Raw genomic sequence first — 57,725 nt, 5'->3', positions numbered from 1 at the left:
AGAAAGATATAGTGTTGTGTCAAAGTGGTAGTGGCATTTTCACTATTTTTTTTGAATTATGTACTAATGTATTTTTGTCCCTACCTACCCTCCCCACCGCATGTTGGTAACATAATCTTATTAAATATTTCAGTGTATGATTATGTTACTTTCTCCTCTTATCAGTAATTTCTTACAGTTAATTTGTATTTGTTTCTTGATTTAGTATGTTTAAAATGAGAAAAAAGTGCCACTGCCGGCTGCCTCTGTGCACCAGGTGCTCAATAATCAAGATAGTGCCTCACAACGAGATGATCTTTGGGACATACGAGAGGGAAATATGGTGCTGCCATGTCACCGGAGACCTCCATTCTCATGGCGCACCAATTGATATGGTCAATATTTGTTTACGGGTGTGCCATTCGATTAAACCTAATTCATGTGGTGCCAATGGTCTATATGGAGTGTTTTTACTAGGATGTGGATTTTGGGAAGAAATACCGTCGATTATATTATATTGACCACTGGTTTTTTGTTTATTTTAAACAAGATATTTCTATTAATATGCAAATGGAGTTACTTCATATGCAATTTGTGTGTAGCTCCAAAATTTGTTATTTACTTCAGTTGGTACATCTCTATCTTGTCTACCTATATATACTCAAGATCTATTGCTGATTTGTTTTTGTTGACTGGATGTTTGTATTCTGGGCAGGTAGCAAGGTATACACCGCCATATATTTGTGTATTTCGGTCTTCTTTTTGTTTAAAGAAATAGAAATCAACATTTCAAAGTGCACCAGCCTTAGATGTATGAAAAGTTCAGAAGGAGATAGGGGATGAAACTTAGATGTGTGGGTTAGCGCTGATCATTTTGTCCTCAAACTTTAGACACTGTTTTTTAGTGTGAAGAATTGGAATGTGTATGGTTCTGAAATGAACTATGCCCCAATTAACATATTCAGTTGTATCCCCTTTTAAATTAGCTCATTTATTTTCATATCTTTCATGAGGCAGAAAAACCCTGGTGGTTAAAAACATGGATTACCATATGTTATCGTGTAAATTTGCCCTGAAATATAAGTTGGTCATCTAACCTTTTGTTTAGATTTACATGTGATTATTAGTGGAAAATAGTGCACTACACTAGAGTGAAAGGCAGGCACTATCTTCGATCGAGGAGTCCATAGCCCTTGTGTTATTGAAGTTTTTTTATATCTAAAACAGCCTAACAGAGGAGGCTGGAAGAAGAAGAGAATTGAAGCAGGAGCAGAATAGAAGTTTTTTAGTTTATGAAACTGTCTTCCATTCCAACTGAATGGGTGATATATATAGTAGGAGTACATGGTCAAGTCAGTTTGTCAACTGTGTATTCCAGCTAGATGTAAAATCAAAATTGACTAAAAGACTATAGGTGAAACAAAGTGACTGCTACAACATTTAGCTTACTGCCTAAGGAAAGCTACTACTGCTAACTAGCTAACATAACTAAAAACTAACCAGAATAAGGACTATACTAACAGTTATCAATCCTTCCCAATTGCTAGAAAGCAATTACCGTGTGAAACGATGACATCTGTGTTTTTCTTTTTTTGATATACGAATATAGTGCGTACTCGTGATCTTTAACTTGTGAGAATTTAATTCTTGGGATATTTTACATAATCTGTGAGTAGTAGGATTGTTCTAATTTGGAACATGACTCTGGTTGAAAACTTGGATGAGCCCGTGTGAATTATATCTCCTCTTCAATGCACATAATTCCTTTCATTATCAGTCAGCTGTACTCTATGAGGTTTAGAATCAATGTTGCATGCACAATCAAGTGATAATGTTTGGTCATATTGTCAATGTCTTGATTTGGTAAGATAATATCACGGCAAGCACCTGGTTCGCATTTCCAGTGTAAGCATCCATACTCTTGTGTGTGTTCATAAACAACACTTATTTCAAAACTAAAAGATCGAAGGAATGTTATGTTGTGGTGGATGAACAGGTTAGAATGAAATTGAACAAGCAGCCCTGTGAGCATGGAGCGAAGAGGAACCATGGTACACCATATGTCCACCTTATTGGAAAGAGGGCTCCATTGGAAATTCTGATGTGTATGGTTAGTCCTCGCATCATTTTTTTCCTTCATGATTTGCAATTCTGATATGCTGCTATAAATCAGTCTATAACTCCACACCATATCATTTGCCCACCATAAATATACTCTGCTTCTTTTTTGTTAATTCTGTAGCAGGTAAGATGGCCTTCCAGGTTTGTAAGTGGCTTGTAAGTTGTGCTTTGAGCAAGAAGAGCAGTGAAGAGCTATATGTGAGCAGTGAAGAGCTATATGTAGTGTGTAGAATAGTAGGCGATGGATGATTGGATTGCATTGCTGTGTATGTTGGTCTTATTGAGCTCAAGAATGTATTTTTCTTTTTATGACATTTTGCAGTCACACCTTAATGTATGAATATTGCTTTCTATTTTGTTTCCTTTTACTAAACTCATTTTATTTTTGAATGGTAATGTAAATTTGATAATCTATTTATCAAATTCACCCTAGGATGATGATGTGAGAACTAGAAACTATTTTCATTTATTGGAATGAAGTTTTTCATTTATCAGAGAATGACGATAATGGATTTAGACCAAAGCTTCAGGTCGCATTCCTTATAAAGGGAAAAGGAAAAAAACGCAATTTATTTCAGTAAGCTTTCCAGACTGTTAAGTTATGTGTGTCTTTTTAAAAAAGTTATATTTCAAATTACTTTTAAAAACAATATTAATTCAGTTTTCAAGTTTGTAATAGGTAACACTTAACTTATCATTTTCTGATCAGATATCTCATTTTGCATGATCTTCTTTCTTCCGCCTTCACTCTGAAACTCACCCTTAGTATGGTTTTCCATTTTCCATTTGTCTCATTCCATCCATCTGAATATACAAGTCAATCCCTCAAGTTAATTTTTTTAGATGAGGATGTTAGTTGCATAAATGTTTGTCTATGCATTTGAATTGATGATGTTTTACACCTCATGAAGTTAATTGCCAATCCTCCAATGGACTTTTAGCCTAAGTGCTACTTTATTTAGTTGATTGATTTACATTATTAGATACCACCGTAGCGTTAGGACGAGTATAGTACTAGTATTTAGTAATAAATAGGTAAACATCCCCTCCTTTGAAGCCATGATCGGTGAGTTCCCCGCCTCCCTCTTCCACCTTGCACTTGTATCTTTCATCGCGGCAAGTTGTCTAGTTTTGGACAGCTCATCCAAGGAGATATTGCCGGTGGTTAAAAAGGTCTCGTAAAACATCAACCTCAAATCCCATCGCCATGGACATGCTACTGTTTCAACAAATGTAGTTAATGAACACAAGAAGAATCAAATTAGGTAAAGTCACAACAATATACAATATATGTTAGTTGCTCTATTCATCGTGTACTGTATTGTCCTCTCTGTATCTTCACTTAGGGCATATAGGGACATACCCGTACGAAATAAACGGAAGACATTTATGTGAATATGTGACATGGAGAGCTGCAATGGTCTATTAGGTGGGTGCATCTTAATTAATTTCATGTCCTCTTTTCCTCGATGGAAAACATAATATTTTTTAATTTTATTTTCACACCTAAAAAAATTAGGATGTGGGAAATGATTTTCACTGGCAGCTGCGTTGTATCCTCACTTGCTAATGAAAATGTTTTGCACTAGCGGCCGGATATTGCCGGCAAAGATAGTTTACCTTTAATTTCTAGCGGGGCGTTAGGCCACCAACAAAAATATATTTTGTAGTGGTGTATTAGCCTATACACGATGGTAATTAGTGACCGTAAGGCTCGTTTACAAAAAGATCGTTTATATTTAATTGTTTGGATTTTTTTAGAAAAAATTCAAATGAAATATTTGAAAAAAAATAAATTTGAGAATAAAAAGTTTATATACGCGTTCTTACGATGTAAATGCTAAGGCTGGAAAATAAACTGTAATGAAAAAATTTCAAAATTAACTCTAAATTTAATGCTGAAAATTTAAGTTTTTGCTTATAATAAATATAAGTAAAAATGAAAAGATGGGGTGATAGAAGAACACGTAACTTGTACTAGGAGGTATTCATTAACCTTAATTTATTTCATCCACAAGACCACATCCATATATATAAACTGAATTTCACGCCAATGTCAATAAATGCTGCTGCCTACCAAGCGTAAGTAGCTTGGCACTTGCAGCGCCACAAGGAATTAAGCATACGAATAAAAAAAGATAAATGATAAAACAAATTCAGACGCGTACGTCCGTCTTTATTCCACCTATGGCGAGTTTTTAATGTCGTAATATATCTTTTCGGTGAGTACCAAGTTTCACCAAACACTCAATTTAGTCTCTGAGATTTCACTTTGTCCATACAAGCCCTCTACATATTTATTTTGGGTTAAAATCATAATTAGACCTATATTCCAGGCTATGTTGTTAATCACGCTCAATGTTTATTATTAGAAAACACCCATTTTACCCTTAGCTTGCATACACTAGAAAAGAGACATACAAAATTATTCCTTTTGCTCTTAGCTTGCATACACTTAAAAAAAGATAAATAAATCGCATTGTATATGTACTTCCCATCATAATGGTTTGAGCTTTACTGCTTGCTTTGAAAGTATATAACTATTTTTCATTTTTATATAAATTAATGTGCATTACTTGTAAAAAAAATCATTGTACAATAATTATATAATTATTGGATGTACGTACGATAGAAAGTTGGGTATATATGAGCTCTCATATTATTTAACTACATAAATAGTGAGGCATAATAATTTTCTTTTTATTTCTTACATATATGAATAAGGGATATAAGAGTCATTTATTCCGGAAGTTGTTGATTATGTTCAACTATGTGCTTTCTAGGTGGGTAAGGTTGAGCTAAAATTAAAAGATGAAGGGCTAAAATTAATAGATTGAAACCTGAAAAAGCAAACTAAGACTTAAGTGAAACTTGAAGGATCAATTTAGCTATCCACCCATATTTTTTTCCGGAATGGAACTCTGCAGTCGATTTTTCCGTGCGGTCGTCGCTGACCCAGAGGGTTGTTGGGCCTACATGTTAGTGACGAGATTAGATCTCAAATCTAATTTTTCATAAGAAATATTCAAACCACCCAACGTGACTCGGGCTGCGTACCTGTTCTAACTTTTCTAATTTTCCACAAAACATTTATGCATGCACACGGAAGAATTACCAGGGAAAATTCGCTAGTTAGTTAGGGCTAGATCCTAGCTAGGCGTGCAGTGACGTACGTGCACTAGTTTGAAAAAAATTAAGCTCCAAAATCTCTAATGAGATCTCCTTGTCCTGCAAGTTAATCGTTGACCTGCCATCAGGCTAATTTCTCTAAATGGCGCCGTACTTAAGCTATAATTCGGTCGATCTCTGCAACGGCGTCACGTGCTGATATATATTCTACAGCTACTCAGCTGTCAGCTCAAGGCGACATGGGTGAACACTTCTAACGGTTTCCATCGATTAATTACTCACTAATTAGCCAAGCATATGCTTGCTTGCGTGAGTCTACTCCTAGCCGATACAATTAATTAGCTACTAATGACACCATGACAGTATACACAGGTGCCGTCACTGATGACAGTATTGTGTAGTAGGAGCAGCAAACAGTTTACAGTTCGTGGCTGTGGGACTTAGCACGTGGTTTTTTCATGGACTTCTTGCCGATCCTACTACGTATACGTAGTTACGTGCTACTATGTGCTGTTTGTCCTTTTGCCTGGCTGATTAATTGGTTGCAAAGAAAAGTTTCGATCGATCGATCGCGTTGGGTTTACAGGATGTGGTCAATTGATTAATAATCAGGTCTAAAGCTTGACCAATCTATATATCTGAATGATTCACAGGGTATCTGAGAAAAGAGTATTCAAAGGCTGGAGAAAGATCGAGGTATCTGAGAAAAAACAGTATTCAATGGATGCATTGCCTTCGTGGGGACATCATGCAGTGATGCGGATCAGCATGTATCATGCTGCCTGCACGCAGGATTATCCTTCGTATGTATTGATACCAATCAAGAGAATTTACAGCATTAGACGGTTAACGATCGAACTCATGTGGCTTGTTAGAATACCATCAACTAATCATGCATATCACGTCCTTGTTGTCATGGTTCTCGGATTTCAATTTTCTTGTACAATCTAATGCCAACTGAAAATACTAGATGAAGAGCTTTTTTAACATACTTAAAAAATATCTCAAGTTACCACTTTTTTAGTGTAAAAAGTATAGTACCGGTACCTTAAGATAAATTATACCTTGGTACCAAAAATTTGTACTAAAATTCTTGATATCTTGAGATCTTTTTTAAGATTGATAAAAAACCCTTAGAAGAAAGGGTGGAAGTGTGGAGAGTGGAGTTTGTTCAAATATCAGTGCTAATGAGATTAGCATCCACCCTTGAAGTTAAAGACTATTCTAATATATTGACGTGTAAGTCTTTTACGTATTCGAGAAAAGAAAAAAAAAAGCTAAATACCATAATGCCACCGTCTTGCTACACCGGTGTGGTCTTGTTGTGACGGGTGTTAGGTTTCAATACCACGATGTTTAGCGATGAGATGGTGAACTTCTCTATCAAGAGTGTTAGAGTTGAGCTATGCTTCTATTTTTACAATAAGTATCAAAAGAATTATTATCAAATAATTTATTTTGGGGTATAAAATATTTTAAAAAATAGTCAAACTGCAAAAGAGGTCTGAAATGATAGTGACAAGTCTGGCAGTAATACTTTGGCAACAAGCTACTAACAGAGGAAATCTCTTTTTTTTAAAAAAAACGAAACTGAATGTTCTTTTTTTTTTGGGGGTTTCAAGATCGAAGAAGGCCAGGTCGCCAGAATTTAAAATTTATTACATGGACTTTGGTCGGTTGATTTCAACACACGATTTCAGCAGAAAAATTATACAGTCCACCTTGAGACTTTGCTGAAAGATGATCGATTAATCCTCCACGGCACTAGAAAATCTGCTGACTGCAGCTTCAATCCAGTTATATTAGCTAGATCAATTCCTCAGTTAGCTATAGGGATCGCTAAATACTATGAAAATACACGTACTCGAATCAGTTGATCGTCACCTATCTGCCTCTGCACTATACTAGCGTAATTAAGCTGTCTAGAAACAGGCAGAGCTAAGTGTGTAGTATTCAACCACATATATAGTATAATAGGATTTAACAAAACATGTGCTCAATTCGCTGCGATAAGGAAGGAACTGGTCACTATCGTGGGCCTCTGCTAAAACAATACTAGCAGTCCACAAACTAAGGCCTTGTTTAGTTCTTAATTTTTTTTTCAAAAATATCATATTAAATTTTTGGACACCTAAATAAAGCATTAAACATAGATGAATTAAAAAAAATTAATTGCACAGTTATGAAAGAAATCTTGAGACGAATCTTTTGAGTCTAATTAGTCCATGATTAGTCATAAGTGTCATAGTAACCAACATGTGCTAATGATGAATTAATTAGGCTCAAAAGATTCGTCTCACGGTTTCTAGGCTAGCCGTGAAATTCGTTTTTTCATTCGTTTCTGAAAACCCCTTCCAACATCCGGTCAAATATTTGACGTGACACTCCAACCAAAAAATTTTTTAATCTAGACACCCCTAAAAAAACTGGTGATTTCGACCCAACCTACGTATGACCAGGAGCAAACGAACGGACTAACCCATCGAGCGCTCCACGCAAACAGTGGTGAACATGAAACGATCTCCAAAATCAAACAAACGGTCGTGAGCTCGTGAATATAGCATGCCTAACGACCCATCCATCTTATACTCCAGCGAACAATTTTACGGAATTTTACGGTATTTGAGAAGGTACCAGGAGATTTTGATACCTCTTGGTACCGGTACTATGAAATCCCAAATTTTACACTAAAATTTTAGTATCTCTCGGTAATCGTAAAATTGCCAATTTATAAAATAAAGAACAAAAGGTACAAATATTTAGTCTAATAGTTTCTTCAACCCATCCTTTATTTTTTAGCCGTTATTCATATGGAAAAAGAAAAACTTCAAATTGATATTTTTCTCTCCTTACTCTAAATGACAATACAAGACTATTTTTTGAGTGTATATATATACTTAAGGAGAAACAAATAGTTATATATATTAATAATATAGTTTGAGTTTGATATAGATGATGAAATATTAAGTATAAGTAGAATGAGAAATATTTCTGTTCATTGAGATAGGTTGGACGACCCGCTGCATCTAACTGCGGACGGACAAACGGACGATGCCGCGCGAATCGAAAGGCCCCGCCCCGGCGGCCGGCGCGATTGACCGACGGTCCGTCCAAATTAACCGGCGGCTGGTGCATCAGAGCAGGTTAAATAGTATAGCCAATTGCTAGCTTCAATTCATTTATAGTTAATTTAATAGCTAATTTATATAATAGTTACCTATAAAATATTAGTATATGGTCTTACATGTTATGTACATACCTTGCCTTGAAGACCATGTGCAGCTACTATAAATTATCTTTTTTTTCTTTTTTTTATCTCTTTATAAATATGTTTATAGCTGGTTTGCTTCACTGCTATTGCACCTGCTCTCAGTGCATCACGACCCCCCGCGCGCTGGCCGCTGCCGCGTGCCACCCATGACCCACCACCCGCCGTGCTGGCCGAGCCAATCAATCGGGGGAGGCCCGCGCTCTTGACCGATCGCGTGGCCGGGCGTGCGTACGTGTGCGTACATGTGTGGCGCTGTGGATGACGCACCTGATGCTGCAGAACAGCAGAAAGCTACGGTTTTTTTTTGACCGGTCGATCAGCTGCATCCTGCATGCCGCCTGTTCACCGCTCGAGAAACACGGTGTTCCTTATCTTTTTCACCGCGACGTTTTTCCGTGGAAGTATTGTTTCCGTCAGATGTCTTCTTTCGCGTGGTATCGAATCGATCGGTGCCAAAAAAAAATTTTCTCCCCGGGCAGGTGAGATGGTAGGGAGGTCAGAGCGAGAGAACGCACGCATATGCATGCATGGAAAAGAAGCTGGCGAACGCGATCTCTGACCGGTGCGGAGCCTATTTCTCCGATACAAGGAGGTGTTTGGGAACGATGGAATTATTTTAAGTCCCTTGTTTCATCAAATAGACGCTTATTATAAATAATAAATGTAGATTATTAATAAAACATATTTATAATTTTGGACTAATTCGCGAGATGAATCTATTGAGCCTAATTAATCCATGATTAGCCTATATGATACTACGGTAAACATGCTCTAATTATGGATTAGTTAGACTTAAAAATTTTGTCTCGTGGATTACCACTCATTTATGAAATTAGTTTTTTATTGGTCTATATTTAATACTTCAAATTAATATCAAACATCCGATGTGATATGGGGCTAAAAAGTTTAGCCACCAACACCTAACTCACCCCTAAGTTAGGTGCGTGTCTCGGGCTCACGTGTGGGGGCTGAGCACTGACTTGCAGGGCATGCATGCGGCTTCAGGTCTCATAGGAAAGAGGATGCATTTCCAAATGCTGTCTCAAAATGAATCGTACAAATCTTGGTTACGACATGGTCATTGAATGACATATTGACCACTAGAATGACCAGCTTAAATTCAACTCGTAAAATTATAACAAAACAATAAGTTAAAAGATGAGAAATATACATGGTATTTGTATTTTAAGCTTGTGTAAGTTGAATCTGACGTTTCATGCTTGCAGACTTATATATCATATTTTAATTTATCTTTCTATATTTATTTTTTATAACTATTTAACATGTAAACAATGAGAAGTCATTTCTTTCAAGAGTTTAATTTTTTTCCCATATTAAGCAAGTGAAACAATTGTCACAAAATTTTAACGAAAATTTGCAAAACGCGGTGATAAACTAATAAGCGTCACTAGCTACGTGATTCATTTGCACGTTCTTTATTCCGCCGCCGGGAATCTTGTTAAAGAATATGAAGAAGAGAGGCACAGGCGGAGAATTTTTATAGCATGTATGTTTTTCCTTTATGAACAATGGATGAGGTGTCAAAAATCAAGATTACTGTAGCTACTTTTATGCACACGCTTTTAATCACGATTCATGCTTTTCATGCTACGTAAAAGTACTAGTTGGATACTATTTCTTTTTGTACTACATGTATATTTAATATAAGCATGGAGTACATTTTATTATAATATGATATCCTTGAGTCAGTATCTTCGGTACACATGTCCTGCTGGGCTAGACGCCTAACTGGAGCACATGAAAACAATTTCCATAATTCAACGGTGATCCAAGAACATAAGCTAGGACCATCACTATTAATTAAATTAAATACTTCATCCATTTTAAAATATTAGTACATGTAGAATTTTACTTTTGTCCGTAATGTAAATATTTCTGTATTGGTTATTATGATTTTAATAGTTCTAATAATTCAAGAACCAATTAGATACTTTGAAGAGGAATCTAATCAATTTAAAATTCAAAAAATGATCATTAAAGAAATCAAAAGAGAATATTTTGACATCTACTTAGTCTATACTATTAATTAAAATAAAAATATTTATATTCAGCTATATTAAATAAGCTAGAAACATTTTATTTTAAAACAAATATAGTAATTAAAAATTAATTAACCATGGTGTGATCCCCATTTTTGGCGAACAAAAACAAAAATAAAACACTGCAACTACTCAGCTATTTACTTGAACTCATTATCTCAAAAACAAATCTCTACTTGATCGCACACCGAAATAAAAAATTAAAAAAAAACCAATAGAACAGACAGTGAGGTAGGGTGTGGTACGTAACACGGAAGCTTCCGATGCCATGAGAACGTGACACCAAGAATCTCCCTGGATGCGCAAGGCCAATCCCAATGAGTTTCGTACTAGTTTCATCATCATAAATAAGATGTAAATTTAATGACACAAGAATATAATTATAAAGAGGGAGGAAATGATATAATTGGTTGAAACCAACATTATAGGCTAGACTTTTTTTTCTTATATATATCTATCCTATCCTATACATCACTGTTAAATGCTATGCATTGTATCTTATTTTATTTCCCAATCTATCTAAACCCTCTCATGCCATGTAAAATCGAAACTCTATACTCTAATTAGCCACGTCTAATCAGTTAATTAGGCGACATGGGTCCAGCTCTCCTCTAGAAGGCCAGGCAACAGCAGAGCGGCAAACCGTTCCCGCCTTAACTCGTTTTGGTCCGACACGAACACGATTAGTAGTAAAATAAAGCGACCAGCCACGTCTTTGGTCTCCCAGATGATGTGTACTACTCCGTACTTCACTAATACTAAGAAATAAAAAATAATTTATAGAAAAGGACACTCAACATATTTATAAAAAAATAATTTATAAATAAAAAAATTATATATGTATGCTGAGCGATCTAAAAGAATGAAAAATAAAATTTAATATAAACCTTAAAAATCAGCTTTAAATTTAAATTTAAAAATTTAAAAATTAATTTACAGGGAAGCAAGTAATACTCCACCGACAAGTAAGACAAAGTTTGAGGAGTGGAAAGCTTTTCAATGCGCTAATTTTGATGTGACAAATGAGGGTTGGTTGCCGGTGAATTAATGGAACTAGGCTGTCATTCGTTCATCTGAGTATCTCTAGGAGCAAGTCTAATAGTAAAGTCAACTTACAAGCTAGAGCTTATATTATAGTCAACATATATAACAGATCGGGCTATAATTTTTATCTCTTTTTTTTTTCTCTTACCTTTATATTTAATGTATTTTTTTTAAGTTGGTGTATAGATGGCTCTTGCATGAGAGACAACCCCACTTCTTTTTCATTACCTCTTTCCTCCATATCATCTTATAGTCAACTTATAGTCTACTATTATACTTGCTTTAAGGGTTGTTTAAATGGGGCTAAACTTTTTAGGCCCATGTCATATCGAATGTTTCGATACTAATTTAATTTAAAGTATTAAACATACACTAATAAAAAAACTAATTTTACAAATAAGTGGTAATCCGTGGGTCGAATTTTTAAGCCTAATTAATCCATAATTAGAGCATGTTTATTGTAGCATCACATAGGCTAATCATGGATTAATTAGGCTCAATAGATCTGTCTCACGAATTAGTCCAAGATTATGGATGGGTTTTATTAATAGTCTACGTTTACTATTTTTAATAAGTGTCTAAACATTCGATGGGACAAGCGACTAAAAATAAGCCCCTTGTTCCAAACACCACCTAAATACTCGTTATAGCTTCATACTCTGGTTGTTTTACATAAGTACTATGTGGTTAATTTTTTAAAATTTTAACTACTGTATTTTTTATAAAGTATAATCTAAATATATTAGGGTAACATGCATGTATAAGTCCTAAAAAATATTTATCCTCTGGTAGTCTAGAAATATATATATATATATAAATTAGATATAATGTTAGCCAAATATATATTTTGAAAACCATATGGTAGTCTAGAACAAAAAAAAGTTTAATGAAACTGAGTTGCGTTAGCTCTACTGGTTATTATGTTGGTGTAAATCTGGACAGATATAATCCGTCAATTTCCCAGTTATTACGGAATCGTGTGCCGTCCGATGCACACAGACAGCTGTAGAGCCAAAGACCGGGAGAACACCAAAAGCTCCTCTTTTGCAAGATTCTGTACCGTAACGTGTTGCAATGCTAATATGCAAATCCAATCTTTTCGTTTTTTTATTATGTTTATAATTTAAAATTAAAGTTTTTAATCTTAAATTTAGAATTAATGTTAGAGTTTTTATCATACTTTTATTTTATACATTGACTTTTAAATCGACAACAATACACATCTAAAAAAAATATTTATAATTTATTTTTTATTTATAAATATATCATTTGTCTTTTTATATGAAAACCAACCAATTACCCATATCCGTGTAATACTTATGCTAATTTTTCTTTTGAGTTTTTTTTTGTTTGGCTATGCACAACTACAGTAATTTTTTATGCCGCACAAGGCACAACTTCCCAACGCGATTCTACTACGACGACACGATGGTTAAAAATAAAAAATAAAAAAAGGACAATCCTACCACGTGTTTCCTATGTAGGAAAAATCATAATAGAATCGTTAGAACAAAGAATTTAATCCTATTATTTATTTGAAACTCCTTCGAATTGAACAGTTAGATATTTTGAAGAAAAATAAATATGAGGTTCTATTTCATATTTTCCTCTCCCCACGTCTCTAAATTTCTGTTGTGTTCCTTTATACAAACCATACAACAATGTAAAAACTCTTATGTGTTTTAATTCCTGTAAGAATTCAATGAATATTATGTTCTATTGCAATGTTTTTTTCTCCATCAGTTTTAATATGATAGCATTTATAGGATTTTTGATATTATCCATGCTACTTGTCATATTAATTAATTCCCCGTAAAATTCTTCACATTTTATTCCTGTGATTGTTTAGTTTTTCGACATATTTGAAAAAAAATGTGAAAAAATTATATATGTATTTTTACCGACCTAAAAGTCAAATCTCAAAAATAAACTTCGGTGAAATACCACAAAATTAACTCTAAGTTTAAGGTTACAAAAATAATCAAATTTTAGTTTATAAACATAAGTAAAAATAAAGATGGGGTGTTACTACGTTAAATTTCTTATTTATTAATGTTCAACATAGTTTCTTTTCTTTTTAACATTGATTCCTGATAAATAACTTGCAAATAATTTTAGAATGAACATGGTAGTTTTCGAGCGAGCATACACGCAAACAATGGGACACGCAACTTTTTACTTCTGTTGTTTCATTACAAGAAAGTGAAAGGTGGTGTTTAGTTGCCAACTTTTTTTTAAAAAACATAATATCGAACGTTTGCCTGGATGTCGTAAGGGGTTTTCGGACACGAATAAAAAAATAAATTTTACGCCTAGCCTAGAAACCGTGAGACGAATCTTTTGTGCCTAATTAATCCGTCATTAGCATATGTTGGTTACTGTAGCACTTATGACTAATTATGAACTAATTAGGCTTAAAAGATTCGTCTCAAGATTTCTTCCATAACCGTGCAATTAGTTTTTTGGTTCATCTATGTTTAACGTTTTATTTAGGTGTCCAAAAATTCGATGTGATATTTTTTAAAAAAATTTTAGGAAGTGGCGTATCCCTCTCAAATCCCAATTCTTCAGGAAAAAAAAACATACTAGATGCTTTCGGACTACACTGCAAAAGAACCCCCCACCCTACCTCTCGCCCTGCCTGCCGCGGACGCTTGACCACCCCTCCCCGGGACGCGAGAAATTTTCTCTAACGCCTCGCCTTCTAGAAACCCCCCCACGAATGATGCTGGCTTCGGCACGGTGGCTGGCCGCGCGCGCACATGTGTGTCCCGTGGGGCCGTGGACGTGTACGGTGCTTCGTACCGAGCAAGTCAGACTCCTCTCCCACACATCCGGCTCCGCCTCGCAACTCTGACCCGTCCCCCTCCTCCTCCTCCTCCTCCTCCTCCTCCATGTGCTGCACAGCCACGCGCCGCCTCCTCCAACCCCAACGGTTTCCCACACTCCACACCCCCCTACAAAACCCCCCCATCCCCCGCGTCTCTCTCCCCAACGCCACTCCGCGCCGCGCCTCGCAGAGCCCGGATATCCCGGTGGTGCAGTGCAGAGCGGCAGCGCCGCCCGGACTCCGAGGCATCGGAAGAAAGCACCGCCGCCCCGAGATTAGCACTGCGCCGCCGCCCTAGAGTGTGCTGTCGAGTCGGCGGGTTTTGCTTTTTTGGTTGTGGGGGTTGGGGTTGGGGCATTGGCGGAGATGGACGCGTCGGGGGAGATCCAGAAGGTGGCGAGCCTGCGGCTCGGGGGGAGCATGCGGAGGGACAGCGGGTCGATGTGGAGGAGAGGGGACGACGTGTTCTCGAGGTCGTCGAGGGAGGAGGACGACGAGGAGGCGCTGCGGTGGGCGGCGCTGGAGAAGCTGCCCACGTACGACCGGGTGCGCCGCGCCATCCTGCCGCTCGGTGACGAGGACGGCGCCGGGGACGGGGACGCGGCGGCGGGAGGAGGAGGGAAAGGGGTCGTGGACGTGCTCGGGCTCGGCCCGCGGGAGCGGCGGGCGCTGATCGAGCGGCTCGTTCGCGTCGCCGACGAGGACAACGAGAGGTTCCTGCTCAAGCTCAAGGACCGCGTCGACCGGTGCGTGCTGGCCTTCCGCTTCGCTTTCTACCTGTCGTTGCGCTTTGCTCTTTGCCTGCTAGGTGTTTTGATCTGACGAGTTCTGCGCTTGCGCTTGCGTGCGTGTGCTTTGTGCTGTGCCAGTGTAGGGATCGACATGCCGACGATCGAGGTGCGGTTCGAGCACCTGGAGGCCGAGGCGGAGGTCCGCGTCGGCAACAGCGGCCTCCCCACCGTCCTCAACTCCATCACAAACACGCTCGAGGAAGCCGGCAACGCGCTCGGCATTCTGCCCAACCGGAAGCAGACCATGCCCGTCCTCCACGACGTCAGCGGCATCATCAAGCCCCGCAGGTGAAGAGAATCCCACTCAACACACTCTCACATGTTGTTGTCACAAAAACAAGGGTTCTAGAGCAGCAATGTTTATCTCGTGTTGGAGACTGGATTAACTACCAGTTTATAGTACTGTATTAATTAATCAGGTTCTGTTAGAATTCGATTTCTTCGCCTTCTTCCACCTCACGTTCTTTTCGTTTCTCCAGGATGACTCTTCTGCTAGGCCCACCGGGGTCAGGGAAGACCACCTTGCTGCTCGCGTTGGCCGGACGGCTCGGCAAAGACCTCAAGGTTCGTTCGTCTACAACAACTTCTTGCAATAATTCCAGATGCTTCCAAGAAACAAACCTGTATTATGTCCCACTGTATTATAGGCGTAGTGTTTCCGCGTCTCATCTTTAGGATAGTGGAGTGGTACATACGAAAATGGGTTAGCCAAAAAAAACAGAGCACTTTATGTGGGAAAAAAAAAAGAGTTCGATAGATGCGGATTACTGGGCGTACACATGTTGAGTAACGAGTCGCAATTGCAGGCTTCAGGCAAAGTGACCTACAATGGGCACGGCATGGAGGAATTTGTGCCAGAGAGGACGGCAGCTTACATCAGCCAGCACGACCTGCACATAGGAGAGATGACCGTCAGGGAGACACTTGCCTTCTCCGCACGTTGCCAGGGTGTTGGCAGTCGCTTTGGTACGATTCTCAGCTTTTTCCTGCTGGCTGATTCTGCGGGATTGCATGGTTGGAACTTGGAGGGGCGTGCTAAACCAAGTTTTCCTTTTTGTTGTTTTGTCAGATATGTTGACCGAGCTGTCAAGGCGAGAGAAGGCAGCGAATATTAAGCCTGATGCTGATATCGATGCATTCATGAAGGCAAGGATCTACGATTCCGGAAGAAAATCAACAGGATTTTGGTGTCCTGTTACGTTTTTTAAATTTCAGAAATGCAAACTAACTATTAATTTGCTTGTCAACTTGTTTAGGCGGTCGCGATGGGTGGACAGGAGGCAAACGTGATCACTGACTATATACTGAAGGTACAACCTTTAAGCTAGTAGTGAGTAATCTGGGGTAAAATTACCCAAGGATGTGTTGCTGATTCCATTGGGTTGTTATTTGTTGCAGATATTAGGATTAGAGATGTGCGCTGACACGATGGTTGGGGATGAGATGCTGAGGGGTATCTCGGGTGGTCAGAGAAAACGCGTTACGACCGGTAAGAAAAGAACTCTACCACCATTTCAGAAATAAGACAAACGACTATTATCAATGAACAATAATGTGAATTGATGTGTCCTGTAGGTGAGATGCTGGTTGGGCCAGCCAGGGCGCTCTTCATGGACGAGATTTCGACTGGGCTTGATAGCTCCACCACATTCCAGATAGTGAATTCGCTTAGGCAGTCTGTCCACATCCTCGGTGGCACAGCTGTTATCTCCCTGCTGCAGCCGGCACCTGAGACTTACAACTTATTCGATGATATTATCCTCCTCTCAGATGGTCAGATTGTGTACCAGGGCCCCCGGGAGGATGTGCTTGAGTTCTTTGAGTCCATGGGGTTCAAGTGCCCTGAAAGGAAGGGTGTTGCCGACTTCTTGCAAGAAGTATGTACATTATCGCTATGATTTTTGTATGAACGCATAAATTACAGTTTTTGATAACATTTGCCCCTGCAAATGCTGAGCAGGTGACTTCTAAGAAAGATCAAAGGCAGTACTGGGCAAGCCATGACAGGCCCTACAGGTTTGTGCCGGTTAAGGAATTTGCGACTGCATTCCAGTCGTTCCACACAGGGAGAGCTATAATAAACGAACTCGCTGTTCCATATGATAAGAGCAAGAGCCATCCTGCTGCTCTAGCTACCACAAGGTATGGCGCAAGTGGCAAGGAGCTTCTGAAGGCAAATATCGACAGAGAGATTCTCCTCATGAAGAGGAACTCTTTCGTCTACATGTTCAGAACCTTCCAGGTAACTGGCACTACTTCAAACAAAAGGAGCTGTTACTACGTAAGTATATCAATAGCAGCATGACTGACTCCATGGTGTTTTGTCACTACAGTTGATGTTGGTGTCAATCATTGCAATGACATTATTCTTCCGTACGAAAATGAAACGTGATTCTGTGACCAGTGGGGGCATCTACATGGGCGCACTCTTCTTTGGTGTGCTTATGATCATGTTCAATGGCTTCTCAGAACTTGCACTCACCGTCTTTAAGTTGCCTGTTTTCTTCAAGCAGAGGGATCTTCTTTTTTATCCAGCTTGGTCGTACACTATACCCTCATGGATCCTCAAGATCCCAGTCACGTTTATTGAGGTTGGTGGGTATGTGTTCTTAACATACTATGTCATTGGGTTTGACCCAAATGTTGGCAGGTGAGATTTATTGAGAAAATAATCAGCTAGAGTATTTTATCACAGTGCTGTTCTGCAATGTTCTTACAGTATTTGTTTTTGTTTGCCTCAGCTTCTTCAAGCAATATTTGCTCATGTTAGCAATCAATCAGATGGCAGGATCACTTTTCCGATTCATTGGTGGGGCGGCGAGGAATATGATTGTCGCAAACGTCTTTGCATCATTTATGCTGCTAATTTTTATGGTATTGGGTGGATTTATTCTAGCAAGAGGTAAATGATCACCGTTATCTTTCTGAATAGTGCATGGTATGCAACTTTATCCAAAGCTAAGTGTTCAATTGCGTTTGACTGCAGAGCAAGTGAAGAAATGGTGGATCTGGGGCTACTGGATATCCCCAATGATGTACGCCCAGAATGCCATCTCAGTTAATGAACTCCTGGGGCACAGCTGGGACAAAATCTTGAGTAGCTCTACCTCCAACGAGACCCTTGGTGTGCAGGTCCTCAAGTCCCGTGGGGTATTCCCTGAAGCTAAGTGGTATTGGATTGGGTTCGGTGCAATGCTCGGCTTCACCCTCCTTTTCAATGCTCTCTTCACCCTTGCTCTTACATACCTTAGGCGTGAGTATACCTCAAGAACTGATTTGCTCTTTTTATTAGAATTGACTATATTCAAACATGAGAATTGGCTATTTCCAAACATGAGATGATTTCATCCTTTGGTTTACAGCATATGGAAATTCCCGTCCATCGGTATCAGAGGAGGAGATGACTGAGAAGCGTGCCAACCTGAATGGTGAGGTTTGGCATGACAATCACTTATCATCTGGAAGTACTCGTCGGCCAATAGGAAATGATGCCGAAAATGATTCAACGATTGTCAATGATGATTCTGGCGTTACACAAAGGGGGATGGTTCTCCCATTTACTCCGCTTTCACTTGCCTTTGACAATGTCAGATACTCAGTTGACATGCCACAGGTAAAATATATAGAAAACAACTCCCATCAAATCAAGCGTGGATCACTGGTTATCATTTTCTAACTTTTGGCATCAAATTCATTTCAGGAAATGAAAGCACAAGGTGTAGCTGATGACCGGTTGGAGCTCCTCAAAGGTGTTAGTGGTTCATTCAGGCCAGGGGTGTTGACCGCACTAATGGGTGTCAGTGGTGCTGGCAAGACAACACTGATGGATGTATTAGCCGGGAGAAAGACTGGTGGGTACATTGAAGGAAGCATCAGCATTTCAGGATATCCAAAGAAACAAGAGACTTTTGCACGTGTATCAGGATACTGTGAGCAGAACGATATCCACTCACCTCAGGTCACAGTCTATGAGTCACTACTTTTCTCAGCATGGCTCCGTCTTCCTGAGGATGTAGATTCCAACACTAGAAAGGTTCGTCAAACAAAATTTTTGTTAGTCCTACCTATACTGGAATAGATACATAGTTGCTTACGTTTGTGTATGCAGATGTTCATTGAAGAGGTGATGGAGCTTGTGGAGCTCAAATCACTGAGAGATGCTTTGGTTGGGCTTCCTGGAGTGAATGGCCTGTCCACTGAGCAGAGAAAGAGGCTAACAATTGCAGTGGAGCTCGTTGCAAACCCTTCGATTATATTCATGGACGAACCAACCTCAGGGCTTGATGCACGAGCAGCTGCAATTGTGATGAGAACAGTGAGGAACACTGTTAATACTGGTAGAACTGTGGTGTGCACAATTCATCAGCCTAGCATTGACATATTCGAAGCATTCGATGAGGTGAGTGATTCTACTTAGGAGATTTGTACCATTATCTCAGATAATTAGGATAAATTGTCAAAAATCCCAAAAATCAATTGATCATGGCTGTCTTTCTAAACTGCTTGGATGATTAGACTAATATAATATAATTTATCATTGCCTGCAGCTTTTCTTGATGAAGAGAGGTGGAGAAGAGATCTATGCTGGTCCATTAGGTCATCATTCTTCGGAGCTAATCAAGTATTTTGAGGTTGATATTACAAGATTTTATTTTACCTCAATGATATGTCTTCAAAATTAGTGAGTTAATCACATCTTTTTGTATCTTCCAGGGTATTTCAGGGGTCAACAAAATTAAAGATGGCTATAACCCAGCAACTTGGATGTTGGAAGTGACAACAATCGGTCAAGAGCAGGCACTTGGTGTTAATTTTAGTGATATATACAAGAAGTCTGAACTTTACCAGTGAGTAGCTTGCTTCCAATCCTAATGCTCAATCCATCTTTCTGCAAAGCATTTTTTGAAGTACGCCATGTAACATTGGTTGCTACCTTATTCAGGAGGAACAAGGCCTTGATAAAGGAACTGAGCGAACCAGCGCCTGGTTCAAGTGACCTGTATTTCCCTACCCAGTATTCTCAATCTTCTTTAACACAATGCATGGCTTGCTTGTGGAAGCAAAACCTGTCATACTGGAGGAACCCTCCTTACAATGCCGTTAGGTTCTTTTTCACTACCGTCATTGCTCTTCTCTTTGGTACCATCTTCTGGGACCTTGGCGGCAAAGTGTAAGTATATTATGCTGCATTTTATATGCAAAAGAAGAGGGCTTCCTTCAAAATCTTACTCGTTTCGTGCTTAATCCAGGACAAAGTCACAGGACTTGTTCAATGCCATGGGGTCAATGTACGCAGCGGTGCTTTTTATTGGTGTCATGAACTGTACATCTGTTCAGCCAGTGGTGGCTGTGGAGCGGACCGTCTTTTACCGTGAAAGGGCTGCTGGCATGTACTCGGCCTTCCCATACGCATTTGGCCAGGTGAATGATCCTCCTGAAGCTAATATATGAATACTGGTAGTTGCATCCTTGAGATACATATACTGATCAATTCTTCTTTCAGGTTGTCATTGAACTCCCATACACACTGGTTCAGGCTACTGTATATGGAATCATAGTGTACGCGATGATTGGGTTCGAGTGGACGGCTGCCAAATTCTTCTGGTACCTCTTCTTCATGGTCTTCACCCTCCTCTACTTCACATTCTATGGCATGATGGCGGTCGGCCTTACACCGAACTACCACATTGCTTCAATCGTCTCATCGGCATTCTACGCCATCTGGAATCTCTTCTCCGGTTTCGTCATCCCCCGACCTGTAAGTCTTGCACATCCCAATTGCCCCCCTTTCTTCCGTAATCGGTACTGTTTCAACACACTACAGTTGCTCATTTCTGTTTGGCCTGATGATCTTTCAGAGAGTTCCAATCTGGTGGAGATGGTACTGCTGGGCATGCCCTGTCGCCTGGACGCTGTACGGCCTCGTTGTTTCCCAGTTCGGCGACATCGAGACGCCCATGGAAGATGGCACCCCTGTGAAGGTCTTCGTGGAGAACTACTTCGGCTTCAAGCACAGCTGGTTGGGGTGGGTGGCAACGGTGGTCGCCGCGTTCGCTCTGCTCTTCGCCTCCTTGTTCGGCTTCGCCATCATGAAGTTCAACTTCCAGAAGAGATGATGACGAAAAGGAGCATATTGTCCAACAAAAAAAAAAGATTAATTACATTCATTGAGTTGCAAACACTAGCTGGAATTTGTGTATATCGGTGGAGCTGACGAAAATTTGTCTCCACTAGTAGTATATTGTAAATCATACAGGATTTTAAACCTTTAGATTGTATACTGTTACACCTAGTAATTTTGTTATTAGTATGAGTAACTCACCTGGGCGAATTTTGATCGATTTAGATAAAGAACAGTTCTGTTATTTAATTCAATTTTACTTGTTAATTGTTTTTCCCAAGTTATCCTCAAGAACTACCCTGCCCTACATGATACTAGTGAAATAACCCGTCTGTTTCATACCACGGGACATTGCGATCTTTTTATAAAGTTAACCTTCTTTTAAAGTTATATTACGATTAGTAGACTTGAGGATGGGACTCACGCCATTCACCGCAAGTGGATAAGAATAAGTAGAAAGAAGACAGAATAATATTGTTTTATTCCTTATGGTCTACCATATACGTATCGATAGCTTATTACATGGACTGATATATAGACTACTCAAAGTAGTCATTAGGACTGATTTATAGGCTACTCAAAATATGTATGTTATTTTCCAGCTAAGGATGAAAGAAAATAAAAGATCATTTGATTTTGTATAACTAATTAGTGGTACAAACAATAAAGTTAGCTACAACAAAATTAAAAATGTATTTAGAAGGAGCAATTTTATACCAACCCTGTTTTTGATGTCTAATATATAGATTTTGCCCCTGTTTTTTTGATGGTTTTTATTTTTTTCCCGTAACTTTTGAATCGAAGCCACACTTTACCCTTCTTTTGGATGGACAGTACTTACGGTGTTAAGTCAGCGATAAAAGTACCTTTAGACTTATTAGAGATTTTCATTTTTATCTCTGTTTAGTTCACCAATTACATTTTTGCCCTCCATTCTTCATAGTAGCAGCACATTTCATTGATGTATACACGTACTACTGCTATTGGCTATCGCTTTTCAGCAACAATATAATCACACACCTAGTAGCCGTCGCCACTCTTGGTCCACGCGGCCACCGCTACTCTTCCCAACGCCGCCTCAACTCGTTGCCCCCTACAACCTCTGCCACTCCTAGCACCGCCTCCCATTCAAGCCCTTGCAGCCGCTACCTTTTTTTTCGACCACTATCACCACCTACATTTATTGTCGTCCCTCCCAGTCATCACCTATAGCCACCTGCAGTCGCTGTCACTCCTAGGTGCCGCCACCGCTTCCCCTCCCAGCCACCCCCTGATGACATCGCTTGCGATTGGTTCGGGATTGGTAGCCACCGCCATTCTTAGCTGTCGCCGCTTTCCCCCTAGCTGCCCCGATAAAATTACCTTTCAGCCTTACTCGGGATTTTTATTTTTATCGTTGTTTATTTCACCAATTACGTTTTGCCCTCCATTCTGCATCGAAGCAATACATTTCATTGATGTATATATGTACTACTGCTACTGCTATCGGCTATTGCTTTTCAGCGACACTACAATCACATACTTAGCAGCCGATGTCACTCCTCCCAACGCTGCCTCCCCTCATAGCCCTACCACCGCTGCCTCTCCTCAAACTCCCTGTAACCGCTATCTCGCCTTCCAACCGTCGTCGCTGCCTACACCTACCACCGTCCCTAGTCGTCACCCATAGCCCCATGCAGCCACCGTCACTCCTAGCTACCCCTACCGCTTCCCCATCCCAGGCACCCTCCTGGTGACGATGCTTGCGATTGGTTCGTTGATTGGGAGCCACCACCACCACTCCTAGCGCCACCTCCCCTCCCAGCATCGCTTTATATCCCAGCCGCCCCTCCCGACGATGACGTTCGCAGTCGGTTCAGGGATGGGGAAAATCGTTTTCCTTGTTCCCTCTCTCTCTCCACAATGGGGGCAAATCGGTCTTTCAATAATTTCTAAAATTACTATTTCACTTTTTGCATGTTTTTTAATTTCACTTTTTTCGAATCCACTAACTTCTATCAAAAAGAGGGGCAAACCGTGGCTTTAGTTCAAAAAATCAGGGGCAAAATTAATATTAGTCAACAAAATAGGAGTAAAACGAAATTGTCCCATTTTATAAAGTTGAAATGATGAACTTCTATAGATAAACTTTTTTTTTAAAATACACATTTGAGAAGTGTGCACGCAGAAGCCAAGAAAAATTCTGAGAATAACCAGCGGAAACTAGCACAACCTATACATAGCTATATGGATCACTTTTTCCCCAAAATGAGTTCCTAGATATACTAATGTTAGAGCTATGTGTGTCAGGGGTGGGCCCACTCTAATTAAATGGAATCCAGATGAATACCAAAAACTTTTGAAACAAAACTAGGTATATGTAGTGTATAATACATATATGCATGTGAAGTAGGAAAAAAAATTGATGTATTGAACCCAAAAGCAAAAGGCACATCATTATGAGCCTTAATCCGGCCTCCGTCCTCTAAATCTCTTTCATGGGCTGACCACAGCCCAATTAGCTTAGACCCACGCCCTAACAATTCCCCAAGTCCCCTGGCCGCCCTCAACATCGTTCGCCCAACGCCTGCCTGCCCCAACGCTATCACCGCTGCATCCGATACACATGCCGTGCACACCAGCCCATTGTTGCCCCAAGCTCCGCACAAATAGGGACGACAATTATGTTCGATTACCTATTTATCCGTGGGTAAAAACTTTATTAGTGTCAAGTATGTTCTTTGCTTTATACCCATGGTTATGTTATTGGTTCAGAACCTATGCCTAATGGGTAAATATGCATTATGGCATAGGTATAGGTAGCCACTACACATGTCTAGTTCACCTGTTTAAAAGGATAGTTACAAGCCTATAAGAAGGGGGGTTGACTAGGCCAATTACAAAAAAATAGTGAAAGCATGAGATAGCATGAATAGGAATATCCAATCACATCGGATATTCCGATGGGTACATCGGAAGTTTGATATTATCAGATCAGAGGCAATAAATTCAAACAACAACTATCTAAAAACACTGCTCAACTAGGAGACACAATGCAATTTAGTTAGCTGCAAAAAATATATGAAAACGGCAAGAAAGCTATGAGTAAGACAAGAGAGCAATACCACATCGTTGAAAATTTGTTACCGAAGTTTAGATCCTTGAGGGGATCTTAATCTTCATTGAGAAGCTCACAAAGGGTCGAGTCTTCACCAACCCTTTTCTATAGAGGTTGCACAATTGCACTCCTTCACTAGTGGTATCTCTTTCCCGGTAGAGGTAAGCTTCAATCTTCACAAACTTTTCTTGGCCAACCACACATAGATCGGTGACTCAAGGATGACACCTAGCCATCTAGGGGCCCTCAACCCCCAAGAGTAATAAACGCAACAATAACTCCTCGGAATTGAAAAACTAGTGCTCAAAATAAATCAATGAGGCGCCAAGCACGAGATTCTCTAAAACCAACTCACTCGCTAAAGAATCAAATCAAGCAAGTCAAGGAGGAGAGGTTCCCAACAAGGCTTAAAAGTGAATCTCAAGAAGCTCAAAGCCAAGAGCAACGAATGTTCAGTGAGACGTGCAACCTTGCCTTGAAGGATGGAAGGGATATTTATGCCACCACTCAAAATCCACCCATTGGGGGCAAAGATTCGTCGGATCAGAACATTCAATCGGGTAATCAAAATGTCCTATCTAGTTGGATCCGAGGTCCCTCAATTCTGCCAGTCTGAAGCCGTTGGACATTCTGACGATAATATCAAACTTTTGATATTTATTGAAATAGAACATGAAGGTACAAGAACGGAACTTCCAATAGTATCTCAAATGTTCTATTATGTTATCCAACAGAACCGAAGTCATGCTTGTCAGATATTCTGATGGCCCATTGGAATTTCCGATAATTACTGAGAAAAAAACACTTCAGAAACTGATAGAAGATCCGATCCACAACTTGATTGTCCAAAGATTCTCACAACAGAACCAGAGTTCACCATATTACAACAACACATCGGACATTTCGATTAGTTGAAAATACTAGAATTTTAAGAAGGTTTTCAAAGAGAAGCACCTTTTGAAAATAGTATTGAGCACCGTATTTCCAACCCTTGGTTTCAAAGTGACATCCCTTTTTATAGTACGACTTATCTAGCACTCAACCTTATTTAACATTGCAACATATCTTTCTCTATATCGACCATCACGTTGAATATGAAGGGGATTGCTTGACACCCATCTTTGAAGGGCTAAGTTTCTTACAAAATACTTAAGATAAAGCGGTTAGTCCTTCCTAGTTAATTGCCATTAATCATCAAAATCAATTATGAGCCTAGATACACTTTCTTTGTTTACTAGCCAAATCTAATCCATACATAAGTTTTATTAATTCATTAATATGTTAATGAATGGTTAAGTTAAACTTTAATTTATACATTACACTATATATGATATGTACATTTTAAGTTAATTTCATGTTTACGTTGTTCAAAACATTGTAGCGCATAGTTAATCCATGGGTAACATTATTTATCATATAAATTTTCTATTGTGTATAGCAAGTATATATAGTAATGTGTAAATGGGTAAACCTATGTGTATATGACACGAGTAATGGGTATGAGCAATGTTTCATACTTGTCACGGGTGGTGGGTATACCCATGGACAGTAAATTCTCGTGTGCATAGGTATGGTTATGCACTACCCGTTCCCGTCGTGCCCGATTGTCATCCCTACCCACAACGCCTCCAGGTCCCGCTAGCCAGCTATCGCCGTCAGTGTCATGAGCTGTCGTGCGAAATAATCTACAATCAACATCCACCATGCCGAGCAATGGAGCAGCTACTAGGGACAAGTGAGACAATGTGATCGTGTGCGAGAGTGGCTTGATCAGATTTTAGGCTAGAAATATGCCCTGTTTTTTAGTGTGGCATTCTTTGGAATGTCATGTTGGGCCTCGTGGATGAGTTGCTTGTATCTAGCATGAAACAAGAAATCTCATTGCATTTTAGAATCTGACAAGTATCTTGCATGATTGTGGTGAAGATGACATGGAACAACACAATGCTGTCGATAGTACTATTTTTTACATTATAGCCCCTTCAAAAAAGTTTATCACAAATAGGCCCTTCGAAAAACTTCAAAAAATGGACCATTTTGCTTGGCACCAAAGACGATGGCGCCGAGACCTCGATCCTCGTGACGGCTAAGTTATTGACATAGAAAAGGTTAGCGCCAAAGACATTGTCACTAAGGACCTATTTGCTAAAAATATTAGGAAAAAATCGACACCAATATGGCCGGTGCGAAGGACGTATTTGTAAATATTTTTCTTATGTATAGATCATTTTTCCAAAATCATTTTTACAAAATAGGTTCTTGGTGGCGTTGACCTTCTGCATGTCTTAGCTACTAGGAGCAAGGGTCTTGGCGCCAAAGTCAATAGCATTGAAAGAAATGTCCAGTCTTGGTTGAATTTTTTTAGGAGTCTATTTATAAAATAAGTTTTCTAAAATGGCTGAAATATAAAAAATCGATCATAGAATGAAATCATGCTACTGGATAGATCGGACGACCATGCGTTCATCCAGTGGTCGATGAGGCCGGTGCCTGACGTTGCAGTTGGTCATCATGTGCAAGGGAAAAAGGATGACTCCCATCATCGCCTTTGTATGCTGCAAGAAGAAGGTCCTAGACCTAGCCATCATTAGTTGAGATCGTCAGATTGGTCCTCTATGGATGTATTTGGTTGGAGGGATTTTATGGGTTGGGATGAAGCCAACCTGGTTTTGCTCTTGTTTGATTTGGGAGCCCAAAGGAGTAGGTCGGACCTAGGAGCTAATATTCTAGCCAGATTCAGAATCTGGCAAAATTTGCCGGACCGAGCCGACTGTCACAGCCGGAGTTTAATCCTAAGCCTTAATTCGTAAAAGAAATTCGTAAATAATAATGGCTTAATTAACTCAGGAAAAATCCCTCTAAAGAGATTAATTTAATTAAATCGAGGTTCACAAATCGATTAACTGGATTTAAACTCAAATTACAGAAGTATAAAATTTGGCCAAACAAATTAATTTAAAATTCGGCAGAAGTGGGGCTTTCCTTTTTCCCTGCTTTTTCTTTCTTTTCCCTTCCTTCTCAAATTGGGCCGGAGTCCAATTTTCCTCCTCTCTCTTTTTCTTTTTCCTTTTTCTTTTTCCCCTCTCCCTTCCCGGGCCGGCCCAGCCGAGCCAGCCCATCTCCTCGCTCGGCCCAGCTCGCCCGCTCCCCGCCTTGGCCCAGCCGCCGCCGGCCTCCACCTTTCCTCCGCGCGCGCTCCCCCTCCTCCTCCTGGGCCGCCGTTCGGCCCAACGCCCGCCTCCACCTCGGCCCAGCTTCGCCCGAGCTCGCGCCCCGCGCCGCGCGAAGTCCGCTTCGCCTCCCTCCCGGTCGAACCGAGCCCGCGCCGCCGTCGGGGACGAGCCGGACTCCGCGCGCCGCCGTTGCAACCGCTACCCCCGAATCCGTCGTCGTGCCCGACTCGGTCTCCACCTGCCGCCCTGCCCTAGCCAGCCTCCCCGCGCCATAAATACCCCGCCGCCTCGCGCCACCGCTCACCTTTTCCCCTACGCCACTGACCGCCGCCACGCCCAACGTCGCCACCGCCGATCGATCTCGCGAGCCGTCGCCGTTCTCGCGCGTCGCCAGCCGTCACCACCCGTTCCCGCTCGACGCCGTCTCACCGCCGTCCTCAAAGCCGCCGGTGAGCATCCGCATCTCTTTCCCCTCCTATTTTTCCCTCCCGCCGCCGTCGTCGGGCGCCACGCGCTGTCTCCTAGCCGTCGCCGCCCCTCCGCCCGTCACCACCTTCGCCTCGCCGTCGCCGACGCAACCCCGTCGTCGCCGGAGCGCCGCCAACCTCCTGTCGCGCTGCCGACGTCGCCCTCCCCGAGCCGACGCTGCCCTCCTCTCGGCGCAGTCTCCGTCGCCGGCTATCGCGTCGCCACTCTCCGCCGGCGCCGCTCGTTCCTACCGTCGCCGCCCATCGCCGCCCGCTCGGCCGGCCGCCGCTTCCCTCATCTCCCGGCCAAACTCCTCTCCCTCCCCTCTCTGCCTCGGGTCACCGACCGGTGGTCCCCACCGGCCGGGCCTCCTCTCCCTCTCCCCCCTCTCTCTGGCCGGTGGGCCCGACCTGTCAGTCGTCGACCGTCCTCTCACCCTCTCTCCTCCCGCGGGGCCCACGGGACAGCCGCCGCCCTCCCCTTCCTCTCTCCTTCCCCGTGGTCCCACCTGTCATCCACCCGTCTCCCCTCTCTCCCACCGACAGGTGCCCCCACTTGTTGGCGCCGCCACCTCACTCCTCCGCTGACGTCAGCAGCCCCATTTAATTGCGCAATAATTGATTTATGACTTTTCTGTTTAGTTTAAAAACCCAGAAAACTTCTAAAATTCATAATTAATTCATCTAGTCTCCGTTTAGGCCCATTCAAATTTCATTAAATTCATAAAATTATCAAGAATCCATTAAAAATACTTTCTTTTACTGTTTCAGTAGAGTTTGTGTCTGTTTTATTTATTTTTGTGCTTTGTCGCTTAGATTCGGACTCCGCCGAAGAGCCGGTTTATTTCGAGATTGTCGCCGAAATACCCCAGGGGCCAGAAAGAGCAAGGCAAGTGGCACTCATCTTTGATCATATTGAGCCTATTATTGCAAATTCCCCGCTTTATTTATTCAAATATGCATTGTTTTAATTAAAGTATTTACTATTTATTTTCCGGGTAATCTCTATTATTATGCCGTTGTTTACCCAACTTTGTTCATGCTAGACCAGGGGTAACTTGACTAGAGCTAGGCCTAGGTTAATGCTTAGCCGTGCTTAGATCAAGTAGCTTATGGGATCATTTAATAATCATGATTAGCTCTGAATAGCTGTAATAATGATTCATTACCCGGTTCGTGTTAATGCCAACTAAAATATTGCTAATGGTGGGTCGTGGGTGCTTGGTTTTGAGAGTCGCACCCATGACAATTAAGGACCGGTTCGTAGGAAACCCTAGAAGTTATTTCCGTGCTAACCACATGCCAGAATGGGCAACGGTGGGATTTGGAGTGTAATTGCGAACTATTCGACGTACCCAGGCAGTTGAGCGTGATGGAGTATGGATGAGAGTCGTGGTGTAACGATGGCCTATGCTGCTTTCGGATTCACCTAGGCACAAGAGGGGACTGCCCGACTTGTTTAAAGGAGGGGGCGAAACCTGAAGTATGGTGCGAATGGATAGGGAGGGTTATGCGACGGGTCCTACCATAGTTCCCTTTCCGGTATGCCATGGTGGTATGTTGGCGCATGTTCAAGTGTAGTGGGACTATGTCTTGTGGGTACAGTAGTACACCTCTGATCAGAGTAAAATCTATTCGAATAGCCGTGCCCACGGTTAAGGGCGAGCTGCCAGCTTCACTGTGATTAGTGGAACATTTAATGACCTGGGTAAACTGGCTTTCGCTTGGGACTACTGCAACGTGGTGTAACATTGGACAGTGTTGTGGTATTTTACAACTGTTATTTACTTATCCTTTAATGTATTTAATTACTTTTGTTTAGTTTAATCTCTGTTATTTATTTAAGTGCTGCTTTATTGCAACTAACCCTTGTTCAGTTTAATCTCTGTTATTTATTTAAGTGCTGCTTTATTGCAACTAACCCTAAGCCTGTCCTTGGTGATCCTTATGCATCATTTATTACCCTTTTTTCCGTGCTACTTGTTGAGTACGGTGGTTTGTACTCAGCTTTGCCCAATTTCCCCCTCCAGAGTTAGAAGTGGGATCCGATGGAGGTGACTCTCAGAAGTGAGCTGGTCTGCCGTCGAAGCATTGCTTGTGGAATGGAGCCGTACCCGCCGGAGCTAGTCTACATTTCTTTCCGCTGCATTTTTTTGTTAGAATAAATGTTATTTTCAGTTGTTTCTAAGAACGATGGTGATGTAATAAACATTATCTTTTTGTGTACCCTGGCTGGTCCTGGACAGAGATTTTAATACACAATTAAGTTCAGAAATTCGTGCGAGGAATTTTTGGGTGTGACACCGACCCAGCCGCGTGCGCGTGCGCGCGTGAAGAGGGCCCACGCAAGGGTGAACTCTCCAGAAAAAATCAACGGTGCGTAAACCGCATCTCCCTCCTCTACTCGCGATTTTTCTCCCCCTCGGTGTTTCTTCCTCGTAGGCAGCTGCGACAGCGACAGGGGGAGAGGAGGCTGCGGCGGCGACAGGGAATAGATCGCTGCCGGCGTCAGGTGCTCCCCTCCCTTCCTCTTTGCCTCCCGCGCCTCGTCCTCGCTATCGGAAGACGGCGGCAGCGAGGCCGATGGTCCATTTTCAGCCGATGGCGTTGGATGCAGGGTTTGCAAAACCGCGAAAACCGTGGCGGTTACCGCGGTAACCGTGCTCTCTACGGAGACATGGTTTCGGTAAGCCGCGGTAACCGAGTTTAAATTTGAGGAGAATTTAAAAAAATTGAGAAAATTTAATGAAAAAAATATATGTGGTATATGTTGATATATAGTGTAGTTTTGTCAAAGAAATTAATGAAAAAATGTATGCCCAGTGTAATTAAAAATCATAAATGAGTATTTCGGGAAACAAAATTGAAAAATAGCCTATTGCAAGTAATATTTCATAGGAAGATGGTCAAGAATATTTTGTGTTGAGTCATTATTAATTTACACTAGACACTAGAGTACATAATGTTGAAATACAAATATACAACGATGGATATATAGAAAATATGTATAGAGAAAAATTATACGTGCATCTTAGTATGTACATAATAGTTTTATTCGTAATAATGGGTAGTAGGTAGTTGTGACGCAACAATCAAAATGAAGTTATTATTACTTGTTATTGGATAAATTATTTGGTGAAGGGTGATATGCCGGTATATGTTTGTATGTTGCAATATTAAGAATTTAGAAAATGTCATATGAAAATTTTCTTGTTTTCCCTATAACATGTCCTATTGTCATAAATATAGTCGCAAAAATATTTTTCTACTTTTCATGTATTTTTTTTAGATTTTTTAAAGTTTTTTTGCATTTGACATCACACCCGTGGTCTCCTCGCGGTAACCGCGGTTTCCTCACGGTAACCACGGTTTCGGCTACAAAAACCACGCGGTAAGCCGCGGTAACCGCCGTTCTCATGTGTTGTTCCAGCAAGTAGGTACCGTGGTTTTCGTGGCTTACCGTGGCAAACCATGCGATAAGCCGCGAAAACTGCGTGAGTTTAAATTCAAATTTTTTGGATTCAAATTCATCCCAGTTTTTGTGGTTACCGTGCGGGATCTGCGAGAGCGTGGTACCGCGGTTTTAGCGGCTTGCGGTAAGGGAAACCCTGGTTGGATGTCTTCCTGGCGACGAGGCTGTCGAGGAGAGAGATGAAGCTGAGGCACCCGACGAGCACTTCTTGCTGCCCTTCACTGATGTGCAGGTCCTTCTGGATGAATATGATGCATCCGCTCATCACTCCAACATCTGCAAATCGGCAGTACCGTACAACAAGCGGTTAACATTTCGTGCGAATTTCATCCATTTCAAAGTTTAATCGATTGTTCAAGCGTGTCATTTGTTGCTTGCTGATTGGCTTGTCAATGTTTTAAAAATCCTACTTATGTGTGAAGAATTGTAATGCATGCATGTAACTGTTCTCAGTTTGTAACTTCACGTATTTGTTGTGAGGAGATAATCTCACCTTTGCATATGAGTAGATTACTCTGCCTACTTGTCCTACCAAAATTCCTCCATCCAAATACAGGATAGGTGGTTCCATCCATTTACATTTCTCTAACTAAACAGAAAATATGCTCGCTCTAACCTTTTATCCAAATAGAAAAATGGAACCGCTCTATTAAAAAAACAGGAATAGATCCAACCCATTTTAACTCATCCAAAACAGGAATAGATCCAACCCATTTTAACTCATCCCCAAACCAAACACACCCTATATCTAACCTAACAGAAAATGTGCATGGCAACGATGGCCATGAGCTGATATATCGTTTGATTGGGTTGCTTTCGAGATAGATTAGATGTTAGGACCCAGCGAAGTTGGCTTTAAAGAATTAATCAATGGCTATAATATATATATATATATATATTCTTGAATTAAATTCAAGATTTAATCTATTAAACACATATCTCTTTATTTTTTTTTCTTCTTAAAATATATTTAGCAGAATGCAAATGATTAATTGTTTGATACGAAGTATTATAATTGGGACAAAACTAATTAGTTATTAAGCAGAGTACGTGACGTTTAAATATGAATTAAAATATATTTGATGAAGTGTAATTTGCATGCTCAATAAATTAACTGGCGATCATATCCAAATTCTCGGTTGCACGTGCCTTGCTCTCGTGTTCCTCTTGCTTACGCCGCGTTCGGCGTTCCGCAGTTGGTAGAGGGTGCGTTAGCTGTCCCACGCGGATAACGTAGTAATAGATTAGTACATGATTAATTAATTATTAATTACTAAAAATATAAAATATATTAATATGATTTTTTTAAAACAATTTTTCTATAGAAAATTTTCATAAAAAATACACCGTTTAGCAGTTCAGTAAACGTGCACATGGAAAATGAGTGTATTAGATAACTAGCCGGTGTGCCGAACACGACCTATTACTATTTACGTTATGCCTACGTCATCCACTGGAGAAATTGATCCTGTAGCCAGACTGCTTGAGAGGACGAGGGAGATACGGCGGCCAAAACAACTGGGCTACGAGAACACGAATGAGTGGGATTCAAAATTAGGGCCCAATATTTTTATTGGAAATATTAGATTTAAAAGTGAGGCCCATAGTGATTAACGTAAACTGAACGGTCACGATGAGATGATCCATCTAATCAATGGTTGGAACTTTCTGTTTAACGTGAGAGTTCATAGAAAGTGTCAAATTAGTATAGGTATAGATATATATATATAGCCTCTCTACTTATTCTCATTTCAAATACCCACCCTCAAAATCTTGGATTCACCCCTGCTGGGTGCACCCCTCGTCACTGTATCATTGGCAAGAAACAACAATTGTTGTTCGAAGCCAAGACAGTGGCTTGAGGGGACGCGACCAACACGTACGACGAAACTGTGCAGCGAATCAATTCCCAACACACCGAAACAGTAACCCAAAAAACAACTACTTCTAGAACCCAAAAGCTATCTGGCCCCACATGCCAGTGTCACCCATGCCGCCTCTCATTCCAACTAGTAGTACAATTACTGTAACAAAAAATTTTTCCGTTTCCATGTACCATCCATTTTATTTAAAATTTCTTAAAAAAATTAGTCACACGTAAAGTACTATTCATAATTTATCATCTAATAAAAACAAAAATATCAATAAAAAATTTGAATAAAACAAAAGTCAAAAATTATAGATACAAAGTGAAAAATTGGTTTATTTTGGGACGGAGGGAGTAAGCAACTAGCAACTCCTCTATATAGACCTTCAACTCTTCTCTTAAAACAACGGGCCAGAACTCGAAACAATTGACCAAATGGTTCCTCGTTTAGAGGATTCCATCGCCATCATCTAGAAGGCAAGAGAACGCACCGCGATTAGGAGCCGCATCTGGAAGGGAATGAGATTAGCTCATTAGAACAGGTACAATATCAGACTATTACCCAGCTATAAACCTATTTTAGAGTGATAAGATAAAAGAGAGAAAAGCAGTGAATCACAGATTTATATCTAGTTGCAACATAAACTTTAACACACATGTGTATATAACATATGTGATCGAATATTAATTATTTAGTATATAATTAACTATTAAATTAACTATATTAAGTTAACTATAGATAATTTATAGCGAACGGTTCAGTATAAACTTAGCTCTTAGCCCAGCCACGGTGAGGTCATACACAAGCGGAAGCCGCCTAGTTTTTCTCCATCCGAGGGACGAGTCGCCCACGCGGCCCAGTAGGAGCCCACAGCTTGCGACTCCCCCCCTCTAGGCCCCGTTCCGTTCAATTCAACGGGTCCCGTTCCCGCTTCCTACTTAAAACCCCCCGCCTCCTCGTCGTCGTCTCCACCTCGATCTCCTCCCAACCAGCACGAGCGGCGTCGTCGTCGGCGCGCGCGGCGAGCTAGCTAAGCACGAGCGGGATCCACTAGAGAGGCGAGGGGGCCGGGTTTTGCTTGCATTTCAGGCGGTTTGTTGGGGGAGGCGGGGGAGAGATGGATACGGCGGCGGAGATGCAGAAGGTGGCGAGCCTCCGGAGAGGGGGAGGCGGGTCGTCGGCGTCGATGTGGTGGGGCGCGGACAACGGGGTGTTCTCGAGGTCGCGGTCGTCCTCGATGGCGGAGGAGGACGACGAGGAGGCTCTGCGGTGGGCGGCGCTCGAGAAGCTGCCCACGTACGACCGGGTGCGGCGCGCGATCCTGCCGATGGAGGGTGGCGCCGCCGCCGGCGGCGGGGAGGGAGGAGCCGGGGGTGCCGGCGGGGAGGCGGGTAAGAGGGTGGTGGACGTGCTCAGCCTCGGCCCGCAGGAGCGGCGGGCGCTGCTCGAGCGGCTCGTGCGCGTCGCCGAGGACGACAACGAGCGGTTCCTTCTCAAGCTCAAGGAGCGCATCGACCGGTGAGGACTGGCTGCGAAATTGTACAGCTTCATCGCGACGTCGCCGCGGTGGTGGCGGTTGCCTTGCCTGCCGGGTGTTTGATGATTTGCGCGTGCTTGGTTGTGCAGGGTGGGGATTGATATTCCGACGATCGAGGTGCGATTCGAGCACCTGGAGGCCGAGGCGGAGGTCCGCGTCGGTAACAGCGGCCTCCCCACCGTCCTCAACTCCATGACCAACAAGTTCGAGGAGGCCGGGAACGCGCTGGGCATTGTGCCCAACCGGAAGCAGACCATGCCCATCCTCCACGACGTCAGTGGCGTCATCAAGCCCCGCAGGTGAAAAGAGAAACGGGCATCACATTTTTATAATCGTTTCTGCTTTATACAATTTTTTTTTATGTATACAGTTTTCATGATTTATTGAGTGAGACTACGGAATGGTATTGGTGTGATACAGATCTGTATCACGTTTGATACCTATGTATTAATGTTCCAACAATATTCTGTTTTCTAGAATTTGATTTATGTTGGACATTTTGAACCATTCAAACATAATGCCTTACCATACTATGGCTGTGTTCGGCAGCAGGTTAAATAACTAGCGTATAAAATATAGTAATAGATTAGTACATGATTAATTAATTATTAGTTATAAAAATTGGAAAAATAGATTAATATGATATTTTAAAGCAACTTTTTTATAGAAAATTTTGACAAAAAACACAACGTTTAACAGTTCGGGATGCGTGCGCGTGAAAACGAGGGAATCTGGGTTAGTAAGAGGGGAGACGAATGGGGCCTATGTATGGGATGTCGGTTCCTCGAGACACAAAATGATATAGAGTACATACCTAAAAGTTCTTGCAAAACTCTTCCAAACAAAATTATTAACCGTTTGATTTAATCAGTTCTTTGCATTAGACATGTCGATGTAAAGTTGATTTGTGTCTTGTTGAGGGTTTTTCTTACCATCCTTAAAAAGTATCTTGAGGTACTAAAAATTTTAGTATAAAATTATAGTAACTCAAGGTATATTGTACCTAAAAGTACCAACATTTTACACTAGAAAATATGATACCTTGAGATATCTTTTTAAGGATGTTAAAAAAGTTCTCTTGTTGAAGGTAGACTAACCAAGATGCCTCTCTTGTAATTATTATTATATTTTTTGTGCAGGATGACTCTGCTATTAGGCCCGCCAGGGTCTGGCAAGACCACCCTGCTACTCGCTTTGGCTGGAAGGCTCAACAAAGACCTCAAGGTTTGCAACATTTCTGTTCTTTATTTTGTAATAGCTGCAATTTAATGATGCCTTTATCAAACCAACATGTATTCCCACATATGTGTGCTCTTCATTTTTTGGTATATATTAGTATATTTGTATATGGTTAGCCAAAAATAAGAAAACTCTTTAGGAAATGCGTAAATGGCTTACGCATCATTGCATTAAGATGGTGGAAACAAACAAAGTTTTCATGTCCCAAAATAAACAAGTAGTAAATTTAAGGCGCCTTCCAAGTGCTGCTTGTCACTCTTGCTCCCCCTACCTCTAATCTATAGATGGCCATCAGGCCCGCCCGGCACGGCCCAATAACCACACTGGGCCATGTCGTGCCAGCCCACGTGCAACACCGACCGCCCAGGCATGGCCCAATAAGCCTCGGACCGTGCTGGGCCAACTCGGAAGCACGATGGGCCGAAGCGTAAATAAGTTACAATTCCTCCCTTACCTCTTTGGGCTGTGCGAATAAGTCTATTTTTCTTCCCTCTTCTTTAGGCTATGTCTTTTATAGCTAAAATAAGTCTATTTTACATACCTTCCGTTTTGGTCCTAGCCTTATATAACTAAATAAAGTCTATTTTAGATCCTTTATTTTTTCATCTACCGTGTCAGGCTGGCCCACGTGCCAAGGCAGTGGCCCAGGCACGGCCCAACGGTCGGGCCGGGCCAGCACGAGCCCGATCCCCGTCATGCTAGGCCATGCTCGGGCCGGGCCAAATTGCCGTGCTATGGGTCGGGCCTCGGGCCATATGGCCATCTATACTCTATTCCTTTGTACATAACGCTTTTCAGCTTCTTCTAAATTAAACATCGGGGCTTTAGAAAAAAGAAACAATGTGTAATGGGGTCAAAATATTGTGCAGTTCTCTGGCCAAGTGACTTATAATGGACACCAGATGGATGAGTTTGTGCCACAGAGGACAGCTGCATACATCAGCCAACATGACCTTCATATTGGGGAAATGACTGTTCGGGAGACACTCGCATTCTCAGCACGCTGTCAGGGTGTTGGGACTCGCTTTGGTATGATTATGTGCAAGTCACAAAACCACAATTAGATATATTCTTTTCTGCAAAATTGACCTTTTTCTAGATCGTCATTGGATTGATTGATATGCTTATAAAGTTCTCATATTTTGTCGTTAGATATGCTAACCGAGCTGTCAAGGCGAGAGAAGGCAGCAAATATTAAGCCTGATGCTGATATTGATGCATTTATGAAGGTAAAAAAATTGCAAATCCAGTATAAAATTAGAATCATTCCGGTCTATATTTATGATTTTCATGACAAGGTAACTAATTGAGTGGACACATGCTATAAATTTTGTCTTTAACTTGATCAGGCTTCAGCAATGGAGGGACAAGAGACCAATTTGATTACAGACTATATACTGAAGGTACCTGCATCTTTGAGCTACAATAGCTAATGATTTCAGGTTTTGTTAAGCAGAATCTTCTTGTTTAGTACCTTACATGTTACATTGCAGATATTAGGACTGGAAATATGTGCAGACACGATGGTAGGAGATGATATGGTGAGGGGTATATCCGGTGGACAACGAAAGCGTGTCACCACAGGTAAATGGATGAAATTTCACTTTAAGAACATGGGATTTGCAGAACAATTTTGTGATTTGCTATTTCTTGCAGGTGAAATGCTTGTTGGGCCAGCCAATGCACTTTTTATGGACGAGATATCAACTGGGCTCGACAGCTCAACTACATTCCAGATCGTGAAGTCACTCAGACAGGCCATCCACATCCTCGGCGGCACAGCAGTCATCTCCCTCTTGCAGCCTGCCCCTGAGACATACGACCTATTTGACGACATCATACTCCTCTCTGATGGCCAGATTGTGTACCAGGGCCCTCGAGAGGGTGTGCTCGAATTCTTTGAATTGATGGGATTCAAGTGCCCTGAGAGGAAGGGTGTTGCTGACTTCTTACAGGAAGTGAGTGATTCTACTATCATACAAAATATGTGTACAAATTTATTTGTTACTTACCTACATGGAAATTCTGAGCAGGTAACTTCCAAGAAAGATCAGAAGCAGTACTGGATGCATCATGAGAAGCCCTACCGGTATGTGCCAGTAAAGGAATTTGCTGGTGCATTCCAGTCATTCCACACGGGGAGAAGTATAGCAAACGAGCTTGCCACTCCATTTGACAAGAGCAAAAGCCATCCGGCTGCATTGACCACCTCGAGATATGGTGTCAGTGCCATGGAGCTGCTGAAGGCAAATATTGATAGGGAGTTCTTGCTTATGAAGAGGAATTCCTTCGTCTATATCTTCAGAACCTGCCAGGTTTGTTAGAGATTCATTCAAATAAAGACTAAAGAGTAACTGGTTTATGTGAAAAAAACAACAACATGACTGACTTCTTGCTTAATTGGAATGGCAGCTGATGGTGGTGTCGTTAATTGCTATGACCCTCTTCTTCCGTACAAAGATGCATCGTGATTCAGTAACGGATGGAGTCATCTTCATGGGCGCACTCTTCTTTTCTGTGATGATGATAATGTTCAATGGTTTATCTGAGTTACCACTAACTATTTTTAAGCTACCAGTTTTCTTCAAGCAGAGAGACCTTTTATTCTTTCCAGCATGGACCTACACCATACCCACATGGATCCTCAAGACCCCAATGTCATTTATTGAGGTCGGTGGGTTTTGTTTCATGTCATACTATGTGATTGGGTTTGATCCGAATGTAGGCAGGTGAGATTTTTTGATAAAACCAGTGGTTAGTGTAATTTATGAAATTTCTTTCACTACCTATTCTTTACTCCTGAATTGTTGCGCAACATTAGGTTCTTCAAGCAGTATCTGCTTATGTTAGCAATCAACCAAATGGCAGCGGCAATGTTCAGGTTCGTTGGTGGGGCAGCAAGGAACATAATCGTTGCAAATGTCTTTGGTTCATTCATGTTGCTAATCTTTATGGTTCTGGGTGGTTTTATTCTAGTAAGAGGTAAAACTTCATCCTTGTTTCATTCTATACAATGTTAGTTCATCTTATGTTTGCATTTTTTTTGCCAAGGAGATTCTTATTTACGTATGAACTGGCAGAGAAAGTGAAGAAATGGTGGATTTGGGGATATTGGATCTCCCCAATGATGTATGCACAGAATGCCATCTCAGTGAATGAGTTTTTGGGGCACAGCTGGGTCAAAGTCTTGAATAATTCTCTTTCCAATGAGACCCTAGGCGTGCAAGTCCTCACGGCCCGTGGAGTCTTCCCAGAAGCCAAGTGGTATTGGCTTGGCTTTGGTGCATTGCTCGGATTCATCATGCTCTTCAATGGTCTCTTTACTCTTGCACTAACGTACCTGAAACGTGAGTTCCTTCCCAATTGGTTTGCTATTTGTTTGTTTTATTTTGAAAGAAAAATAGCTGCAGTAGCTTTGCCTCATATCTTAATTTTTACATTTTTGAGAAGGTATCATGAGGTACCACTATTTTCTATATAAAATTTGATATCTCTTGGTACCTTAGATACTAAAAGGTACCAAATTTTATATTGAAAACAGTGGTATCTCATGGTACCTTCTCAAGGATAGAAAAATTGCTCCTAAGAAAATAACAATAAAAAACAACACAACAGCACCAAGAAACACCTCAAAAAGAGATTTGCTCTAGTATAACAAAAAATACCTCAAAATCATCAAATTTGCTGATTGTTCTTACCTTAAATGGGTTTTTCTTGATTTTCAGCCTATGGTAAGTCCCAGCCATCAGTATCTGAAGAGGAGCTGAAGGAGAAGCAAGCAAACATAAATGGTAATGTTCTAGACGTTGTTACCATGCCATCAAGTACTAATCAAGCAATAGCTGGCAATATCGAAATTGGTACAGAAATTGCTGATAATTCTCAACCTACGCAAAGGGGTATGGTTCTCCCTTTTGCTCCTCTTTCACTCACTTTCGACAACATCAAATATTCCGTCGACATGCCACAGGTAAGATATTTCAATTTCTTAACTTATATTATCCACCAGCAAATAAATGATGAAGTTCCTCATGACCTATATTTAAAATTCAGGAAATGAAAGCGCATGGAGTAGCTGATGATCGGTTGGAACTTCTCAAAGGTGTCAGTGGGTCTTTCAGGCCAGGAGTGCTGACTGCGCTTATGGGTGTTAGTGGTGCTGGAAAGACTACTCTGATGGATGTGTTGGCAGGGAGAAAGACAGGTGGGTATATTGAAGGAAACATCACCATATCAGGGTACCCAAAGAAACAAGAGACATTCGCACGTGTATCAGGATATTGCGAGCAGAATGACATCCACTCACCGCAAGTAACAATATTTGAGTCATTGCTTTTCTCAGCCTGGCTCCGGCTTCCCAAGGATGTAGATTCAAACACAAGAAAGGTCAGTCAGACAAAATAGCTGCAATTCCTTCTCTCAGCTGATAATCAATGGATAAGCTTAACCTTTGTCTATGCAGATGTTTATTGAGGAGGTGATGGAGCTTGTGGAGCTCAAACCTTTAAGAGATGCTTTAGTTGGTCTTCCTGGAGTTAATGGTCTCTCAACTGAGCAGAGGAAGAGACTGACCATTGCGGTAGAGCTTGTTGCTAATCCTTCAATCATTTTCATGGATGAGCCAACTTCAGGGCTTGATGCCCGAGCAGCTGCCATTGTGATGAGGACAGTGAGGAATACTGTCGATACTGGTAGAACTGTGGTATGCACTATTCATCAGCCTAGTATCGACATATTTGAAGCATTTGATGAGGTGAGCATACCATGGAATATTTATTCCAACTTTTGGCAAAGAGCATGGTTGACTTGGTGAAAGTTAATTTATTTTGGCATGTTTTTCCAAACTTTTCATGTGAACGACGCTGGTCCTGTATTTTTTAAGATAATATATATGATCCTAAATGTTTTATTTACTCTGTAGCTTTTCCTCATGAAGCGAGGAGGAGAAGAAATATATGTTGGCCCATTGGGCCATAATTCTTCAGAGTTGATTAAGTATTTTGAGGTATAGTAATGTTATAGAAGTTCTAATATACTTTTGTTTGGTTTATTCAAAACTGTTGCTAATATTATATTCTTTTCATGTTCTCAAGGGAATCCAAGGAGTCAGCAGAATTAAAAATGGCTATAATCCAGCCACGTGGATGTTGGAGGTGTCAACAATTTCTCAAGAACAGGCACTAGGTGTCGATTTCTGTGATATATACAGGAAATCTGAACTCTTCGAGTGAGTAAACTACTTTACTTTATGTTAAATCCAGTAAATCAATTCTCGGCTCACTTGCAATCGTAGTAGTTAAAGCTAGAAGATTCTTAGGTGCTTTACGCCTTAGGTAACAAACCTACAAGAGCAAATACGTAAACTTCATTACAGTCGGTCAAAGTTACAGCCTTTTACAGATAATGCATCGTATATATGCAAGTATGATACATCGATACAAACAATTTAACTTGTGGTAAAATACAAGGCAATCGGTTTATCCATGCCGTTCAGTTTTGCAGTTTTCATTTGGATTGAACTTTCTTTTCTCCAAAGCAGTTTCAGTAGGGCTGCACTTGCATAAACTATTGTCAGCGTCTTAAGTTGATGTTATAGCAGCATTGTTAAGGTTTAATTTAAGAATGCTATGCAAAATAGCAAATGTTCAAGAGCTACAACGGTTCCACTACCACTGTGGCTCTATAGCAAATTTTTACTATTATTGAAAAATACCTCCAGATATAAAATACCTGGAGATACTAAATTTTATACTAGGAAAAGTAATACACAAGAATGATAAAATTGCTCCTAGCGGAAAACAGAAGTAGCATCCTCTGTAGGTCAAATTCACATTAGTAATTACAAATTGTCGTACAACTTCAATCGTTTTCACATTTTACTTGTTTAATTACTGAAGTTGTAAAAGAATTCAATATTGTCTGATGAATATTTTTATGCATTTATGAATAATTAAAAATGGAACTAAATCTGTACTATTACTTGGATATATTAGCTTTTAAGATAATCTTATCAATCAATTAGATTAACGTATGAAGTGACTGTTATACACATGTTTGCCTCTTACGCACTACATGTACTTCTCTGACATTTCAGTAGACATCTAAAAGTGCAAAATTATTATAAGTGGGAAGATTTAGGACATGAGATTCTGAAAAATTTTTAACTAAGAAGTGGTCAACATCTTTGTCAGCATGTGCCAGTTTATACAATTTTGGTAGTTGTTTTCAACGCATTGCCATGAACCATCATTATTGCAATCTGAGCATTGACTATTGCTATTTGTAGGAGGAACAAGGCGTTGATACAGGAACTGAGCACACCACCACCAGGCTCAAGTGAACTTTATTTCCCTACACAGTACTCACAATCTTTCTTAAATCAATGCATGGCTTGCCTGTGGAAACAGCACCTGTCATACTGGAGGAACCCTCCTTACAACGCCATAAGAATATTTTTCACAACCGTCATAGCTCTCCTCTTCGGTACTATCTTCTGGGACCTTGGTGGTAAAACGTATGTACCTATCATGTGCCATAAATCATATGACTAAAAACCATCTTCAAAATGTTATTTATGCACATTTTGCTTCTTTATCCAGGGGTCAATCACAAGATTTGTTCAATGCAATGGGGTCAATGTATTCCGCAGTGATGTTTATTGGCGTGCTAAACTCTCAATCAGTTCAGCCAGTGGTATCAGTGGAAAGGACAGTTTTTTACCGTGAAAGAGCTGCTGGCATGTATTCAGCTCTCCCGTATGCATTTGGACAGGTACATAGCTCGCATATGAATGCATCATTGCTTTTGCTGCTGATTGTTGTATTGCTGAGAAGCCTCACAGTAATCAAACTTCTCCTTTGCAGGTTACCATTGAATTGCCGTACACACTGCTCCAGTCTGCCATATATGGCATCATAGTATACTCGATGATTGGGTTCGAATGGACGGCGGCTAAATTCTTCTGGTACCTCTTCTTCATGTACTTCACGCTGCTGTACTTCACATTCTATGGCATGATGGCTGTGGGCCTGACACCAAGCTACCACGTCGCCTCAATCGTCTCCTCGGCTTTCTATGGCATTTGGAACCTCTTCTCCGGGTTCATCATCCCCAGACCGGTAACCGTCATCATCCTTATGGCCCCTGCCTTTAATTTCGTTTCACCATTTCTATAGCTCAATCTCTTTTTTTTTCCCTGATCGTGTGCCAGAAAGTTCCAATCTGGTGGAGATGGTATTGCTGGATATGCCCTGTTGCATGGACGTTGTACGGGCTGGTTGTCTCGCAGTTTGGTGATATTACGACGCCAATGGAAGATGGCACGCCCGTAAAAGTCTTCGTTGAGAACTACTTCGACTTTAAGCACAGCTGGCTGTGGGTGGTGGCCGTGGTGATCGTCGCATTCACCATGCTATTTGCCTTCCTGTTTGGCTTTGCGATCATGAAGCTCAACTTCCAGAAGAGATAGTGATTGATATAGGATTAGGAAACATGTCCTCATTATCATATACGAAATAATTTGTGCATATCGGTATAGCAAATAAATAGAAATTGAAATACTTGTTGTAGTGGTCATGGAAATTTTGGTGGTTTGTTCTCTTCCATTCTCTTGTAGTTGGAATTAAACATTTGTATACTAATTTGTAAATGATGTGCTGGCACTGGTACATTCTTTTATCATTGAGAAATTCAAATGTGTTAAATTTACCAATGAGCAATCTTTATATACGACCATCAATATCTCCTTGGAGAGGGGTTGAAGATGAAAGCAGGTGTATTACTGAAATTTAAAATTTATCATAGTTATGGTCATGTTAACACTATGCTAAAGATACGGGCATGAATACCTAGGATAAGTACATTGCTCTCAAATAAAAATGCTAAATTTTGCAGCTCTACAAGATAAATTCGTAAGAACGCAGTGCGACATGTTATGATATGCAATGCAAGATTTGTGTCAACAATCTCTTACCTCATCAGTTGGATTACTCTGTATCAATGCTGGGAAGTGGATCAAACAAAAAAAATCTCGTCATGAACTGGGAACAAGAACGGAAGTGCCGCCGCCCCACCGCAACTTCCTACAAGGTGACAACCCACAAACAAATTACTTTTTTCAGAATATAAGTATTCTTTTAGAATTTAAATTTCGTACCATAATATAAGTATTTCTGGTACTGTTCACAATATTAACCCTTCTAATTTTATCTCATGTACACTTTCACACATATGTATTTCTAGACATTGTATTTTTAACCTTAATCACTATTAAACAACTTATAAATGTTTATATTTTTGATATGTTTCTCAGTAAAATAGAGGGAAAAAAACGAGAACTTACTTGTGCGCGTGGATGTCGCGCGTAGCAAACTCCCCAAGCTCCCAGCGATCGGGAAGACGATCCCACCGATGCCTGCTCTGATCGTACCGCCTTCTCACGTGTTCTCCTGTTTTAGGCTGTGAGAACTGTTTGGCTAATCTGCTTTTGACCTTCTTTTGGGCTCATAAGAAAAATCATTTCTTTTCTAGGTTGGTCGAAGAATTAACTGATCATATTTTATCAGATTCATCTTTTCGTTTATATTTATGCTCATTAGCTAAAATTTAAAATTTAAAATTAAATTTGAGTTTTTTATCATAGTTTATTTTTTACTATTTGATTAAGATTGCGAAGAGCACATATGTCAGAGAGTTACTCCTTTAACAGGGAGTTGAGAACTACCCTTTTTAAGGTTCAACCCAAGGGAGTGGGTCGATTGAGCATGAGAGAGGATTGACGGTGTGAGGAGCGTCTAGATCAAACACATGAAGAACTAATGGGTATATAGGTTCGGACTGCTTGAAAGCATAATACACTACTCCTGTGATATGGATGATGGAGTATGAATCTGTCTCCTCCCCCTAGGCCTGGTCCTTTGGTTATATTTCTCCATGGTTGCTACAGTGCCGATGATGATAATTGTTTACAAAGGAAAGGATAAAATTTCCTTCAATAGGATAGCCACAGTACAACAATTAAAGCCTTCAAAATCCGCCCGCGTTGCCCCTGTCATCGTCCAATGCTAGATATCATCATGTGCCTAACACTTCCCCTATGTGCCCCCTGCTAGAAGTAAACGCCAGCCCCAAGTTCATCCCTTTTGTCATGTCTCCGCTCGGACAAGACAAGTGGAATGTGGCAGCTGATGGGTAATAACGACAATATGAATGGAGAGGTACAAACAACTAAAGGCGTGCGGACATCGGGCCAACCCTGGTCATCGCTTGAGCATACCTATTTAATGATCTGCCAGGAGTTGACATACGTAACCAGGGGTCAGTCTAGCACCTGACAGGTTGGTGGAGGGGGCTTGACCTGTTAGGTCATGGGAACCACAGAACTACAGGCATAGGAGGTGGGTGCTCGACACTCCCTCTATTCCTTGGTGGGTCTGGCGTCAAGCAGCCCCAATGCTCCTGTAGCCTTCAGTCGGTCCTAAGAAGAGCGTCCCAGTTTAGGACAGGGAATCTTAGTTCCCATATCACCGACAACGTATATAAAAGTTTTACCTACAAATTATTTTTAATCATTAATAAGCCATTTTGATTATGCATAATATAAGCCTACAGATGAGGCCATATTAAGATGACAAACTTGAAACTGGAGCAGGTTATATTTCAATCTGAACATGACTAGAGAATATGATAATCAAGTGTTTGTCTGACTATGAAGACTACATTTGAGATAATCTTGTAATCTAGTTACTTTATAGGTTATATGATAATCCAGTGTCCGTCTGCCATGTCATCTCAATATCAAGGCCTTACCGAATAAGTTTAAGTCTTTTAACACCGAGGCCTGGCCCCTTGTTCAGTTCATAACCAAACCAAATTCCATGCCACCAAACAATGCACTACATAGACTACCTCCTATCCTTTATGTTAGAGTATTCACAGAAAATGATGTAACATATATAGTTAGTTACAATTGTAGGCTAGTAGTTAGAGATATATGCTAATCCCTGTAATCTAAGAAAGGGCCCAATGATCCAAAACCTGCTATATATACTGCCTGATTTGTGGCGATATTCATCAACGCACAGCTGCTCCACCGAGAACTTTCCACAATTTTTCGTTCTCCGGACTATACATGGTATCAGAGAAAACCTGGTTGACTGGTAGATTATATTAGATTGGTTCAAAGAGAAACACAGCTTGAAACATGGCGAGCTCTTTCTCTTCCGCTGTCACCCAAGGATCCTTGTTTGGACGTCAGATCTCTGAAAAACTCACCGAGCAGAATTACTCCCTTTGGTTTGTGCAAGTGCTCACATTGTTGTGTGCCGCATGACTTGATGGCTTCGTGACTAGCAAGAAGAAGACACCGACAGAAGAAATAGATAAGAAGGAAGGTGGTGGGATCATGGGACTACGAAAGTGTCCAATCCAGCATTTGAAGAATGGTTCGCTGGGGATCAACAAGTGCTCAGCTTTCTGTTCTCCTCGTTGTTGCGTGAAATTTTTAGGCAGGCAGCCTAGGCATGGAAGGCAATTGAAGATATATTATCCCCAAGTCAAAGGCCGACGCTATCATCGTACGACATTGATGGTTTAGATGCATCATAACATCTGATAAAGGTTACACCTTCAATAGGTCACACCCCTTTAGAGCGACTCCTCAAGTTGACCGGCAAGCGGAGAAATAGTGGTGGATTCCACCTACCACAGCTAAGAACAATCCACAAGCAATGATTTGGGATTAGGAAACAAACCCTAAGCTTCAGCTTCGGTTGCTCCATAAGGCAGACTTCAACGACTAGGTCTTCTCTTCTCAGACAACTAATTAGGTAGCAGCAAGGGTGAGTTCAAAATGTACTCGGCAAGTCACGGGAAATTATATGATATGCAAGGGGTTTAAATGTAGGGACATAGGTTTATTTCATAAACAAATGCTTTGGAAGTCATTTTCAAATTCTCAGTGATCTTCAAGTTGTCGAAAAGAGGCTCACGCCCCAATTCATTCCGTGAGTTGGTTTGCAACAACCCACTAAACTATTGGAAAGTACTCGTGTCTCAATCCATTTTACAAGTAGTATCTCATGACTTGTTACAACATTTTATATCTGATTCGAAGCATACCGTTCCAAATGGCACCTCCTTTTCCGATTTCTCTTTCTTTTCAACCAACTTTCACTTTACACAACTCACAACTTGGTGCCATGCGACACCCCGAGTCACACAACCCTATTTCAGACCACTTGGGTTTTCTATCGGCCACAAAGGTTGATTTTGGTAACGTCATCCATCCCACAACTAATTTCACAAAGCATTTCAAATCACAACTACGCTAGAGGAATCACTTTCCAATGCCCATGATCCCTGCAATTTAAATCAAAACAACTTCCATATGACTGTTCAAATAGTTCAATTAAACTGTTGTAGAGGGTGCATGCTTTACCCACATGATGCGAGCTTAATCCCTCACTAACTGAGCAGGGAGGTTTGCAGAAGGCCTTTCCAAAACATTACTAGGATAGCCAGTCGTTCACTGATGAGTCACAAACCAAGTCTCGAGCAGGTCCTAAATCTGTGATATCCACGATCCCATGTATGTATCTTTTGTAGGGGTCACCAACCATACTTCCACTCATCATAGAGACTAATGCCTTATTTGGAGGAGCGTTTTTTTACCTTTAGTTCTTTTTCTAGATTCTAGAACTATAAATTCTTAGAAGCTAAGTGATGTTTGGGAGAACTTGTAACTTCTAGAGCTTCTATGAGAAGCTACAGCTACCAATAGCTCTCCATGACCTAAGCCTACACTTATCTCATAAAGAGCATTAATACTCTTTTAATTTGTTTGTGATCAATTATCCAAAACCCACAAGGGTTCTATATGCACTTCCAAAGATATCACTTTACTTGATATACTATTTCTAAATATGATGTCAATGTAAATCAGACCATAAAGCAAGTCTTACGGTTTGAGCTTTGCTCAACATTGATTGGTGTTACCGTTTATCACAGAAACAAAATGGTATACATTGATGTTACCTATCTAAAGTTTTCTGGATGAAATTTGTTATCCAAATTTTTGCATGCACTATATTCATTTTAGTTAATTTATTGGTAGAAGTTCTACTTCTTTTCCATTAGAAATGGTGTGATATCCTATTATTACTCCCATGGGTTTGTAACAAACTTCTCAATAGTGATTATTGGAGGTCAAAGCCTCAAGTTCAGATTTGTTTTAGTCTAACAAAAAGTAATAAAAAGTATCTCGAGGTACCGGTACCTCACGATACCAAATCATTTCCGATCATTGGATATAACCGTACACATCCTACTCAGCTAGATCTAATGGTGAAAAATAATTTGGTACCTCGAGGTAATTTTTGTTGAACCGGAGCAAATCTCTTTCGTAAAAGTTCTCGACATGAAATTTTTGCACCTCTCTTTAATAACCACTGACACCATACAATTGGAAATCAATTTATAAGCAAATATACAAGCACTTCACAATCCATAATTTATTACGACGTACAATCTGATTACAGTGCAATATATTTTGTGTTCTTGTGTTGCTACTACACAAGAGGATTATTTCTTATAGAAGATCACAAGACAATTATTCCTTATAGATCGAAGATCACACCAGACATCTATTAATTTCATACGATGAAACTACTCGGCGATGAATTTTGACGACGGTCACAAACCACAAACCAGCTGCTAGGTATACCCCCTCGACCTCTTCGTGCATGCGTCGTTGTGTACGTCCGCCGGCCGCCGGCGCCGCGCGCCGATCAGCATGCGCCGGCACGGAAACCGAAGACGCTGCTGCCGACGTCGTACAGAACCTCGAACGTCCTCTGCTGGACGTTTCCGATGGTGCTGAAGGTCTTCTCGTCGGCGTTGGGGGCAAACGCGAGGCAGCTACGGTGCAGGATGCCGTGCGCGTCGAGGTCGACGACCGCGCCGCCGGAGAACACCAGCGCGACGGCCGGTATGGTGATCTTGTCCAGGCCGGTGAAGTCGAAGCAAGTGTCGAAGATGCTGCTAGGCTGCGCCTTCTTGTACTGCTTCATCCCGGCCTGGAACGCCGACGACAGCGCCGAGTACGCCGTCGGCGGCAGCCGTGTGATGATCGTGCCGGAGTCCATCAAGGACCCGGCGGAGAAAACCGAGGGCGGCAGCCCGAGCTTCTTCCCGCCCACGGCGATGTCCTTGAGCGCCGCGAAGTAGAACGTCGGACTCTCCTTAACTCTTAGCATCGGCGTCGTCACGAACTGCGATGTGCCATTGCCGCCGCCGCCGCTGCTCCGCGCGCCGAGAGTGAGGAACCCGGACGAGGCCGCCGTCGGCGGGAGGCAGTAGGAGAAGGACTTGCCGTAGTTGGCCGCTGTCTGCGACACGAGCGACTGAGCGCCGCCGCCGAGCCCCATGAGCCCATCGATCTTGTCGTTCATGCCCGTGCCCAGCTCCGCGTGGCTGCACCCGAACTGGAAGCCCTCGACGACGTCGGAGGCGGACAGCGTCAGCTTGTCGGAGCCGTACGTTCCGGTGGTGTTGGAGTCGTCGCCGTACCTAACGATGTACTGGCACTGGGACTTGGAGTCGCAGCCGTTGGCATGCTTGCCGAGCTGCTTGCACGCGGCGGCGCTGCAGTTGAATGCCGCGTACGTGCTCGACGCGGCCGGGTCGAACAGCGAGCCCGCGGCGTGGCACGGCGGGATGGGGCACGGCTTGCACTGCACCCACGACACGTCGCTGCCGGTGTCGATGCACATCATCTGCTTCACGGCCGGCGAGCCGAGCCCGACGGAGATGACGTACTCCAGCGTGTCCAGGGAGGTGCCCAGCGTGGTCGGCACGGTGACCTTCGACTGCTGGCCACCGTCCTCGCCGGCGGTGCCATTGCTCCTGGACAACTTGCGTCGGATGTACTCGGCTCGGAGCTGGTCACGGCGGAGCAGCTCCTCGTCGGAGATCGGCCTCTTCTCGGACGGCACCGGCGAGCATGGGCCGTACCGGTGGTTTAACGTCAACGTGGTTCCACCTCCACCTGAGGCTGAGGATGACGGACCCGCTGCAAAAGTTGACGTGCGCATGTACGTACGAAACGATCAAATTTCACAGAATAACTACATGAAAAGTTGCAGATAATGGGAAAGTTTTTTTCCTTCAAGAACTATGGAGATGTCACATCGATCATTTCTCTTATTCCATCCATCCATCCATCCATTCATCCTATTCTATTCTATTCTATTATAATATAAATCCATCCATCCATCCATCTATCTATTATATTCTATTCTATTTAATTCTATTCTATTATAATATAAAAACATCCGAAAAAAAAAGTCTCCACGTTCGCTCTGGAGCCTAAAAATTAGCACGTTAATCAGAGAAAAAAATATGGACCGTTAGATCATGGTGGATCCAGATTATAACGGTGTAGATTGATAGAATTGTATAAGAAGTACAATCTATTCGGAGAAAGAAAAAAAGAGCAAAGTACATGGCCGGTTAACGGAGTACCAATTAGGTCCATAAACTTAGAAAATGCACGTTTGGATCCATGAACTTGTTTTAATGTCTAAAATCATGGATCTGGTTGGTAAACTAAAAACGAGTTTATGAACCTGGATGGTACATTAAAACAAGTTCATGGACTTGGATGGTATATTAAAACGAGTTTATGCATCTAAACGTATATTTTCTAAGTTTATGGACCTAAGTATTACCGCGCCATAAGTTTAAGTACCGGTGATGTACTTTACTTAAGAAAAAATATGGACAGTTAGATCATGATGGGTCCAAATTATAACGGTATAGATTAATAGCTATATTTATATTTATATAAGAAGTATAATCTATTATCTATATACCTATTATAAAATCGTAAACTTTTTTAGTTCGGTTGGCCATGGAGCGCCTGAACCGGAGGTTCTGAGTTAGATTCCTATGGGGAGCAACGCTGTGCATTGCTATTTTTTGCCATCGTACGTGCTAGCTAGCCTGCTCAGGGGCTGACTAATAATTAATTACAATTTTTATTTGAGTTTTAATTTAAATCTAAAAAGGCTCCGTGTTTGCTTGGAGCCTAGAAATTACCATGTTAATCAGAGAAAAAGAAAAAAAACGTTAGATCATGGTGGATCTATATTATAACGGTGTAGATTAATCGGAGACTAGAAATTACCAGAGTAAAAGAAAAATTATGCACCGTTAGATCACCGTGGGTCTAAATTATAACAGTGCAGATTAATCGGAGAAAAAAAATCTACACAATTAGATCATAACTAGCAAAATGCCCATGTGCGTGCAACGGACTTAAACAAAAGTTGAAAAATTGTAAAAATGCTTGATTGACCCATGCTTGTTAAAAGGATCATAGCTGACATGTAATGTCTCTTTTTGATTTTGTATTCGAGCTTGAATTTTTTAACACGAAAAATAGACAGTTTCAAATATAGAGATGGAAAATATAAGAAGGTTGGACACTTATAGTGGCCCATGTCCTCTCTCTAGCTCTGCTTGACGAGGCACGCAAAACGGGATACCTCATCCAAGAAAAATAAAAAAGGGAAAGAACATTCTCATATTATAATCCAAGAAAAATGTCCGTTCAATATTTCCTGCCTTAAGTGAATTTAAGCTAAACCTTAACTCTCTCAATTTCTTTCAAAGCATTTAGTTTGAAGACACGGGAACAACAGGAGTTTATAAAAAAAGTATTACCTCCGTTTCATAACATAAGATGTTTAATTTTTTGGTTGTAACATTTGATTATCCGTCTTATTCAAAAAATTAATACAAATATAAAAAATGACAAGTCATGCTTAAAGTTTTTTTGATAATAAAGTAAGTCACAAAAAAAATAAATAATATTTCCATAATTTTTTGAATAAGACGAATGCTCAAACATTGTAATAAAAAAGTCAAACATCTTACATTATGAAACGGATAGAGTGGTTAATAAAAATAAAAGCATCTATCTATTATATATAATTATAGTTAAACACGAATTTTGGAGATCACATGGTTATTCAAAATTACAAGAAGTAATTAAATTGGAGGGAGTAATTTTTATGACTTAAAATTGGCATTACTATATTACTTGACTATACTTTTATGTCACACTGATGACAATACATTGATAAAGCAACTTATTGGTTAAAGCCCAAAAGACGCCAAGACGAACAGAGTACTGTACAATACTGCTGCTATAGTCCATAAAGAAGAAAGAGCACTCGCCGACAATGCAACGTTGATGAGGCGAAAGGAAAGGAAGCAAAGAAAGAAAGAAAGAAAAAACCTGTGCTGCATCCACCACTTGTCCCGCTGTGTGGATGAGACACAGAGGCCCACGCGCGGCATGGTCGGACCGCCCCCGTGTGCCTTCCGCTTCGTCCCACGCAGCACCCAGCCAGCAAGCGAGCGAGAGTGCGTGCCATTGGTAAGCCTAGGACGACGGCCCACACACGGCCGTAGCCAACCAGCGAGCCAGAGCGAGAGCGACCGCGCCATTGGTCGGCCCATGACGACGCCCACGCGTGGCCTGGTCAGCCCACAGGACCGACAGACGAAAATCGCTGGCAGAAACGTTACCGCTTTTTATAATAGTATATATAGATATATAGATATAGATATCTCTAGATCAAAATAAAAAAAAATAAATGACATATACAAAGATTTATTAATTGGTACTGTTTTTTTGTTTCGGACTCACCAAAAGGAAGGCAACGGATAAAAAAATTAACAGCCATTACAGGGTAATGTTTTTTTTTTGGACTCAACCAAGATAAACACAACGGATAAACAAATACCACCCATACAGATAGGGATGTCAATGGGTCGGGTTTGGGACGGGTTTTGTAAAAACCTACCTGTCACCCATACCCGTTGGATATGCGAAATCCCATGGGTACCCATCGGGTGAAACCATGTAATAATAAAAATATCTTAAACGAGACATCTCTAGTATATTGAGGTTTTTCAATATGAGTATATTGAGGTTTTTCAATATATAATTACAGTTAACAAACAAATACTATTGATAATTGATTAATATGGTAACAAGAAAATGAAAATGTATAACAAGAAGCAAGTAAAACACTAAGCTCGTCGATTCCTAATGCGGAGTCATCACATCATATCGATGCAAGCATCCAATCATGCATCAACAATTATCTCACGCTCCCGGTTTATAATACCGAACACAATAAGTATACTCTTCACGGAATATTTTAAGGCGTCGTTAGATTTTTGGGGCCCCAATAGATACCCACGAGTTAAATCTAAAACACATACCCAACCCATAACTTCACGGGGCCCATACCTCTAAACCCATGGGTGTGAATATCCACCCATACCTACACCACCGGGTACAAAACCCGTTGGGCTCTAAACCCACGGATCCAATTATCATCCCTACATATATGCCATAGTTGATAGTAGCGGGCAAACAACAAAATAGATTCATTTTACCAAAAGTCATCCAATTAAATATTAGTAAAAATTCCAAATATTATTTTTATGTGGGTCACGATTGATCCATAGTTGATAGTAGCGGGCAAACAGCAAAATAAATATAACGTCGTTTGTGTTTGACGATTCTTTTTACCAAAAGTCATCCAATTAAATATTAGTAAAAATTCTAAATATTATTTTTATGAAAATAAAAAATAATTAGATTGTGGTGGGTCACGATTGATTGCATAGATATATAAGTAAAATTTACTAGACACAGCCTACTCAGAGTTTGTAAAAATAACTAGGAAAAAAATAAAAATCATATCTTATTTAAAAACATATTAACAAATAATATACTAATTAGTTGATTAATGTGCGGCTAGAATCCGTATAAACTAATTAGTTCATTAATTCACGGCTTGCATGGATATAAATTTCCTTCACATAATACAATAATTCTTTTATATTATATTATGAAAAAAATATAGTTTATTCCACCTACTAAAGATGACATATTATATAGTTTATTCACAATAGCTTATAATTCGATCCGAATAAAACGATTTCCATCGTAACAACATTATTTTATTACCATGTTTTGTGGCTGCACATATTGCGCGTCTAACATCGTGGTAAATTTGTATCTATATATGGTCTCTTATCTTAATGATAATTATTTTAATTGTTAATTAGAATTTTTTTCTAAATTATCATAGCAGTTACTCTCACTATCCCCAATAACACCATTCCACCTTCTAAAGATGACAAATTATATAGTTTATTCGTGATATCTTATAATCCAATCTGAATAAAACGATGCCCATAGTAACCAATATTGCCCATAGTAACCAATATTGTTTTATTACAATGTTTGGTGGCCCATGCAATTATGATCATTTAGTAAACTTAGATTAATTTTATTTAGAACAAATACATAGTGTTGAATGAGTTTAAGGGGTGGTAGTATATAGAATTATACTAAAATATACAACAATTAGGATAAGAAAACAAACACATATTTTAGAGTTTAAAGAAGAAATAAAATAGGAGTAAAACATAAAATAACTTAAATCTAGCCGCGTAAATGCACGGGCCAACCCGCTAGTTCAAATAGTAACAACAAAATTCTACATAAAAATGATTAATACATGATATATCAGTTATAAATACCACCCCCATCTTTTCGCTTACGAGCCAAAATTTAAATTTTCAAAATTAAATTTGAAGTTGATTTGGGGAGGGGTTCACCAAAGTTTATTTTTCAATATTGGCTTTTACTCCCTCTGTTTCACAATATAAGTCTTTCTAACATTGTCTAGATTCATATATATGCTAATGAATCTTGACACATATATAAAGTATGTCATCCATCAATGAATTTAGGCAAGCCAGAAAGACTTATAATATGAAACGGAGGTAGCATCGGTAAGAATTCGTATATAAAATTTTTATTCCTTTTTCTTTGCAAATATATCGTTTGGTTTTTTCCACAAGACACCCAAATAATCACCCCTACGTAAGTTTAAATTCAACATAACAAGTTAAAAAAACAAATATATATGACTGAATACTATACATGCTATAGGTTGGAGAGTTTCATTTTTCCCGATTGTTACAACTTATACATATTGAATTTAGACTTCATGCATGTTTATGGTGTTGTATTTTCATAACTGTTTTGATGATGAATGAATATCCCGTTAATGAGAATGAAATTAACCATCTCCACACATAATATATAAGAGATTTTTTGGACAATCACCGTTTCGCTCGGAGCAGACGACCCTAGGATTAAGGTCAAGAACCTTGTAACTCTGTTCATCTCCTGCATGAGCAACGAAAGAATGGCAACTGCACAAGAGGAGAAGTAATGCCAACGAAACATACGCCATGGATATATGTTCCTTTGCTTCCTAGGAGAGCTAATAATTAAGCTAGATATATGTCTGCAGCTTCAGAATTCTAATTACCTCTATATATAGAGAAATGGAAGGCACCAACGCCTGCAATGCCCCACCAGCACAAAACATTTTAGTTTGATTGGGACTCATAGTGGACCCAATAAACTAAAGTTATTACATGTTTACTATTTATAAAACAAGAGTTAATTTGTTTGATACCAGCCCAAATACATCCAACTTGGAAGGTACTGTCACAAATGCAAAAAGTCCAACTCGCGCGTGCCGGCCCCTGCACACAAGCCAATTCCAATCCGGATCAAGGTATTAGAGTGACACTTTATTAAAAGAAATATTTTGATGTAGAAACTTTGAACACATATGATATTTATACATAGAAACTTTCGTGTTATAGCAAGACTTGGTTGTTGGCTGCAAGTTTTCATGAAAAAACTTTATAGACAAAATCACTACAAGAAACCTGTTAATCCATGACGGATTCTTGGTGACATATTCTGAGACCATCACGGAGAGGCATGATCTATGATGGTTATCTTATTTCCGTCATGATGTGCACTAGTGGATATTCTTGGCCCGCTAACTCATGACGGTTTTATTTGGACCATCACGATATATGATTGTAAATTCGTCATACTCTATTCGGCCGAAAACAGTAGTCTCTCTATCATATATTTAGTGCAAAGAAAAATAGAAAATGTGATTGCAAAACGAATCCAACAATTTGTTTTTGAAGTAAATAATTTTGTTACTTTGTTACTTGTATACGTTGCATATGGTAAAACTGAAAATATTTCTGCATATATATTATAGCAAAACTTGGTTGTTGGTTGCAAGTTTTAATGAAAAACTTTATAGACAAAAATATTAAAGTACTCGGAGGTAACATATTTTGAAGTGTAAAATTTAGTATCATGAGGTATCTAAGTATCCGGAGGTACCGATAATCTACACTAGACAATATAGTATCTTAGGGTATTTTCTCAAGAATGGTTAAAAAAAGCCCAAAATTTATAGTTAAACACTTTTCAACAAAGAAACTTCATACACACAAATGTCCCCTGAGATTATAAAATTTCAAAACATGCCCATGTGAATTCATACAATTTCAATTGAGCTAAAGTATTATGTTTAGAAATTTCATATATAGAAACCTCCACAAAAGTTTATATATGCAGAAATGTGGGCTACACACTTAAGTGGACCATCTAGAACTAGGGGCGGAGCTACACTGTTGGCGGGGGGTCCTAGGAACCCGGTCTAGAAATTTTTTTACCTAGAGTTATATCTATTTTCACCATGTATATGTTCTCTAATCTACACTCGGGCGCCCGATACAATTTAAACTTTGTTCAAAGTATAAAAAAAAAGTGAATGGCACCCCGTTTCATTCTAGCTTCACCCCTATCTAGAACACGTATACATGCACATTATTCATGTCACGTGTAGTATTCAAATGAAACCACAACCATTATTAGTTAAAAACATAGAATTATTGGCACAACGTTCTCCATTCATTTTCTTAATTTTCTAACCAAATAAAAGTCAACATCCCAAAACCTCAGTAAACGCATTCAAATAAACAAGCAAATATCCCCAAATAAGACGGACATCCCAAAGCATTTCTAGGATTTAAATTTTGTATGACAATATAAGCATTACCACTTATTTCCATTATATTCCAATCATTTCAACTATTGCTAAGCCAACTAGATGCCCCAAAAGGAATATCCATTCAAAAATCCAAGAAAAAACTACTTAAGTGATTAAAAGCAGATCTTTTGATCTAACCCTAGTATTTACAAAACAACCTGTAAATACTTTTATTTTAAAGAGACGGATATCTATGAAGCAAGGAAATTTAGAAATTAAACAAAAATATAAATGCACGAAAACATTCTCGTCTTGATATAGAACCTTCAAACTCCATGACAGAATTTGTTGGATAATACTACCTCCGTTTCATAATATAATATGTTTGACTTTTTTGGTTGCAACGTTTGACCATTGGTCTTATTCAAAAATTTAGTACAAATATAAAAAATGACAAGTCATTTTTAAAGTTTTTTTGATAATAAGGTAAGTCACAAACAAAATAAATGATATTTTGTATAATTTTTTAAATAAGACAAATAATCAAACATTGCAAACAA

General features: G+C 40.5%; 3 protein-coding genes across 3 annotated transcripts; 2 read left to right on the top strand and 1 right to left on the bottom strand.

Moving 5' to 3' along the window:
* The first annotated feature begins 14,713 nt into the window (after positions 1-14,713).
* LOC102705492 (ABC transporter G family member 36) lies at positions 14,714-21,630 on the top strand. The gene is made up of 21 exons (XM_006646021.3): positions 14,714-15,180; positions 15,304-15,513; positions 15,705-15,789; positions 16,032-16,191; positions 16,295-16,371; positions 16,482-16,535; positions 16,624-16,714; positions 16,801-17,102; positions 17,186-17,467; positions 17,559-17,875; positions 17,967-18,127; positions 18,212-18,478; positions 18,588-18,838; positions 18,926-19,258; positions 19,334-19,624; positions 19,773-19,856; positions 19,939-20,072; positions 20,168-20,395; positions 20,475-20,646; positions 20,729-20,983; positions 21,084-21,630. Exons 1-21 carry the CDS (start codon positions 14,801-14,803, stop codon positions 21,339-21,341), a joined length of 4,392 nt encoding a protein of 1,463 aa, XP_006646084.2. The 5' UTR covers positions 14,714-14,800; the 3' UTR covers positions 21,342-21,630.
* A 12,910-nt stretch (positions 21,631-34,540) lies between these two features.
* LOC102705760 (ABC transporter G family member 35) lies at positions 34,541-43,854 on the top strand. Its single transcript, XM_006644290.2, has 21 exons — positions 34,541-34,941; positions 35,050-35,259; positions 36,100-36,184; positions 37,069-37,228; positions 37,352-37,428; positions 37,549-37,602; positions 37,693-37,783; positions 37,856-38,157; positions 38,233-38,514; positions 38,612-38,928; positions 39,021-39,181; positions 39,280-39,546; positions 39,925-40,169; positions 40,253-40,585; positions 40,662-40,952; positions 41,121-41,204; positions 41,293-41,426; positions 42,486-42,713; positions 42,799-42,970; positions 43,063-43,317; positions 43,410-43,854. Exons 1-21 carry the CDS (start codon positions 34,541-34,543, stop codon positions 43,665-43,667), a joined length of 4,407 nt encoding a protein of 1,468 aa, XP_006644353.1. The 3' UTR covers positions 43,668-43,854.
* Positions 43,855-48,984: 5,130 nt separating this feature from the next.
* On the bottom strand, positions 48,985-55,548 carry LOC102705475 (aspartyl protease family protein At5g10770-like). Its single transcript, XM_006644289.1, has 2 exons — positions 55,413-55,548; positions 48,985-50,249 (listed from the first exon to the last, which is right to left on the bottom strand). Exons 1-2 carry the CDS (start codon positions 55,546-55,548, stop codon positions 48,985-48,987), a joined length of 1,401 nt encoding a protein of 466 aa, XP_006644352.1.
* Between the last annotated feature and the right edge of the window lie 2,177 nt (positions 55,549-57,725).

Source organism: Oryza brachyantha, chromosome 1 (genome assembly GCF_000231095.2).
Source record: "Oryza brachyantha chromosome 1, ObraRS2, whole genome shotgun sequence".
Classification (NCBI taxonomy): Eukaryota; Viridiplantae; Streptophyta; class Magnoliopsida; order Poales; family Poaceae; genus Oryza; species Oryza brachyantha.
Note: the sequence above shows the minus strand (reverse complement) of the source record. Positions and strands in the feature narration are given on the sequence as shown.

Bases quoted from the DNA above. Each gene is read 5' to 3' on its own strand.
- LOC102705492 (XM_006646021.3), top strand. From the start codon at position 14,801: ATGGACGCGTCGGGGGAGATCCAGAAGGTGGCGAGCCTGCGGCTCGGG. The intron at 15,181-15,303 runs GTGCGTGCTGGC...GTGCTGTGCCAG, and splicing joins CTCAAGGACCGCGTCGACCG to TGTAGGGATCGACATGCCGA. The intron at 16,715-16,800 runs GTAAGAAAAGAA...TGTGTCCTGTAG, and splicing joins GAGAAAACGCGTTACGACCG to GTGAGATGCTGGTTGGGCCA.
- LOC102705760 (XM_006644290.2), top strand. From the start codon at position 34,541: ATGGATACGGCGGCGGAGATGCAGAAGGTGGCGAGCCTCCGGAGAGGG. The intron at 41,205-41,292 runs GTATAGTAATGT...CATGTTCTCAAG, and splicing joins AGTTGATTAAGTATTTTGAG to GGAATCCAAGGAGTCAGCAG. The intron at 41,427-42,485 runs GTGAGTAAACTA...TGCTATTTGTAG, and splicing joins AGGAAATCTGAACTCTTCGA to GAGGAACAAGGCGTTGATAC.
- LOC102705475 (XM_006644289.1), bottom strand. From the start codon at position 55,548: ATGGCGTATGTTTCGTTGGCATTACTTCTCCTCTTGTGCAGTTGCCAT. The intron at 50,250-55,412 runs GTCCAAAAAATC...CGTCATCCTCAG, and splicing joins CTCCGAGCGAAACGGTGATT to CCTCAGGTGGAGGTGGAACC.